Source organism: Amblyraja radiata, chromosome 12 (genome assembly GCF_010909765.2).
Source record: "Amblyraja radiata isolate CabotCenter1 chromosome 12, sAmbRad1.1.pri, whole genome shotgun sequence".
Lineage (NCBI taxonomy): Eukaryota > Metazoa > Chordata > Chondrichthyes > Rajiformes > Rajidae > Amblyraja > Amblyraja radiata.
Window position 1 is genome coordinate 22956846 of NC_045967.1, and position 72089 is coordinate 23028934.

The 72089-nt window shown below is 44.4% G+C and overlaps 1 long non-coding RNA gene across 1 annotated transcript; it reads left to right on the plus strand.

Annotated features, from left to right (window-relative positions):
* Positions 1-27268: 27268 nt before the first annotated feature.
* LOC116979006 lies at positions 27269-46952 on the plus strand. The gene is made up of 3 exons (XR_004413611.1): positions 27269-27434; positions 43745-43752; positions 46926-46952. It is a non-coding gene; the product is annotated as an uncharacterized LOC116979006 (long non-coding RNA).
* Positions 46953-72089: the final 25137 nt, after the last annotated feature.

Below are 72089 nucleotides of genomic sequence, written 5' to 3' on the forward strand. Positions count from 1 at the left end.
TAAATTACAATTAAGTGCATGAAGTGCTGCCAAGAGTCAATTTGGTAATTTAAATATATTAACCAGGCTCCAGGCCTCAGATTGTAGCAGCCATTTAGATTTAACTTGTGAGCCGTGTCCCTGTCCCAGGATTTCCAGGAGTTTGACACAAAATGCTGGAGTAACTCAGCGGGACAGGCAGCATCTCTGGAGAGAAGTAATGGGTGACGTTTCGGGTCGAGACGTTTTTAAGACTGATGTCAGGGGAGTGGGCGGGATAGAGATAGAATGTAGTCGGAGACTGTAGGACTGGTGGGAGAACTGGGAAGGGGGAGGGGATGGAGAGAGAGGGAAAGCAAGGGCTATTTGAATTTAGAGAAGTCAATGTTCATATGGCTGGGGTATAAGCTACGCAAGTGAAATATGAGGCGCTGTTCCTCCAATTTGCACTGGGCCTCACTCTGACAATGGAGGAGGCCCAGGACAGAAAGGTCAGAGTGGGAATGGGAGGGGGAGTTAAAGTGCTGAGCAACCGGGAGATCAGGAAGGTTAAGGCAGACTGAGCGGAGGTGTTCAGCGAAACGATCGCCGAGCCTGTGCTTGGTCTCGCCGATGTACAGAAATTGACACCTAGAACATCGGATATAGTAGATGAGGTTGGAGGAGGTGCAAATGAACCTCTGCCTCACCTGAAAAGGGCCGAATGGCCTACTCCTGCACCTATTGTCTATTGTCTAACAGAAGAATTGGACGGAGCAGATGTACATTATTGGATGCAGCACAGTAAATTATAGTGGAAAGCTAAGCCAGTCTAGTAGGCAGAGAATACGTAGACTTGAGGAACTTGGGTGAAATCGATTTTCAATGCAAGGAGTGCGATGAGTAAAGGGCCTGTTCCACCAGCATGCGATTGCATGCATCTAGCGCGTCCAAACGTGGCCGTGATTTTGTCCGTGGGAGGTTGTGTTTCATAAATCTGATTGATTTTTTTTAAGATGTGACCAAAAAGGTTGATGAGGGCAGAGCTGTAGATGTTGTGTACAAGGACTTCAGTAAAGCGTTCGACAATGTTCCGCAAGGTTGGCTGCTCTGGAAGGTTAGATCGCATGGGATTCAAGGAGTGATAGCTGAATGGATAGCAAATTAGCTCCATGGAAGGAAGCAGAGGGTGATGGTGGAACGCTGCTTCTCGGACTGGAGGCCTGTGACTAGTGGTGTGCCTCAGGGTTCAGTACTGTGCCCGTTACTGTTTGTCATCTACATCAATGATTTGGATGGGAACATACAGGGCAAGATTAGCAAGTTTGCTGATGATATAAAAGTTAGTGGTTTTGCAGATAGTGAAGATGGTTGTGAAAGATTGCAACAGGATCTGGATCGATTGGCCAGGTAGGCGGAGGAATGGTTGATGGAATTTAATACAGAGAATCATGATGTGTTGCATTGTGGGATGTCGAACAAGAGTAGGACCTACATAGTAAATGGTAGGCCTCTGGGGAGTGTTGTAGAGCAGAGTAATCTAGGAGTACAGGTGCATGGTTCCTTGAAGGTCGAGTCACAGGTAGATAAGGGGGTCAAAAATGCTTTTGGCACTTTGGCCTTCATCAGTCAGAATATTTAGTATATAAGTTGGGAGGTCATGTAGCAGTTATGTAAGACGTTGGTGAGACCCCATTTAGAATATTGTGTTCAGTTCTGGGTACCATATTATAGGAAATATATTGTCAAGCTTTAACGGGTTCAGAGAAGATTTATGAGGATCTTGCCAGGAGTAGAGGGTGTGAGCTATAGGGAGAGGTTGAGTAGGCTGGGTCTCTATTCCATGGAGCATAGGAGGATGAGGGAGATCTTATAGAGGTATACAAAATCTTGAGAGGAATAGATCGGGTAGATGCACAAAGTCTTTTGCTCGGAGTAGGGGAATCGAGGACCAGAGGACATAGGTTCAAGGTGAAGGGGAAAAGATAGGAATCTGAGGGGTAACCTTTACACACAAAGGGTGGTGCATGTATGGAACAAGCTGCCAGAGGAGGTAGTTGAGGCTGGGACTATCCCATCGTTTGAGAAACAATTAGACAGGTACATGGATGAGACGGGTTTGGAGGGATATGGACCAGGCACAGGCAAGTGGGACTTGTGTGGCTGGGACATTGTTGGCTGCTGTGGGCAAGTTGGGCTGAGGAGCCTGTTTCCACACTATCACTCTATAACTCTAAGAGAGGAGACTGACAGAAATGTTCAAATCTTCTCTGGCCAGAAGAGAGGGGCCTGATGAGTCAAGGTCAACAAATGTGATTCTTTTCATCAAGATGAGCATTAGCAATAAGCAGGTTTTGCAGTCTGGGTAATATAAAATTAATGGTAGTACAATATTCTGAAGATCAGGATTAATAGTAAGATTAAACGAGAATTTACCAGTTTGAAGTTTGATCTGTATTTTATGAGGAGTTACGATGAGGGATTACGTGAAGAACCCCACCACGACGCATGCGTGTCATTCTTCAAAGCAGCGGTGTGAAATCACAGATAACTGTAATGACTAAACATAGTAAGATTAGAGAAGAGATACCAGTTAAGTATATGATCAAGGGTGGGAGCGGAGGGCACGTAATCCCTCATCGTAACTCCTCATAAAATACAGATCAAACTTCAAACTGGTAAGTTCTCGTTTAATCTTACTATTTTACTTCGGAGTCACGTGAGTGACTACGTGAAGATTTTAAAGCTCTGTGATTTCATGCCGTGGAAACGAGTCCATGCATCACGTCTGCCTTGATGACTGTAGGAGGAATTGTGTTAACATAATTTGGACATGAATTTGACATTGAAATCATAAAATTTATTAACACAAATTTATAACCCCTTTATATGGGTTTAAATTAATTTACAGAACTTAAAATTGTTTCTGCAAACGTTCCAGGTTTCATAACTGGTTTATTGTAAAATAATTGGAATGGTTTTTTTTTCCCCCCCCAGACCATCCTGCTGCCTTGAGGATTTGGTCCATTGGGACATCCAACTGTATCGCTGCCGATGTAGCTACAGCCCTGGTGGAATGAGATTTAAAATATTAATATCCACCCCAGCCTGTGTTAGCACCTGTTTCAGCCATCTTGAGATAGTCTGGACCATCACTCTTTTGTGTGGTTGCTAGTGGCTGACCAAAAAGTGCCTTCTCATTGCCTCTTAGGATTTTCGTTTTCTCCATGTATAACGACAGATGTCTTACTATACACAGACAGTCATCTGTTGGGTATGACCTAAATTGTATATTGAGGCCTGCTGATCCCTGTCTGTTCTGCTTACTAACTCATAGATATGAAACGTAATATTTTCTGTTGAGGAAGTCATGTTGTCCAGTCTTAGTTTATGCAGTGACTGTACCCTTTGTGCCGTGACCAATGCCATTAGCATGACTGTTTTTAATGTCAATCTGTGTAGGGACAGAGCTGTTGCTGGAGACCAATTCCTGAGCATCTTCAGGATAATAATTACATCCCATATTTGGGAGTACCTGTTTCTTGGGGGATTAGTATTAAATTTCCCCTCATAAGTTTTGTTACCAGTGGGTGAGTCCCAACAGAGTAACGCTCTGACCCCTGCCATAGGTAAGTCGATAGGGCACTTCTGGCGCAGTTGATGGCACTGTAACTGAGCCCCTCATCATAGTGGAGGCCTGCCAGATATTCCAGAACAGACGGGATGTTCATGTCTCTGTAGGTGATGTTGTTTTTATGGCAGTGCATCGCCCACTTCCTGATATAGACCAGATACTGTTTTTTGTTGACTGTCTTTGGGCCGCCAAGATCATGTTCACTGTTCGGTCCGTCAGTCCCAGTTGTAGTAGAAGTGTTTTTATAACTCTACAAATTAATAAGTTCAAATGTTTATGGCATGGGTGGCTATCCATTGTTACGGGATGTAGCAATAAATCTGGTCTATGTGGGATGGAGATACATGGTTCTAATACCATGTTTAATACCACTGGGAACCATGGTTGAGTAGGCCAATCGGGTACTACCAAAATACCAGACGCAGAGTCTTGTTGTATTTTCCTTAATACCCGATTGATGAGGCAGAAAGGAGGGAATGCGTAAATAAACAATTCCCCCCCAATGCAGCGAAAATGCATCTGTCGCCGCTGCCCCAGGGTCTGGTTCCCATGAAACATAATTTGATAACTGGTGGTTAAGTCTGGATGCGAATAGATCGATATCTGGTGTTCCATATTTTGCTGTAATATCAGCAAATACTTTTTTATTCAACATCCATTCGGTGTTTTTATTAAATTTGCGTGACCTGGTGTCTGCCACTAAATTTAGTCTTCCTGGTAGGTAAATGGCTGATATCCAAATATCTCTCTGGATACACCATTGCCAAATTGTATTAGCCAGATTGTCACATGATGTCGATTTGTTTCCACCCATGTGGTTAATGTATGCTACCACGGTGGTATTGTCTATCTGTAGTCTAACATGCTGGTGATATGACCCAGTACAATATGACTTTAGGCCATGTAATGCACCCAACATTCCAGGTAGTTTATGCCCAGTGTGAGTAATAATGATGCCTCCTGAGCAGTCCATCTACGTCCACAGCTGGTGATGGTATTGGTGGCTCCCCACCCAAGTGCACTGGCATCTATTTGTAGTACCATGGAAGGGTTACTGACAATGATTGGATTGGAACAAAGCCAGATGTTATCTATCCACCATTTTAGTTCCATTTTAGCTTGATTGGTAGTTTCATAGGTCTGTCAAAGTGACCTGCATTAATTTAGAGTGCTTGTATTTTTGCTCTCTGTAAGTTTAGGTAATGTAGAGGTCCAAATTGTGTGGCTGGAAAGGCAGCCACCATTTTGCCAATTACTTTTGCTACCAATCTGATGGATGGTTTGCTGATGTCAATGATGTTATTGCAAGCCTCTATTAAATCTCTAGCCTTTCCCTTAGGCAGAGTCACCGACATGTGAACTGAGTCAATGGTGAAACCCCAAATAGTCTATAGTAGTGGAAGGCGTTAGTTTAGATTTAACTGGATGGATAATAAATCCCAGTTTTTCAAATAACTGTTTTGTGGCTGTTACAGTTTGTTTGGCCAATTCCAAAGTTTTGCCCACAATGAGTATGTCATCTAAATATGCCATGACCATGTGTTTCTGTTTCTGTAGAGACGCTAGGGCTGGTTTCAAAATTTTTGTGAACAGCCTGGGGCTGATGATAACCCATTTGGCAGTCCTTTATACTGCCAATGTTGTCCCATCCAGTTGAATTTTAAGTAACATCTGTGGTCACCTCGTATAGGCACTGAATAGTAAGCATCTTTTAAATCGATGCTGGCCATGCAGTAACCTTTGGAAATTAATTGTTTAGCAGTAACAAAGGTATCCATTTTGTCAGATCTATGATGATGCGACAACCACCATCTTTTTTGTTTTTGATAAATATATTGGACACGAATTCTAATGGTTCGTGTTGAGTTTTCTCAATTACACCTTTTATGTAAAGCCGCTCCAGTTCAGCTTGCGCATTTGAGTTTTCTTTATCAGAAGGCACGAACATTCGGTTCAGTATATGTTGAACTGGAGGGCTGTACTTGTGTATAAACTCTATTGTATATCCCTGGATACTGCTTAAGATGTAAGTATCGGTTGTTAACATGCTCCATGCCTTCAGAAAAGAGTGTAATCTCCACCCAACCTCCATGCTCCCTGTATTTTGTAGGGAACCAGACCCACCTACCTCCATAATTACCAGTGGCAGGTTTACTTCTTTTTGTAGGTTCTTCGCTGCTGTTGTTGCGCTGGTGTCTGGATTTTCGGTTTGGTTGGCGTTGGAGGTCCCAGCATCTTCCAAGAAGGCCGGCCTGGGCCATGGCCTAAAAAAGACTCTTGTTTTGGGTACCGGACCTTCAAGCTTTCACCAGTTCTGCTGGTGGGGGTGCTGTCTTTGGCCGTAGTGGGTTCCAGTAGGTTCTCTTGTTCCTGCACCCCTTGCACACTTGTCTTTCCTTCTGCGGACCCCTCTTCCAAGTCAGCCCAGAACTGACCCGCAGTGCTCCCCTCTGATGAGGTAGAAGCACTGTGCAGCCCTTCAAGAGGTACTGCTGTGGGTTTATCATAGGGCCCACAGTGACCCGACTCCATCTCCCGGAGTCTGTCACATTGGAGCAAATGCTCCACACACTGCTCCATCCGGCTCCAGCGCTATCGGGCGCTGGCCGCCTGCGGTTGTTCAAAGTCGGACTCCTCTGAGTCCACGACCTTGTTTGTTTTTGTGTCTAGCCTTTCCGACCGGCCGCGTGGATCTGGCCGGTGCGGAGGCGACATCGGGCACAGCTGATCCCACTATCAGTGATCCGAGTGCCGCTGGATGCTGCTGGCTGCCCGCTGCTCCGCGGTCCTCCCTCACCAGCTTTGTCCTTACTGCCCTTCCGTGGAGTGGATCTGGCTGGTGCGGAGGCGACATCGGGCACAGCTGATCCCATCTAGCCCACCAGCTTTGTCGCAGCCCGTTGGTTTCTCCACCTGTAATCAGCATGGTAAAAACACAAAAAGACCGCAGCTCTTACCTGCAGGTCCGGTTAAAATTGTCGCTACAGGGGAACGTCGTTCCACCCCGTCTCCTGCCATTTTTGACTTGTCCAAAAAGTCGGCGGCCCCATTCTGAATAGTCTCCCGCCCGGCCGGCGCGGGACCAAATGTCGGCACAGCTGATCCCTTACGGGGCTTGTGCCTTCAGCTGCTGCTGGCTCCCGCAACTTCGCGGTCCTCCCCAGCCAGCTTCACTCGCAGCACTTGTGGACACTATTTTGTCCAGCTTCCCCCCCTGTGAAAAAACAGCGCGGGGAACAAAACTACCGCAGAGTAAATTTCTTACCTGCAGGTCGCGGTTTCAAACTTACCGCTGCGGGGGAACGCTTCCCCCCTGCCTGACGTTTCACAAGCGTGAAGCGATATGACACGCATGTGTCGTGGCGGGGTTCTTCACGTAGTCACTCACGTGACTCCGAAGTAAAATCAGCATTTGCAATCTCAAGGATTGATTCTGAATAGTCAACAAGCTTTTATTAAGGGAAAGCTTCACTAATTTGGTTGGTTATCATGGAGGTGAGTAAGGGCGATGATGATGTTGATGCACTCCCCATGGACTTCAGTAAGTCCTTTGACAAGATCCAACATGGGAGACTGGTCCATAACTAACAGGCTTTGGAATTTGAGCCAAGTTAGCAAATTGAATCCAAAATCTGCAGAGGGTGATGGTGGAGATTTGTTTTTGCAGTTGGAAGTCTGTGACCTCTCTCTCTCTTCTTGCAAATATCTGCCTTATTCTATTCGGGATCCTCCTCAAGACCTCAATGACACTCCTTGTCTTTTGGAACATTTCCACTCATTCCATATGCAAGACAAATGGCTGCCTCGCCAACAGTCTGTCTGTCCCTTCTTTCTTTGTTGTTTGATAGTATATGTTAAATGTATGTTTTAGTGTTCTTTAACTTGTTTTATGTGGGGGGGTGGTGTTGAGGGGTGGTGTTGGGGGAAACTTTTTAAAATCTTTTACCACGACGGAGATGCGATTTTCTTCCGTATCATATTCCGTCCGCACTGCGGGCTAACATTGAGGAGTTGCCGGCCTTTGCAGGAGACCTACTTCAGGAGCTCTAACCACAGGAACCTGCGGACTTTAACATTGTGGAGCTCGCGATCCCTGTCGGGGTTCGACTTTGGAGCCTGCGGAATTTAACATCATGGAGCGAGAGAATAAAGACGAAGAAGTTTGGACTTTTTTGCCTTACATCACAGTGAGGAATGTGGGGAATCCGCAGTGGTGGATGTTTATGTTAACTTCTATGTAGCTGTGTGTCTTATTGCTTTTTTTTTAGTATGGCTGTCTGGTAAATCGAATTTCACTGTACCTTAATTGGTACACGTGACAATAAACTGACCGTTGAACCTTTGAACGTTTAAATGTCCAGGCAAGTTTTTACGCTTAAGCCAATACCACCAAAATAAAACAGATATCTTCATTCTGAATGTTCAACGTGGGGCCCAATTTGATCACAAATTGGGCCCCACGTTTTCCATATTACAACGGGGACTACATTTCAAAAAGTACTTCAGAAATTGACCTTGAAACCTTGACTCTAGTCATATATCATACACTTACAGTACACCCACCTCCATAGAACACAGCACAAGAACAGGCCCTTCGGGCCACAGTGTCTGTGCCGCCCCAGCATTATCACTGCTCTACCAGGAGAAATATGTTCTCTCCACGAATTCACACATGATCATGGCCCTCCATACAGTCGTGCTCCTCCTTTTGTCAGAAACATCTGTAATTTGTTGCCAATGTAGTGAGTGTGGGCTCTTTGATATTACCACTTGTTAATGGAGATATCTGAGCTGGAGCCACCCTTAATAAACCCTTCATTAACGATATTTATTGAATATTTTATCATCACATGTGACAAGTCACAGTAAAATTATTTGCTTGCATAGCCAAGGTATGCAAACAGTCGCCCATAAGTCAGCAGTAGATGTAAAACAACGTAGTAAAAACCAGAATATATCTTACATTTGATTCGTAAAGTCACACTAACACAAATCGGACTCCCAGCGAAATATATTTTTCCCTTAGAATTCTACCTTGAAAAATAGCTGTCATTAATCTTCCTATTTTTTTATACAAACCTGATCTTTCTTTCAGTCAGAGACACAACATCTAACATCTGCCTTCCCCATTGTAAACTATAGTGCCCTTACAACTGATTTATTTCCTTTTCCATCCTACAAATAGATCTGAAATGTATCGTTTTGTCTCCTCAACTGCCAATAACAAATAGTGTTGCAGCACATGATGTGGTAATATTTCTGTGATAAATTTCCACATTTAGGACAGACACTTTGTGAACAACTCTAAAGGACAATGACAGAGAAACTGGTCAATAAACAATTATACCCTCTCCTTAGTGGTGGGATTGGTGTGCCTTAATTTTGTATGTCTAAGAGTAAAGAGGTTCTTCTGCAGTTGTATATGAAAGTAAGCATGTAGGTATATGAAGGTAAGCATGCAGGTACAGCAGGCATTGAAGAAAGTGAATGGCATGTTAGCCTTTATAACAAGAGGAATCGAATATAGGAGCAAAGAGGTCCTTCTGCAATTGTACAGAGCCCTAGTGAGACCACACCTGGAGTATTGTGTGCAGTTTTTGGTCACCTAATTTGAGGAAGGACATTCTTGCTATTGAGGGAGTGCAGCGTAGGTTTACAAGGTTAATTCCCGGGTTCACAAGATTGATCCCTGGGATGGCGGGACTGTCATATGAGGAAAGATTGAAAAGACTAGTATTCATTGGAGTTAACAAGGATGAGGGGAGATCTCATAGAAACACATACAATTATAAAAGGACTGGGCAAGCTAGATGTTGGAAAAATGTTCCCAATGTTGGGTGAGTCCAGAACAAGGGGCCACATCCTTAGAATAAAGGGGTGGTCATTTAAGACAGAGGTGAGATAAACTTTTTCACCCAGAGAGTTGTGAATTTGTGGAATTCCCTTCCACAGAAGGCAGTGGAGGCCAAATCACTGGATGGATTTAAGAGAGAGTTAGATAGAGCTCTAGGGGCTAGTGGAATCAAGGGATATGGGGAGATGGCAGGCACGGGTTATTGATTGGGGATGATCAGCCATGATCACAATGACTGGCGGTGCTGGCTCGAAGGGCCGAATGGCCTCCTCCTGCACCTATTTTCTATGTTTCCATGTTTCTATGTCCCAAGGCTATAATTGTGTGCGAGTTTGTTCAGGATCACAGGTTTTCCTGATAAAGCAGTGATGATGATCATAGTGGATGTAGATCAAGTTCCAGTGTAGGAAGGAACTGCAGATGCTGGTTTAAATTGAAGTTAGACACAAAATGCTGGAGTAACTCAGCGGGACAGGCAGCATCTCTGGAAAGAAGGAATGAATGACGTTGCGGGTCGAGACCCTTCTTCAGACCCTTCAGTCTGAAGAAGGGTCTTGACACCTAACGTCACGCATTCCTTCTTTCCAGAGATGCTGCCTGTCCCGCTGAGTTACTCCTGCATTTTGTGTCTATCTAGAACAATCCTGTAATATTTAAAAATAAGAACAACATTTATTTCATGGAGGTCTATTTGCATCTGTACACCGTTTCAAATACTTCCTTTATTCTGGTCCCTTCTTTTCATCGAAGGACCTGGCCTACATTCCTGTGAACAAACACCATGTAAATTTGATGCATTGCTCTGCGCACTTTCTGAAAGTGCAGATTTCATGTCACATAACCTCCATTGTGTTTGGTAGATCCTGTTCATATTGTGTTAGAGTGGGCCAGCAGGACTTGCTAATCATCATCACTTCTTATTTTGCTATTTAATCTTAGATACGAAGACACCAATAATGTCAGCCTAAAAATATAATATTAATAAGGATATTAATAGGTTGGATCATGTGATATTTCCTTTTATCATAAGTAATAACCTATTATAAATACACAGGTTAATTTAGCTTTATTTTCTTGTTTTTTTGTTGATTTAACCTGTGCTAAATTACCAATTAAACATTTTATAGAATGAAGCATTGATAACGTCACATTTAAAAATCCTGTTGAATAAATACAGGCAAAATCAAAATTTGAATTGACTCGTCACCTCTAAATAAAAGCTATTTTAAAGCATGAATCTGTTTATTTTTCATGGCCGAAAGACTTCAATTGTTCCACTAGATATGCCACAAAAGCAATCTAGTCCGCTGCTCTGTAAAAAAAATCAAGCATGCAGCTGGTCAATAAAATGAGTGTGCAGAGGTTGTTACAGGGCTGAGAGGGCGAGCTTCTGGTTGACAATCCCTTCTTTACCTGAGGGGTCATTAACATGAATCATCGGTCACATCAAGAGTGCCATGCTTCACACACACACAGTGCGGGTTCATCAAGAGCAACTATGAGACCAGACAGAATTTTGTAGCATAACCAATGCCCAGGTAGTCCAACTCGCAGGAGTGCAGGTTCACCAAAGAAGGTGGTGGAATCAGAAACAATTACTGTATTTAAGAGACATTTGGACAGACAATGGGCAAGGCATTGAATGATACATCCTAACGGAATCAGTATAGATAGATTTTAAAAATTGTGTAGAGCCAAGAAAGGCTGAAGGACCCATTTGTGTGCTTTATGAATTAATAACTCTCTAACTCTATTTTGCCTTTTGGACATCCTTTGGACATCCTTTTTATTTATTGTGAAAAATACAGCTTGAACAATTTATCAATCTCAGAGAATTCCTTTGACCGGAAGAAAGAAGACCTTTTCACTGTCTGAAGAGTTTGATTAGCCATGGCCCAGGGCTGCAGTCTCACATGTCAGGTAAAATGGTCCACCTCGCAGCCAACGCCGTGGCCGCGTTGGGCTTTGGGGTAGGTGCAGGTGTCATCGGTGACCAGGCGAAGGATGTAGACTGTGGTCTGATTGATCCACCACACGAACCACCTGGCGTCGCAGGTGCAGAGAAAGTGGTTGCCGCTTAGCCGCAGCTCCCGAAGGTGTTTGATGGAGCTGTCCGGGAAACTAGAGGCCTGGATGGTCTTCAGGTTGTTGTAGCTGAGATCCAGGTACTGCAGGGAGGTCACGTCCCGCAGGAAGTCCTTGGTCAGCTTAGAGATCTGGTTGCGGGTGAGGTTGAAGACACAGGGTCTGGGTGCGGTTGGACAGCATGCGAGGCACCGTGGTCAACAGGTTGCTACTGAGGTCCAGCAGCTCCAACCAGCCTAGCAGGTAATGCCTGCCCCAGTTGAAGCTCCACCGCTGGTTACCGCTCAGCACAAGCTCCTTGAGTACTGGGGGCAGGTGGTCAAACACGTCGTGCGGCATGAACGCGAGTTTCTTCCCCTAATAATCCGCTGCTATCTGTGTTCGAGAGCGAAAACTTGCAAAGGGCACGCACGGTTCCTCACCAGCGAAGATGGACACAGAATGCTGGAGTATCTCAGCGGGACAGGCAGCATCTCTGGAGAGAAGGAATGAGTGACGTTTCGGGTCGAGACCCATTATTTCTCTCCAGAGATATGGCAACAGCACAGCACAAAACCAGTCTGAAGAAGGGTCTCGACCCGAAACGTCACCAATTCCTTTTCTCCAGAAATATTGTCTGCCCCGCTGAGTTACTCCAGCATTTTGTGTCTATATCCCATGGCTTATAATGTCACCTCACATTGTAAAATCATTATCTGAAGAAATGTCTCCTCGCTGGCTCAAACATAATCTATGTAGAATTTACGTTTCTCTCTGCTTCATATACGTGGGAATTCCCTCAGTATGGTCACTTTTCACGCGTCCCGCCCGGTGTTAACCCTTCCCATCAATGCTTGACCCCCATCTTCACTCTGTACCTTCAGCTTCATCGGCGGCTCTCCCATCGAATGTATCCAAATTAATTTCAGATCCCTATATCCATCCATCCATTCATTCATTTTCCATTAAGATCTGACTAATCTTCAACATTTCACTTCTGGCACTCAGGCCAAACCCACGGTAGACTCAAGAGTCACTACGGTAAACTCACGGGCCACTACGTTCTTACAACAAGTTTAAATGTTTCAAATTTTAACGTCAAGAGTAAATTTGACTCATGGAAATCTTTAAACATGTTTAAAAAGTTAACAAGTTTCCCGGGTACCTGCCGTTAGCGCCACGAGTCGCTAAGTTGCGTCCACGAGTTCCGACGTTCCCGCTACGTTAATTTTACGTGATTACCACGAGTTTAATTTGTTTTAAACTCGGGGTCACTCGTGGGTCGACTCGCACCGTGAGACAGGGGTTTAAGAATGCCAGCAGTCAATTGTCAACAATCCACTTCAGCAAACACATATATATCTGGAAATGTATATAGTGAAGCTGCTGGCGTAACTATCACATATTCAGAAATCCTAATCCCTCAGCCTTGGAAAGTGAGTGCCACCGTGACTGGGCCACCTCGAGCTGCCCTGAATTTATGGTACTGATTATCTAATGTTCCAATGTTAATACTTTTGATATGGCTCTTCAAAGAATAGCTGAGTTTCAACCAGGTTAGTAGATTACCAGTAGGGAGGGAACTGCAGATGCTGGTTTAAACTGAAGATAGACACAAAAAGCTGGAGTAACTCAGTGGGTCATGCAGCATCTCTGGAGAAAAGGAATAGGTGATGTTCCGGGTCAAGAAAAGTCTCAACCCGAAACGTTACCTATTCCTTTTCTCCAGAGATGCTGCCTGACCTGTTGAGTTACTCCAGCTTTTTGTGTCTATCTTTAGTAGATTACTTTGCTGATTGTGCTGACTATTATTTGCTTCTTCATTAGCTACAAGCGTGAGGCCGGAGGACTGGAAGAAAGTTAATGTTGTCCTTTGTTTAAGAAGGCCAGGAAGTGTAACTGAGATTACTACAGATCAGTGAACTTTGCATCAGTGGTACATACATTATTGGAGAGAGTTCTTTGGACAGGAGTTGACAGACATTTGGAAAGGCAGAGACTTATTGGGGACAGTCAGCATGGCATTGTGAGAGGGAAATCTTGTTTTAGGAGTTTAATTTCGTCTTTTGAAGAGGTAGCAAAGATTGATGAAGGCACGATAAAGACATTTTCAATATGGACTTTAGTCAGGCAAGGACCTACATGGTAGGTTGGTCCAGAAGCATGAGGCATTTGTATCAAAACTTTGTACCTGCACTCTGAGATCCTCCTGATCTAAACACTCCCCAGAGCCCTACCATTCACAGTGTAAGTCATGTCTATGTTAGACTTCCCAAATGCAACACCTCACATTTCTTTGGATAAAATTCCATCAATCATTCCTCAGCCCACCTGCACAACTGATCAAGATCCAGCTGCCATTTTTAACAACCATCTTCGCTATCTACGATACCACGATGGCGCGATCTACGATGACTTTGGTGTCATCTGCAAACTTGTTAATCATGCCATGTAAGTTCTCATCCAAATAATTGATATAGACTATAAACAGCGATGGGCCCATCACAAACCCTGAGACATAGGGTTTAGTAATGTGATTTGTACAATATTCACAATGTGATTAGTAAGTTTACGGATGACATGAAAATTGGTGATGTTATGGTTAGCAAGGAAGATTGCCTAAGGCAGGATGCAGATCAGTTGGAAAGTTGGGTGCAGCATTGGCAGATGGAATTTAGTTCTGACTAGTGAAAGGTGGTGTATTTTGGACAGTCATATAGGGGAAAATATATACAGTAAATGGTTGGGTCCCAAGGTGTATCGATGAACTGTCCATGCTTACTCGAACGTGGCTGAATAGGTCGGCATGAGGAAGGCCTATGGCATGTTTTCCTTCATAGATTGAGGCAATTTGGACATCATGTTGCAACTTTACAAAACACTGGTTGGATAGCACCTGTAGTATTGTGTGCAGTTCTAGTCACCATACTAAAGGAAGGATGTCATTGTGCTGAAGAGAGTACAGCAGAGATTCCCTAGGCTGTTGTCTGGATTTTGTTATGGGGAGAGATGGGGTAGGCTGAGCTTTATTTTCTGGACCAAAGGAGGCTGAGGGGTAAGCCAATGAAATAAAGATTATGAAATGCTTAGATAGTAGTCAATATCTTTTTTCTCATTGTAAATATATCAAAAACACGAGGGCATGGGTTTTAGGTGAGGAGATGGAATTTTAAATGAGATCTGGGAGATAATTGTTTTGACACAGAGGGTGATTGATATCTGGAACATTACCAGAGAAGGTGGTGGAATCAGAAACAATTACTGTGTTTAAGAGACATTTGGACAGACAATGGGCAAGGCATTGAATGATACATCCTAACGGTATCAGTATAGATAGATTTTAAAAATTGTGTAGAGACAAGAAAGGCTGAAGGACCCATTTGTGTGCTTTATGAATTAATAACTTTCTAACTCTATTTTGCCTTTTGGACATCATCTTGTTAACTCCTTTTTATTTATTGTGAAAAACACAGCTCGAACAATTTATCAATCTCAGAGAATTCCTTTGACCGGAAGATAGAAGACCTTTTCACTGTCTGAAGACTTTGATTAGCCATGGCCCAGGGCTGCAGTCTCACATGTCAGGTCAAATGGTCAAGTATCTGCTGTGGATCCTAATCCCTTTGCAAACACTCCATCACCACTTCTGAACTTGCCAGCATTTATCTCTTAAAACAAAAACACACACTCCGGTCAATATCACATAAATGCTATGAGAATTTATTGAGCACAAATTAGCTCCGGTTCCTCATAAATAGCACAGGATTTGAGAATGTTCTGAGCTTGTGGGAGGGGTTTTCTTTCAATAACATACTTAAGATATTAATAGTGGGTTCATCAACAAAATAAATTATACGATTATGATCACAAATTTGTAAAGGATGAATCTGAATATGTTCTTACAGATATGGGGACTGGAGCAAGGTCTGCTGTGAGCAATGCTGCTTGCTACGCGATTTATGTGTTATTTAAATATAATCACTAGATACAAACTTAACCCAGCCATATTAATCCCATCTACCATGTGGCATGCAGTTCTGCTTCCACTCACTCTGTTGGTGCATTCCAAGTTCCGCCCAGATTTTCTCCAAATCTCTTATCCCTCACCCCAAATCTATATCCTCTTGTTTTAGAACTGTTTCCTGAATGTCAGCATGGGTTTTCTCCTTACAGAGGTAAAATGGACATGACTTTCACTGCTTGACAATTCAGCAAGTGTGTAAATGTTCACAACACTACCTCCATTACTGCCACTAGTAAGGCAATTCTTCACTGAGCAGACCAACCACTGTACGTGGTCATGTTTGACTTCCTTAAAGTCTTTGACTCTATCAACCTGGTGAGATTATGGAGCACTCTCCTTGAATTTGATTTCCACAGGATTTGCTTGCTTCATGGTGGCATGCGAGCCATGATCTGAATTAACATGCTTACAGTAAATATGTTAGTAAAGGTTGACGTTAACAAAGGTGCGTCATTATCTTAAGACTTTATTCCAATCTCTCTTGCCAGATGGCGGCGCTGCCTTAGCAGCTGCGGCTCGCTTGCAGTCCGTTTGTTTTTTCTTTTTTTGTTTGTTCTTTTGTCCTGTTTTGGTTGATTTTTGGTTTTATTTTATTATGTTGTGTATGGGTGTGGGGGGGAGAAACGTGTTTTCATCATTGCCCTCTGCTTTGCTGAGAAGTGGCCTGTGAGAAATAAGATGGTCATGTGATAGGAGTAGAATTAAGACATTCAGCCCATCAAGTCTATTCCGCCATTCAATCATGGCTGATCTATCTCTCCCTCCTAACCCCATTCACCTGCCTTCTCCTCATAGCCTTTGACACCCATATTAATCAAGAATCTATCCATCTCTGCCTTAAAAAATCCATTGACTTGGCCTCAACAGCCTTCTGTGGCAATTAATTCAACAGATTCACCACCCTCTGACTAAATAAATTCCTCCTCATCTCCCTCCTCAAGGAACATCCTTTAATTCTTCTTGTTAATTTGGAGGATTTCATGGAGACATTATTGTTGGTATCTTTCCAGCTCTTTGGGCTGCCTGCTATAGGCAGGGATCACAACTGCCCAGATATTCATGAGTTTTAGAGCAGGTCGAGAGTCAGCAGACCTCTGGTCCTAGACTCTCTCACTAGTGGAAACATCCTCTCCATATCCAGGTCTTTCACTATTCGGTAAGTTTAAATGAGGTCCACCCTCATCCTTCTAAACTCCAGTGAGTGCAGGCCCAGTGACGTCAAATGCTCATCATATGTTAACCCGCTCATTCCTGGGATAATTCTTGTAACCATCCTCTGGACCCTCTCCAGAGACAGCACATCCTTCCTCATAGGGTGGTTCATGTTTTCCTCATTCTCCCCGCTGTCAGAGGACAGTGTTAGGGAGGCAGTGTGGTAGACAGATATTAACATGTTAAATGTAAGGCCCATCTTCTCTTATGCTTCAGTAAACAAGTTGACAATGATGTGCGACCTCTGAGCATGTACAAAAGCCAGTGCATACTGCACAATTCAGGTCAACCACTAAGATTTGGATGACATGGGATCTAGAAGATAGTCACCATATAATTTACTACTAATTCTAAAGATTTGCTCCATGCCCATGAAGTAAGTTACAGAATTATAAAGTAAAGTAAAGTAAAGTATAGTAGCCTTTATTGTCATTCAGTGATTGAGCATTATAACTTAAGACCTGCTCTAAAACTCATGAATATCTGGGCAGTTGTGATCCCTGCCTACAGTAGGCAGCTTAAAGAGCTGGAAAGATATCAACAATAATGTCTCCATGAAATCCTCCAAATTAACGAGAAGAATATTGGATCCAATATTAATTTGCTCTCCAAGACAAACATGCCCAGCGTAAAGCTTTAGGTAGACTCAGTTGTCCCATTGCTTGATACCAAACACATGAACTAAATATTACATTCTGAGCTCCATCCCCAGATGAGATTACCAGGTGGGTGGGTGAAAAGATTCAAAGAACTGTTCAGGCTTCCTTGGAAACTATGCACCCACTGAGTACTGGGAATGCCTAATCCATGACAGCTCAAAGTGGGGAAGGGGGAGAAGGACCATTCGAGATGGTGTATGCATGTATACTTTCAATGGGAAAAGCAAAAGGCTCCATCTGAATAAAAGGTCGTTGCCTGTCTGCTGACCCCTGGCAGCACAATGGGTGGCCAGATTGTGATATTAAGTAGTCAATCTATCCTCTGAAATGGCTTAGAAAGACATTCCTTTCAAGGGCAATACATGTTGACCTAGTCACGACACCCAGATCCTGAAAAACGAAGAATTTATTTTTAAAGGGTTGATTCACTCCTTGTGCTGCCATTTTAGATTGCATCTTGCTCCCTTTCTTAAACTTGTTTAGCAGAATATCCATTTTAGATTATGAAAGTTCTTCTACAATGCTACTTAACGGACACAAAAGCAAAATAGTGGAGATACCAGACATCCGAAATAAAAGAAAGAACGAGAGCAAAGCTTCAGGTTGACTGCCTTTCATGGCCCTTAAATTGACAATGTGCTATTTATAACTTTGCGTTGCATTACGGTGTCATAAAGTTATACAGTCTAGAAACAGATCCTTCATTCCAACTCATTCATGCTGACCAAGGTGCCTACCTGAGCTAGTCCCATTATCCTACATTTGGCCCATATCCCTCAAAACCTTTCATAGCCTGTCCAAATGTCTTTTAAACATTGCAATTGGACCTGCCTCTACCACTTCCTCTGGTAACTAATCCCATATATCCAACATCCTCTGGGTGGAAAACTTGCCCTCAGGTCCCTTTAAATCTTTCTCATCTCACCCTATGGCCTCTAGTTTAGACTTCCCTTCACTGGGCCAAAGACTATATAACCTTTCTATGCTCCTTGTGATTTAATACACTTCCTTAAGGTCACCCCACAACCACCTTCACTCCTGGGAAAGCATCCCAACCTATCCAGTTTTTCCTTATAACTCAGGCACTCCAGACCTAGCAAAATCCTTATGAATTTATACTGCAACCTCGCTCATTCAATCACATCCTTCCTATAGTATGGCGATGAGATTTACACATAACATTACAGATACAGTCTCAATCAATGTCTTGTCCAATGTAACATGATGTTTTTTAACTTGGTGACTTAAAGTCTTGTGTGCAATGACTTGCTTCCCAATACAGGTGACCTTCTACATTTGCCACTTGCATTGTACATGTCAGCGAGAATGAAAAGTGGCCGCACAGAGCAGGATATCTTACTGAGAGGAGTTGGCGCAAAATAAAGTATTTCTGTAAATGGTGACATCTATAGAGAGCTATTAGGGAGCAATTCACCTGAAATTCAGTGGCAGTCAATGATTTGCATATCTGTGACTCATTAAATAGACTTTCTTTTTGAGGTGAAGATTGATAGGTTATTGATTAGTAAGGGTATCAAGGGCTATGAGGAGAAGGCAGGAGAATGGGGTTGAGAAGGAAAGATAGATCAGCCATGATTGAATGGTTCAGTAGACTTTATGGGCTGAATGGCCTAATGCTGCTCCTACAAATTATGAACATGACTAGGACGTAAGGCAACCAATTGCTGCAATCATAACAACAGAGCAGGGCAGGAACCACATTGGCAGTAGCTTTGATGGAGATATTGATCTGGATTTTTATACATCCATCTCCTCCAAACTGCTGGAGATATATGCAACATTCTGTAGGTTGCAATCATGCTAATTGACTAAACATGAGGCAGAACATATAAATGTTAGCAATGAGTCCTTATTGACAAGAGCGCTTATGTGTTAATGACATGATGTAAAGCAATGAAACACTAGTTTTCATAGCTAGAGTTTGTCAATTTAATATTAATTCCACTGTCAGATGAGAGACGGTTAAAACTCTTCCAGAACAATTTTTAAATCCTTTGAATAATGTTCCTGGCATTGACTTCCATAGTTATGTATTGCATCATCTCTTTATGACCTCCCAAGTTACATCTCAGGGTTGCAGAATTTCACTCATATTTCCGCTCTTTCACCAGGTTCATCAGTGTATCGACAGTGTACATGTTCGTTCCATCCATCCTCTGTGCATGAACATGAATGTGTATGTGTGCGTGAATGTTTGAGGGTGTGTATGTGAATGTAAAATTATCCGCCCCCCTATAATCAGTCTGAAGAAGGGTACCAACCCTACCCAATCCATGTTCTCCAGGGATGCCGCCTGACCCATTGAGTTAGTCCAGCACTTTGTGTTTATCTTTGGTATAAACCAACATCTGCAGTTCCTTGTTATTACACAAGTATAAGTAGCGCAAAGAAAAATTACCGGATTGCAGATTTACAGACTGCAGGGTGTAACGGGGGGGGGGGGGGGTATAACGGGGTACAATCTCGGTCTTTTCTCTGAGCTCTCTCCCCCCCCACCCACACCATCCCGCCCCACCCCCTCGCCCCCACACACACCCACACGCCCCCCGCCTATCCCCCCTGCCCACACACCACCCCCGCCCCCCCACACACACACACGCCCCCCGCCTATCCCCCCTGCCCACACACCACCCCCGCCCCCACACACACACACACACGCCCCCCCGCCTATCCCCCCTGCCCACACACCACACCCGCTCACACCCCCCCTGCCCACACATCCACCCCACCCATACACCCCTCCCACACACCCCCGCGCCCACAGCCCCCCAGCCCACACACCCTGCCCACACATCCCCCCTCCGCCTACACCTCCTCCCCCACACCATTCCCCACACCCTTCCTCCCACACCCCTCCTCCCACACCCCTCCACCCACACACCTCCTCCCACACACCCCCACCCACACCCCTCGGCCACACCCCTCCCCCCACAACCCCCACTTAGAAACATAGAAAATAGGTGCAGGAGGAGGCCATTCTGCCCTTTGAGCCAGCACCACCATTCATTGTGATCATGGCTGATCGTTCCCAATGAATAACCCGTGCCTGCCTTCTCCCCATATCCCTTGATTCCACTAGCCCCTAGAGCTTGTGAGATGCAAATGTGAATGCTCACAATCACGATGCTAGAGACAAATTCAGAGAAACAAGTATATTTTATTAACAAGCCTCCAGAGTCGGGTGCCTCCCCTTTTGAGACACACCGAGGTCGGGAAAGTCCCTTTCTTTTATTCACATCAGTTTACAATTGTCACACCTTTAATTCCTCCCCTTCGGGCTCCTTCCAATCGGAACACTAAGGTGCACAATCTACAGGTACCTCCCCCGGTGCCGCCCACATCATACATCGCATATGCATTTAAATGAGGCATCTTGTCATGCTGGGCATTTTTGCAATATTCATTTATCTTATTAAGTAAATGCAGTACAGAGTACTTCATGCCCTTTCCCCCAGTTCTCGTTATGTTCTTGCCTGACTGTGGGGGGGGGGGGGGGGGAAACTTTTAAAATCTTTCCCCTGCACGGAGAACCCGACCTTTTCCCAGGAACGACCTGGGGCTCCAGTCGCGGAGCTGCGGACCTACTCACCATCGTAGAGCTGGCCGAGTTCGGAGCGGGTGGAGCGGTGGTGGCGCGCTGCTGCGACCCGACCCCGGGGATTCGGAGGCTTACCGCAGGTCCGGTGGACATTGACACCGGGAGCCCGCGGGTCCCTGCTGGGAGACCGCTTTTCGGGGCTTCCGCAACGGCGACTTCACCCGCCCGAGTCGCGGGGTCGAGGAGTGCCTGGAGCGGGGCCTTACATCACCGCCCGGCGCGGCTTCAACGGCTGCGGGACTTTGCTAGCGCCCGCCGGGGGCTCCAACAACAAGACCCGGAGCAGGGCCTTGCATCACCCGGCGCGGCGTTAATGGCCGCGGGACAATTGCCATCGCCCGCCGGGAACTTTGACTGACATCGGGAGGGGAATGGGGAGTGCAGGGGAGAGATAAGTTTTTTGCCTTCCATCACAGCGAGGAGGAGATGCGCTGTGATGGATGTCTGTGTAAATTGTGTTGTGTCTTGGGTCTTTTTTTCTTGTGTGTATGACTGCAGAAACAACATTTCATTTGAGCCTCTATGAGGTTCAAGTGACAAATAAATTGTATTGTGTTGTGTATTGTGTATCTGTACTTGCGGTTATTATCTAGCCGAGCATGTTCTACTCTCAACTATTTCTCAGGGTCCTTAGTCTAAATCAATTATCCCTATTAACCCCTTCCTCACAATCCACCCTTTTTCTTTTGCTACGCTACTTTGATTTATACTATTTCCTCCTTTTCTAGTGCTAGCAGCATAATCTTCGCCTCCCTATCTTCCTCTCGCTGGTCATACTGTGTTCTGAAGGCCATCATGGCGATGTTGTTCTTTGTCAGGGCTGTCTCTATCAATCGCTGAGACAACCCCCGTACGCAGGGAATGATACAACATCCGAATAGACACAGCAACCCCACCAGAACTACACCTGATGTTAGGGCTGATGTAAAGATGTGCATCCATTTCCCAAACCAGGAGTCTAGAAACCCGGTCCAGGAGGTGTCTACTCCAGAGTTCTCGGCCAATTCGATAGACAGGGAGGTGAGACCTGCTAGGGCTCTTGACACTGACCCATCAGGAGCAGTGTTGTTGGGGATGAAGGTGCAACATTGTTCCCCAAACATTACACCCCCCCCCCCCTTCTCAGCCAGTAGCATGTCCAAGGCCATGCGATTTTGCCAGGCCATTAGGCTGGTAGCTGTCAGTTGTTCCGCTAATCCTTCAACCGCATCTCGAGTGTAATTTATAAAGCGTTGTTGATTGTAGTACAGGTAGTTGATCCAGTCCACATTTTTATTAAATGTGGACCACTAGAAGAGTATGGACTCAAAGCCCGCAGCTATCTGGTTTCTGGCTTTGAATTCATCGGGTACCCCTCTTGGCACCCCTATCGCATCTATATAGATGTGTGTGTCGAATGATCCTTTCACCTTTCTCTTTTGTCGTCGGCTTCCTTCATTGAGTTCTACAGCATGTTCTACTGCTATGGTGAAGGGCATCATCAGTTGTGTGACGGTACAGGTTTCCGTCCATGACCCTGGTAACCGGGGCCACATGGTATTCTCCCTGCACCACCACCAGACATCGGCTCTACTGACTATCTGCTTTCTCAGCCAGGAGCTACTGAACAGTGGTCCCTGTTCCTCAGCCGTTATGTTATACGTCTGATTGCAGTTGAGCACCTCCCCCATTGCCTGTCCATCTGGGTTATATCTTGTATAGCACTCAAACCCCTCCTCCCCAAGGGGAATGGTAAATGGAGGAGGTCGAGGGTCTTTCCTTCGGCCCTTCGTATTGTTGTTGCTGGCCGGAAATAGGTAATGATAACTCTGGCAGGTCGCATTCTTTGGTAGGATGGGATTCATGAATAGCTGTAGTATACATGACATAGCCCCAGATGTCCTATCCCAATTCAGGGGAAATGGTACTGGGACCAGCTGAGGCCTAGCTCCGGCGCAGGCATAGCAATTGGTTTGTTGCATACTTCTGGCCGTGTACATCATCCAGGCAAGCCAGGTGTTGGCTCCGTTTCCTCCTGCCGGTATTCCCTCCTCATACAATTGCCTTAATTCTGTTCCTCCTGCTACTATCATTATCTTCAAATCCTTAGGCTCATATTCCGTGGTGACATTGCTGACTACCGGTGGTGCTGGTGTTGCCCCGGGATCCCTACTCTGACTGTCATCTATCTGGAACATTTCCCCCCCATCCTCATATTTTAACATATATCCATCCCACTTCACTTCTATTTCAAACCTCAGGCATGCGTCCTTCCCTGTTTTATCTGCACATATCCAATACCTACCACTTTCCTGCATTTGAACACTCTGTATGCTTACATATACGCGTCCTGGCAATCCCTCGTTTGAGTTTTGATATACTCGCCACCTATCAGTTTGATAGGTGGGCTGATGCCACCCATCTCTTGATGAATTGAACACCGCGTGCCAATTTTTACAGGGATGGGTGCATACATACACCCTATAGCCACACCACCATTTTCCTTTACATACATCAAATGGGATGGTGGTGGACCTTCTATTCTGTGGTATAGTGATTTTTATACATGTTACATTACTCACAAGGGGTAACCACCCAACACACGATCCACCAGCACAAAGTCTTCATTTTCCCTGCGGGGTCTTGGTGAATACCAAAGTCAATGGTTCCTTCCCTTCGCGCACAGTCCACGGGCTGATATTGTCTGGTGGGGCCTCCACGGGACGCTTAAATCGGCTTGCGTGTGTCCACCCTTTTTCTTTTGTCCGCACTGCTGTTTCCGTGGTCAATAGTACCAAATACGGACCAGTCCAACGGGGTTGCAACTTTTCATCCTTCCAGGATTTTACGAGAACCCAGTCTCCCGCTTTCACAGAATGGATTGGAAAGTCGAGAGGGGGACTCTGTGCCAATAGCCCCTTGGTTTTTAATTCTGTAATAGAACGAGACACTGCCAGTAAATAGTTCCTTAGGAAAACATCACTACCCTCTATGGTGGGTATTCCTTCTATCTGTCCCAAATAAGGTAACCCAAACAACATTTCATAGGGGGATACTGCTACATCCTTTCGTGGAGCGGTTCGAATTCTAAGCAAGGCTATTGGCAAACACTTAGTCGAAGGTAGTCTAGTTTCCTCCATCAATTTGACCCCCGGTCCCCTGCTATTTCCGGCAGATTATTTATGTCTTCCTTGGTGAAGACAGAACCAAAGTAGTACTAATGATCCAATTATAAAATCCCCCACATCCCCAGTCTCCCCATTAAATATCCTCCTGTATCCCATCGAGCAGTGTAATAATGTCATTTTGATGTTTGTGATGTTACTGTTCTGTCCTGAATTCCCATCATACATCTGTCTTTCACAATAGCACATGTCCCTCCCTCATGTGCCAACAAATAGTATAAGGCATATCTATCCTGCAAAGAGAACAGACGTATTTCTGATAGTAGCAAGGTAACACACAATTGGGCTTGTATAAACATGTTAGAGTCTGTTTCTTCCAATGCCCATTTTTCCCATATTTTTCTCATGTTCTTTCTCCTGTAAACAAGGGTAGACCTCTAATGCTTCTCAATAGCATAGTCCATCATATAAATGTTCCTTTGCCGAGTTGTCTTCCAAAGAATACCGTTTGCAGAAAAAGTCAAACTTGCACTCCAGAGACCAACAGGGTAATTCTCATAGGTGTCGGTTATCTAAGACTACCTGCCAATTGGCCTGACGCTGTATCCCATTGCAATAGTCAATCTTGGTGACATCCCAGGATCCAAAGGCATCTGGGCCATTGCACTGTACCACATCACTTTTGCAGAGGTGAAAGACTCTGCTTGTTTGTCCCGGGACACATCGTCAAATGTTTCCTTCATTTCCCTCCATCTGTAGTAGCATCAGGATGCATAGCAGGATGAATCGCCTCATTTTAATTTATCTGAAATATGCAAAGGCTCACAAAAAGCTCATTTCTTACTTAATTAGCTTAAACAACTATTCACTCAATTTAAAAGTCCTTCACAGTCAGTCCAGTAATCAGTCGCATATTCTTAACCACATAGCAAAATAAGGATTCAAAACTAAACTTATAATGATACAACTAAACTTATAATGATACAACTCCCAAGCAAAGCAGAAATGTGAAAACTAAAAACTCTGAGTTGATAATAAAATTACTCTTCTCCCCCCTTTTGATTGGGCTCCCCAATCAATTTGCAGTGGTTCAGATGAACCCATGCAGCACGACCCTTGACCTTGGCAGCGGTCGGATTGGGTCCAAGTGCTTACCCATCCAGTTCCTGAACAGCACATAGCAACATGGCTCAATATTAGATGGAACTGACTGCTGGCCCCTCACCATATGCAGCCCTGACCTGTGAATGAGAAGTTTGCAAAGCACGGGTTAATACATAGGATGTCATTTCCTCAGTCATCTGGTGGAAATGGACCACTGCGAGGGCATGGTCATTCCATGGCTTCCATAAAGGTCGACCATATAGGATTTGCGCAGGCGTTACTTGTGCCATACCAGAAAGTGTAGTGCGTATCTGAAAAAGAGCTACAGGAAGCAGTTTTAACCATGTTGAGCCAGTCTATGCCACTAATTTTGCTAATTTGATTTTCAAAGTCTGATTTGCCCATTCCACCAATCCGGTGGCTTGAGGTCAATACGTACAATGGAGCTGTTGACATCTATGTAATTTCTTTGTTTACAGCAGTAATAAAATGATGACCATTATCTGAACTTAACCGCGCAGTAACACCAAATCGTGGTATGATTTCGCGTAACAATATTTTTACAATGGTAGAGGCCTTATTGTCAGTGGTCGGCCATGCTTCAATCCATTTACTGAAAACATCGACAATTACAAGAACATACTTATAACACTGGCATCTTTTCAACTTAATGTAGTCCATTTGCAAGGTCTCAAAGGGACCTGCTGGTAAAGGGGTCTTACCTGGTTCACAGGGCAAGCCGTTACCTGCATTATGCTGCTGGCAAATCAGACATCACTGGCTGATGCGCTGGGACAAGTCCAGAAGATTCCCGATGCAACCAGATCTCTAAAATCATATCACTTACGGCCTTGGCCCCACAATGAGTTGCAAAGTGTACACATTCAATAACCCACAACGCAAGCTCATCAGACATGCAAGTCTGTCCAGAAGGCGTAACCCATAAGCTAGTGACAGGATCGTACACACAACCCTGATCCTGCCACAGCTGTTCTACCCATGCAGGAGCGTCCTCCTGTATTTGAAGTACTTCTTGGATGGTTGGCATTCCTTTTTTCAAGGGAGTCTTATTTCTAGTAGAATTTTTAATCTGCCTCATCATGTGGGACCCAACAATTTGGTAACTCCTAGAAGCTTTCTTAGCTAACTCGTTGGCAAGGCAATTTCCTATGTCTATGGGGCTTGGCCTATACCATGGACTCTAACTTTGATAACAGCATGCTGACTGGGTAACTGAATGGCCTGTAGCAAATTAGAAACCAATTTCAGCACCTTCTCTAGACTGGGACCTAGTATGCCTTGCTACTAAACTGGGGCTTCTCCTTCTTCTTGGGTCAGACGCCTGAGGTGGATGCACTGTCGGTTCCTGACTCTGCCTTGGGTAAACTTGGGTAAATTCCTGTCATCACTGACTAAGGCTCGGACTGTGACCCGGGGGCTGATAGGGAACAAATTCCAATTATTTTCCTATACCTCCCCTTCGTCTCCCTCTGCTAATTGAAGGCCAACCATTTGAACTGCACAGTCCTTTCTTATCTTCCAGAATTTCCAGCCTGCTTGTTTTCAGTCTTATATCTCTCTCTCTCTCTCCTGTTGCTTATTCCTCTAGTGTGCACACGCTCGTCTCAATACCTCCACTTATTAAATTTATCACATTACTACAATATTCACACCCACTTATTCCATACACAGTATTAATATTCTTATGCTTTATTCTTACAACAATATAATAATGACGTTAACGTTTTACTATTTCTTATTTAACAACCGTGACATCACTGGATCTGAATTCAATTGTTTCCCACCATTCCAAATGATTCAAGATTAATTTTGCATTGTCAGTGTTTAGCCGGCCCTGTTTCCAAATCTTTAACCCCCCCCCTTGCCATTCTAAATGACAAGAGGAAGGATCCAGTTCAACCCTCTTGCCATTCCAAATTACCAAGAGGAATTTAGCATTGTCAGTGTTTAGCTGACAGGATCCAGTTCAGCCATCATTCACCAATTAACAAATGCATTCAGTGCCTACCGTACCCAGTTCTCATCGGAGCCCAGTCGCGGCCACCAGACAGAACTCCCTCTTATTGGTTCCTTTGGCCAATTGAAATAACAGAACTTAATCATAGTTTCCTTATTCTTACCCCCGGTGCTTCCTTCTCCCCAAGATTGCAACATTCGCCCCAACGGACTATCGGGCGGAATGTTAGGAACCTCTTCCCTCGGTCCCTTTATCTTAGCACCTTGTTTATCTCCAGGTTCAGTATTCTTAACACACTGATTACCCATCCTCCCTGTCCGACCTTTCCCGTCCGACAGAACCCAATCGCCCGATTAATACTTAATAGTCAGTTTTCTTACCCGGGTCCTGTGCACAGAAATTGCTCGATTGATCCCTTCCTTACTCCGGCTTCCCTCTTGTTTCCCCGAGTCTCTTGTCCAGATATCACTCGCTCAAACCGCTGACGGCAAGCAAGGAGATCAAAGACTGCTGAAATCAGCAGGGTGCACCTTCCCTTCCTTCCGTGCCTCCGCCGAGGGCCGAAGTGGGAATCCCGGACGAGCCCCCAAGCTTGTGAGATGCAAATGTGAGTGCTAACAATCACGATGCTAGAGACAAATTCAGAGAAACAAGTATATTTTATTAACAAGTACAGAGTCGGGTGCATCCCCTTTTGAGACACACCGAGGTCGGGAAAGTCCCTTTCTTTTATTCACATCAGTTTACAATTGTCACACCTTTAATTCCTCCCCTTCGGGCTCCTTCCAATCGGAACACTAAGGTGCACAATCTACAGGTACCTCCCCCGGTGCCGCCCACATCATACATCGCATGTGCATTTAAATGAGACATCTTGTCATGCTGGGCGTTTTTGCAATATTCATTTATCTTATTAAGCAAGGGCGGTACAGAGTAGTTCATGCCCTTTCCCCCAGTTCTCGTTATGTTCTTGCCTGACTGTGGCTATCTTCTGACTCTCATCCTTGAAATGTCACCATCTGTACTTGCGATTATTATCTAGCCGAGCGCGGTCGGGTGTTCTACTCTCAGCTATTTCTCAGGGTCCTTAGTCTAAATCAATTATCCCTATTAACCCCTTCCTCACAAGCTCTATCTAACTCTCTCTTAAATCCATCCAGTGATTTGGCCTCCACTGCCCTCAGTTGCAGGGAATTCCACAAATTCAAACTCTCTGGGTGAAATAGGTTTTTCTCACAGTCTTAAATGGCCTCCCCTTTATCCTAAGACTGTGGCCCATGGTTCTGGACTCGCCCAACAATGGGAAAATTTTTCCTGCATCTAGCTTGTCCAGTCCTTTTATAATTTTATATGTTTCTCTAAGATCTCTCCTCATCCTTCTAAACTCCAGTGAATACAAGCCTAGTCTTTTCAATCTTTCCTCATATGACAGTCCCGCCATCCGAGAGATCAATCTCGTAAACCTACGCTGCTCTGCCTCAATCACAAGGATGTACTTCCTCAAATTAGGAGACCAAAATTTTACACAATACTCCAGATGTGGACTTACCAGAGCCCTATACAACTGCAGAAGAACCTCTTTACTCTTATACTGAAATCCTCTTGTTATGAAGGCCAACATTCCAACTTGCCCCCACAAATCCCACCCCACCCACACACCCCTCCCCGCCCACGCGTTCCCCCCAACCCACCCACTCCTCCCCCCCACAAGCTCCCGCCCACACCCCCCCTCCCCCCACACTCCCCCCACAACCTCCCCTCCCCTAACGCCTCCCCTCCACACACCCCTGCCCATGCACATCGTTCCCCCACACCCCCCTCTCCCCCACCCACATCCTCTCCCTCCCACATCCTCCCTCCCCCACACCCCTCCCATGCACACCCCCCTCTCCCACACAACCTCCCTCTCCCATACACCCCTCCCACACTCACCCGCATCCCCTCTGCCATACCCCCCCCCACACGCATCCCGCCCACACACTCTTCCCAAAACACCTCTCCCCCATACTCCTCTCCCCCCACACCCACCCGCCGCACACCAACCCCGCCACACAACGGGAGGCCAACGCAGAGGTAGGCCACGGCAGCGCTCCCCCCACACTCGTCCTGTCCCCAGCTGCAGGATGCTCCTCATCGGTCCTCATCTGAAGCCGGTGGGGAGCAGCAGCAGTAGGCCACAGCAGGGGTAGGCCAAGACATCGATACGCCACGGCAGCCCCCGCCTGAAGCCCTGCCCCTCCCCCGGCTGCACGACACTCCCCCCCACCCCACCTGCACCTGACAGCCCCCGCCTGAAGCCGTTCTCCTGCCCCGGCTGCAGGACACTCCCCCCTCCCCCAGTGCCCTCTGACAGCCCCCGCCTGAAGCAGTCCCCTTTCCACGGCTCTCTCCTCCCCCCACCGGCCCCCGACAACCCCTGCCTGAAGCCATCTCCATCCCCTGGCTGTAGGATGATTCCCCCCGGCCCCCAACAGCCCCTTCCTTCAGCCATCCCCCTCTCCCGTTGCAGGACGCTCCCACCCCCCACCGGCCCCTGCCTGAAGCTGTCGTGGCCTATCGCTGGCGCTCACCACAGGCTTCAGACGGGGACCGGTGGGGAGCATCCTGCAGCTGGGGATGGGGCAGCTTCAGGCAGGGGCCGCAGTTAGCAGTAGGCTGCGGAAGTGGTAGGCCACGGCAGCGACAGGGGTAGGTAGCGGCAGGGGTAGGCAGCAGTAGGCTAAGGCAGCGGTAAGCCACGGCAGAGCTTGCCCCCCACCGGCCTCCGACAGGCCCCACCTGAAGCCGTCCCCCTCCCCGGCTGCAGGACACTCCCCCCACTGACCCTCGACAGCCCCCGCCTGAAGCCGTGCCCCAGCTGCAGTACGCAACAAGAGACTTAACAGTAAATAATGGACTGAATAAATCTCATCTTTAACGTTTAAATTGTTATATTTTAAGAGTTATTCACATTTTAAGCTTTAATAAATTCCTTTTCCACTTGCCTTGCCCGTCAACTGCAACTGCGCAGTAATACCTGCGTGTTCTACGTCACAATGAGAACCCAATGGGCAATAATGGCTGCGCCGCCGGAGAGCTGCTAAGAGTGGATGGGATAGGGGGATGGAGTGAGTGCATGTGGGGGGGGGGGGGGGGGGCAAGAGGCAGAGTGGGGGAAGTGAGGGGAGGAGGGAGAATCGGGGTGGATCAGGGGCATCACAACGGGACCCGTCACGCGCGCCAGTGCAGTTAGAGGCTATGGGTGAGTGGTGGAATGTTGCGTTGGGGAATGGGTTGCGTTGGGGGACCAGGCCTCCTGTGTGACTGGGACCCAACGGGTCCCACTTAGTCCAGTGATTATTAAAAACAATTATCCAATTATCCAATCCAATTATCTAAAATTACAGTTTGCATGGAAGTCACCAACTTCCAAAATAAAATCATAATTTGACACGTATAAAACTTCCCCAACAAATGTGAAACCAGGGCTGTCATGTGTTTTTAAGCATTAAGATAATACTGAATCACATTAATCTGCCCTCAAGCAAATGGCAGGACTATGAAGCTTAAAGGATTCTGAAGAACTACTGCCCAAAGCTATAATGAGTCACTCATATGTTAACCAGATTACATTGACATCATACAAATACTGAAGCAAGAGTTTATGAGGTTTAATGGATGTTCCATTTACATCCCAGAACTGTATCTGATAGAAACAGTGGCTAACTGTGGCTGTAAACTGCTTCAGTTTATATCCTGGGAAAGACTCGTGAGTGATACGGTCAATGCTCAAGTACATTGAGCACTCTTGACCAAATAGAACACAGAGGTAGGTCACTTAGCCCATCATGAATTTAGCCTTTCTTATACACTTTAGATTTCCTGAAATGTTGACTGCCATTTCCCTCCACAGATGCTGCATGACCTTCTGAGTTCCTGCAGCACGTTGATGTTTGCTCCATATTACAGCAAATGCAGTTTTCTCCATAGTTTTTCTGAGTGTGAGTAACCTCAGTCACCTCTACAATCCTAAAGGTCAATTTCACCAGGTGTAAGGGTACAATATTATCGCCAAAAGTACCATCCAACTTATACATTGTGAGTTGAAAATACATTCACCTCATCAAAATTAAGTCAAAATGATAGAATTTCTTTAAAAAGGAATGTCTCTGTGGTGCCACCTACAAGTGTCAACAACAACAAATTCCAATGTGACTCAGGGGGAAAAGGCTAAAATTAATTGTCAAAAGAACCAGAGGGAAAATGAGGATTTCCTATTATGCAGCAACGAGCTATGATCTAGAATGCACTGCCCAGATGGCGGAATCAGATTCAGTCGTAAACTTCAAAAGCGAATCAGATAAGATCGAAAGAGCAATCAACAATAGCATGTCTGTCCAAGGGTAGATTTTGCATGTGACTGACATGATTGCAACAGACATGACGAAATAAGCTTTTGCGGTTCCTCCAATATGCTGAACCAGGAAAGCTACTGATGTGCCCACAACTTCAGGGCCGACGCTAACTAAAGCCGAAAGATAAACTACTGGGAACACTCCGTATTTAAGGCAGCAGCTGTAAAAAGAGAAACAGTTGCCATTCTCACCCTTCATCCACACCTGCTGTAATGTCTAGCATTTTTTCAAATCCAGCATCTGTTGTTTTTTTTGGGTTTTCCTATTGTGAGCAGGTTGTCCATGTTGGGGCAGGAGTGGTGGGGATGGATGGATGATGAGGAAATGGAAGGAAAGGCGAGGGAGGGGTGTCAGACGCACCATAAGTCACTTGCAAAAGGATGGCAGCGCAAGGAATAATAGTCAAGGGAATGAAAAAATAACACGAAATGTGAACAAGGAAAGTAAAAATGTGTAGCAAAATGGTGAGACAAGCATGGATTAAGGTGTCTGATTTATTCTGGGCCCAATCACCAGTGCCTGATCTCAGTGAGAATCATTGTCCTGGCAGGTGCCCAGTGATAAGCTGTGTATGTAATCAATTGGCAGAATGACAGACCACAAACATCCAGTCACATCTGATCGGTGGAAGGGATGAGTAAATGCCAGTGGCACAGCAGTTGTGAAGAGCTCGCTCATGTCACTCAGTTGCTCTTTAGTTTATTTTAGGTCCAAAATTGTATTTCTGCCAAGCTTAGGATGCTTGGTACAGGAAATTAAAATAAAAATCAGTGCCTCCAGATATAGTGCAATGTTGGTTTCAATTATTTGCAGCAATTGGAATTGCTAGGTAGAGCAGGTTTCATCACTTGAGATGTGAAGCCCTTTCTCCAGTACTATCAGTCAGTGGTTTGTTGCATGCAGTTGGATTTGTTACACTTCATTATTTCTGGATGTTTGACCTGTTTATTCTAAAGATCAGACAAACACATTTAATTAGGGCATCAGATGCACTATCACCCACTCAGTGAGATCCGACAAGGGAAACTTCCTCATCAGGCCTTTCAGACCGGTGTAAGCATGTGGTGAATTTACGTGAACACAACAGAGTAACATGGATGGCCACAAATTTCTATCACTTTTACAGAGGAATCGGTAACAAGATTCAATCAATTTAATTAAAATTCATGTTATATCACTGGATATTTTTTTTCTGTTTCTCTGTCCTTTTCATTGATTTAACATTTGGAGAGACGGAAACAGCACATGGGAGGCCATTTGTGAGTTACCATAGCCCACATGCATCCAACTTTTTATCTTGTTCTGTCCATGCCAGTTCTGTCCATTGAAGTTTTCTTTGCCTGCTGTGTGCTCTTCCCTGACAGCAAGTACTGTAATTTTGAGCAGTGGAGCATTGCATGTGTGTCTGGCAAGAAAAATGTTTTTTCCCATCTGAGAGTCTGGTCACAGCTAAGATTTTATCCTTTGTTAAAGTTGATCCACAGGGAATCAATCTTTCTTTTTATTATGTGCTGAACTCCAACTTGCTGCTTGCCTCTGTTTTTTTTTGTACATAAGTAAGGTCATTTGAGAGATGAGGGAATGAATAGGTGAGACAACAAGACAGGTATACTCAAAGATAAATGAACAAGGTAGTCAGATGCAAAAATTAAAGGACAACAGATCACATTTCATGCTCGTTAATAGATTGGCTGACTATTTTGCTTTTCCTATAATGTTTCTCTCGATTCTGTCTTAATATTAAGATGCAAAATGGCAATAGCCTTTTTATTTGTTTTATGTCAGACAGACTACGAGTTATCTGGTAAAAGTGTGATTTTACTTCGGAGTCACGTGAGTGACTACGTGAAGAACCCCGCCAGGACGCATGCGTGTCATATCGCTACACGCATTGTAACGAGTCACAGCAGGGGGAACGACATTCCCTTAGCGGCAGAATTTGAAAGCCGGGAACAGCAGGTAAGGAGACTCTGCGTTCCTTCCACTTACCTTACAGGTGGAGACATGGACCAGATCCACGAAGGCTGCGGAAAAGTTGGCGGGGGAGAACCGCGGAGTTGCGGGCAGCCGGCAGCAGCAGCCAACGGCACGCCAATCTCCCGAAATGGGAACAGCTGTGCCCGACTTCGCTCCCACACCGACCACGGCCGGGCGGTAGAGCGAAGCAAAAAACGAACAGAGTCATTGACTCCGATGAGTCCGACTCTGAATAGCCTCGAGCGGCCAGTGCCCGTGAGCATTGGGGCCGGTTGGAGCGGCTTCAGGAGCAGCCGTGAGCGGCCAGTGCCCATGCGCATTGGAGCCGGTTGGAGCGGCTGGGAGCGGGGAACAAAAGCAGCCGCGACGGCCAGTGCCCGTGAGCATTGGAGCCGGTTGGAGCGGCTGCAGGATCAGGAACAGCCGCGAGCAGCCAGTGCCCGTGAGCATTGGGGCCGGTTGGAGAGGCTGGGGGAACAGGAGCAGCCGCGAGCGGCCAGTGCCCGTGAGCATTGGAGCCAGTTGGAGCGGCAGCTGGAGGAAATACTCCAAAGTGGCAGGCTCCAGGAGATGGAGGCTAGCCACAGTGGACAGTTAGTAAGCCCCACAGCAGTACCTCTTGTGGGGCTACACAGTGTCTCTCCCTCATCGGAGGGGAGCACGGAGGGTCAATTCTGGGCTGACCCTGAAGCGGGGAGTGATCAACATACCCCTAGTATGCCTGGGGTGAAAGAAAACATGTTGGATATGGTGTCCCAGTTTTATCCAACCCGACCAAACTGGCCTAAACCTGGAGCCGAAAATAGCAGCAAGCATTGACTACATGTCTTTTTAACCAACTACAGGGACAGGCATTATCGGACACCTCGGCACGACACTTACCACCAGGGAACTGCAAGTCGCTAATGTTCCCAGTGTCAACCAGTGCATCTGGAAACATGTTGGGGCATCAATTAGAATCAGGGACTTAAAAATACAGAAAGTCCTAAAAGTCCTAACAGCAGGAATTACGGCTTTTGCCCGCACATTGAATGAGCAAAACATGACCCAAGACCACCAAGATGCACTGGCTTTACTGTGCAACTCACAATACGAGTTAAACAATATTAGGAAAAGTGCTATCCAACCGGCTTTAGACCCCAAATTTGCAGGCCTCTGCAAACCTGGAACCTCCAAACCATCAATACTACTATTTGGAGGGGATTTATCAAAACAAGTCAAAGAACTTGACGAAGAGGCAAAAACCCTGGGGCTCATAAAAGCAGCATCCAAAAGCTACTACAGCCAAAAACATCACCCCTACGCACCCACCAGTCGGCCAAGACCAACTGGAGAAAGCGCAAAAACCAGGAACACCCAACATCGGTCTCTTTTAGGCCATGGCCCAGACTGACCTTCCTGGAAAATGCGCAAGCCCCTCAACACCAACCCAACTACAGACCCAGACAACGGCGTCTCAACGTCCACGGAGGATGCCGAAGAAATAACACACCTACCACTGGTAACCATGGAGGTAGGTGGGTCTGGTTCCTTAAGAATTAAAGGGAGCATGGAAGTTGGTGGGAGATTATGATATTATTTGGATGCATGGAATAAGTTAACTACCGACACTTATATTCTAAGCAGTATCCAGGGTTATACCATAGAATTTATACAAAAACATAACCCTCCAGTTCACCAAATGTTCGTGCTCACAGGCATAGAAAAATCTAAAGCACATGCTGAATTACAGCGGCTATATATGAAAAAGGAGTAATTGAGAAAACCCAACACGAATCACCAGAATTCGTGTCCAACATCTTTATAAAAAACAAGAAAGATGGTGGTTGCCGCATCATCATCGATTTGACTACTTTGAATACCTTTGTACAATATATTCATTTCAAGATGGAAACCTTTGTTACTGCTAAGCAATTGATTTCCGAAGGCTACTACATGGCAAGCATCGTTTTAAAAGATGCTTACTATACAGTACCCACAAGAGGTGACCACAGATGTTATTTAAAATTCAACTGGATGGGTCATATTGGCAATACAGGGCACTACCTAATGTTCTGACATCAGCCCCCAGGTTATTCACAAAAATTTTGAAACCAGCCCTAGCGTTACTGCAAAAACAAAAACACTTGGTAATGGTATATCTAGATGACATATTTATTGTTGGCAAAACTTTGGAATTGACTAAACAAGCAGTAACAGCCACAAAACAATTGTTTGAAGAACTGGGCTTTATCATCCATCCAGTTAAGTCTAAATTAACGCCTTCAACAAAAATGGATTATGTGGGGTTCACCATTAACTCAGTTCTCATGTCAGTGACTTTGCCGAAAGAAAAGGTTACAGCCTTATTAGAGGCTTGTAGCGAAATCATTGACATCATCAAACCATCCATTAGACTGGTAGCTAGAATAATTGGGACGATATTGGCTGCATTTCCAGCCACACAATTCGGACCTTTACACTATTGAACTTTCCAGAGAGCAAAAATAAGAGCACTCAAAATTAATGGTGGCCATTTTGACAGACCAATGGAGCTACCAACAGAGGCCATAATGTAACTAAAATGGTGGGAACTTAACATCAGGTATTGTTCCAATCCAATAATTATCAGCAACCCGTCTATGGTACTACAAACTGATGCCAGTGGACTTGGTTGGGGTGCTACCAATTCCATCTCCAGCTGTGGAGGGAGATGGAATGCACAGGAGGCATCATTATTACAAACACTGGGCATAAACTACCTGGAATTGTTAAGTGCATTCCATGGTCTTAAGTCATATTGTTCTGGGTTAAATCACCAGCATGTTAGACTACAAATTGACAACACCACCATGGTAGCATATATCAACCTTATAGGTGGAAACAAATCGACATCATGTGACAATCTGGCCAACACAATTTGGCAAAGGTGTATCCAGAGAGATATTTGGATATCAGCTACCTACTTACCAGGTAAACTAAATTTAGTGGCAGACACCAGGTCACGCAAATTCAATGAAAACACTGAATGGATGTTGGACAAAAATGTATTTGCTGAAATTACAGCATGGTATGGAACACCAGATATCGATCTTTTCGCATCCAGGCTCAATCACCAGTTATCAAATTATGTTTCATGGGAACCAGACCTGGGGAAGCGGCAACAGATGCATTTTCGCTGCATTGGGGGGAAATTGTTTATTTGTGCATTCCCTCCTTTCTGCCTCATCAGTCGGGTATTAAGGAAAATACAGCAAGACTCTGCGTCTGGTATTTTGAGAGTACCTGATTGGCCTACTCAACCATGGTTCCCGGTGATACTAGACATGGTATTAGAACCATGCATCACCATCCATCATAGACCTAATTTACTGGTCCATCCGGTAACAAAGGAAAGATCACCCACAGATCTATGAACATCCCGTCTGTTCTGGAATTCCTGGCAAGCCTCCATTATGATGAGAGGCTCAGTCATAGTGCCATCAACTGCGTCAGAAGTGCTCTGTCAACATACCTGTGGCAAGGAACAGAGCGGCATTCTGTTGCGACACAACCTGGTAACCAAACTCATGAGGGGCATTTTAATGTTAATCCCCCAAGAACCAGGTACTCCCAAATATGGGATGTGAGCATTGTACTGACCATGTTAAGAAACTGGTCTCCAGCTACAGCTCTGTCCCTACAGAAACTGACTATGCAAACAGTCATGCTGATGGCCATGGTCACGGCACAAATGGTCCAGTCACTACAGAACCTAAGGCTGGACAACATGACTATTTCATCTGGAAATTTAACTTTTCACATCAATGAATTAGTCAAACAGAACCGACAGGGGTCAGCAGGCCTAAAAACAGAATTCAGGGCATACCCGACAGATGACCATCTCTGTATTGTAACACACTTACTATTATATATGGAGTATACTAAGATCATCAGAGGGAAAGAAATGTCACTTTTAATCAGCTACAAACAGCCACTCAAAACAGTGACAGTCCAGACCATCTCTAGATGGCTAAAATAGGTCCTAATAAGGCTGGAGTAGACACTAGCATTTTAAATCTCACTCCACCAGGGCTGCCGCTACATCGGCAGCTATGAAGTTGGGTGTTCCTATGGACCAAATCCTCAAGACAGCAGGATGGTCAACGGAGAAAACTTTCCATTGATTTTATAACAAACCAGTCATTAAACCTGGAACATTTGCAGAAACAATTTTAAGTTCTGTAATATAATTTACCCCATAAATAGGGGCTATAATTTGGTGTTAATATATTTATCGTGGGGTTTTCAATATCGTATTGATGTCTAATGATGTTAACACTATTCTCCCCATAATCAAGGCAGATGTGATGCATGGACTCGTTTCCACGGCATGAAATCACAGAGCTTTAAAATCTTCACGTAGTCACTCACGTAACTCCGAAGTAAAATAGTAAGATTAAACGAGAATTTACCAGTTTGAAGTTTGATCGTTATTTTATGAGGAGTAATGTTGAGGGATTACGTGCCCTCCGCTCCCACCCTTGATCATATACTCAACTGGTATCTCTTCTCTAATCTTACTATGTTTAGTCATTACAGTTATCTGTGATTTCACACCGCTGCTTTGAAGAATGACACGCATGCGTCCTGGCGGGGTTCTTCACATAATCCCTCAACGTTACTCCTCATAAAATAACTATCAAACTTCAAACTGGTAAGTTCTCGTTTAATCTTACTATTAAATTCTACAATGATGTAAAATACTTCATTGGAGAAATCAACCTCTTCCGAACAAGGTAAATAGCAATGAAGCAGACAGATGGAGTAAGGGTAAGGTAGCAGTCCATATTACTGAAGGAAATTATGTGCCAAATAGGTTTATTGAGACATATGATTATCTTTTTAGTATAATTCTCAGGCTATTTCTATGGTGCTTATTTCTTGCCAGCGAATGGAGATTCTGTTAATCCATTAAAAACTGCTATAGAAATCCTTATGTTCAAAATTTTCATTATTTCATTATGTAAGCACTCCACACAATCACCTCTATTAAATCACACATGCAAAGTAATTTACCATTAGAATTTTATTAAGGCTTTGATGAAAAAGTAGAGGAATCTAAGTTCATTTTAAATTACCCAGATATTGCACGTTGCCTGCACATGTTGAAGGGTTGGCCGAACTGGAAAGAATGATATATGGCATGCTACACTCTATGTGAACATATTGCATTGAAGGAGACATTAACAATTGTGTTCAAATTCTGATTATAAATCGCTCACTATTTGCACCCAAAAAATGTGGAATAATTGCCGGAACCTTCAGAAAATACTTTTGGCTGGTAGTCAAGTCAATGGAGGATAAACAGCCCCTGTTAACCAGAACGGTGCTTTAGTGAGGTAGAACACAATGGAATTTTCACAAAGCAGAGAGACTTTTATTGATAACAGTTCCAACAAGATCTCCGGGCCATTGAGCATTCCTTTGAAGTTTCTTCCTAAAAAGCCATTTTGTCAAATGACCAGAAACAATATGAAATGGAAAGATAATGGAGGAAGGTATAAAGGAATGCACCTTCTTTGGTTGCTAATCTGCTTCAACACAATATTTCCTTCTTTGTTCACTTTTAGTTTGTCTCCATGAGCACTGGAAGCTGAGGTGTTCCTTGATAAAGAAATAGATTAGAACTTGATGGAAAAATAGCAAAGGGTTTAATGTGCAGTCCATTTTTATGCATTAAACAAAGATTGTGATTATGAAAAGATCATTGGTAATCACGAGTTATGATTAACTCACTGATCCCATTGATTGCTTGATGAATCATCCCAACCTGCTGCCTACTTTGCAAAAATAGGAGCCCGCATCGGAACTGTGAAATAAACTGACTGGAGATGTCAAAGACCTATTTTGAAGTATAAGAACCTTGCAACTGAAATAATTAATGAGCTTGATATTGGATTGACAGAGAATGAAATTATAGAGTTTAATTCTTACAAAAACTCAATCATTCCTGAAGGTAATCTGAATGCAATATTCTTTTTTTTTCTTTTTCCTGCTAGTCTTTCTTTTTGTCTTTTTATTTAACTTTCTGTATTTTATTTTGTGACTCAAAATAGTAAGATTAAACGAGAACTTACCAGTTTGAACTTACCAGATCTTTATTTTATGAGGAGCTACATCAAGGGATTACGTGAAGACCCCGCCAGCATGCATGCGTGTCAATCTTCAAAGCAGCGGTGTGAAATCACAGACAACAGTAGATGAAATAAACATAGTAAGATAAGAGAACTAGAATACCAGATGACCTTTATGATAGAGGGTTTGGCGTGGAGGGCACGTAATCACTCGACGTAACTCCTCATAAAATAAAGATCAAACTTCAAACTGGTAAGTTCTTGTTTAATCTTACTATTTTACTTCGGAGTCACGTGAGTGACTACGTGAAGATTTTAAAGATCTGTGATTTCATGCCGTGGAACGAGTCCCTGCCTCACACACTGCCGTAGTTGACCAAAGGAGGAAGTATGTTAACGTATTCAGACATTAATCAGTTATTAAAACAATTATGAATTTAATTAACAAAACGATAATGATAACCCCTTCTATTCGGGGTAAATTATAATACAGAACTTAAAATTTATTCTACAAACACCGCAGGTTTGGCACTCGGTTTATTATAATACTGTTGGAAGGTCCTCTCTCTAGACCATCCTGCTGTACCCAGGATGTGGTCCGTTGGCACTTCTAATTCCCTTGCTGCCGATGTTGCCGCAGCCCTGGTGGAATGAGATTTGAAAATATCAGTATCCACCCCCGCAGCTCCCAAAACCTGTCTAAGCCATCTAGATATGGTTTGCGCCGATACCCTATTATGAGGCTGTTTATGGCTAATCAACAGCGCCATCTCCCTGCCTCTAAGATTTTTTGTGACCTCTATATATTGTAATAGATGCATCATAATGCATAGGCAGATATCTATAGGGTATGCTCGGAACTCTAGTTTGAGTCCTGATGATCCTGGCCTGTTTTGTTTCACTAATTCAAAGATGTGGAAAGTTATCTTGTTGGTTGATGTAACCATTGTGTCCAGCCTTAATTTGTACAGTGACTGGACCCATTGTGCCGAGACTAGAGCCATCAGCATGACTGTTTTATGTGTCAGTTTTTTTAAGGACAGGGACGTTGCTGGTGACCAACCCCTAAGCAACGTAAGGACAACACTCACATCCCAAATCTGGGAATACCTTGCTCTAGGAGGATTGGTGTTGAAGATACCCCTCATTAGCTTTGAAACCAGAGGGTGAGATCCAACAGTATGATGCTCTAATCCCTGTCACAATAAGCTGATAGGGCACTCCTGGCACAGTTAATGGCACTGTAGCTGAGACCTTCATCAAAGTGAAAGCCGGCCAAGAATTCCAGCACATTAGTTACAGTAGCCGTGTTGTACGTAATATTAGTCCTGGTACAATATTTCTCCCATTTTCTGATATATGAGAGATATTATTTCCTCATGGACTCTCTGTATACCGCCGTGATCATATTCATGGTTCGGTCCGTCAGCCCCAGATCCAGAAGTGGCCTTTTCAAATTCTGCAAATTAACAGATTTATCCTGTCATGGCATGGGTGACTTTCGCCCGTCACAGGACAAATCCGGCCGTTTGGGAATGGACATACATGGTTCCGAGACCATGTCGAGAACCACAGGGAACCATGGCTGAGTAGGCCAGTCGGGTACTACCAAAATACCTGACGCGGAGTCTTGTTGTATTTTGCGCAAGACCCGACTGATGAGGCAGAAGGGGGGAAATGCATAGAAAAACAATTTTCCCCAGTGCAGCGAGAATGCGTCCATCGCTGCTGCCCCAGGTCTGGTTCCCAAGCGACATATGTTGGCAACAGGTGATTCAGCCTAGATGCGAATAGATCGATATCTGGTGTTCCATATCGCGTTACAATATCAGTAAATACTTTGTGGTCCAACATCCATTCTATGTTGTCATTAGATTTTCGTGACCTGGTGTCTGCCACTATATTGAGTTTACCTGGTAGGTAAATAGCTGATATCCAAATATTTCTGTTGATACACCTTTGCCAAATTGTATTAGCCAGATCGTCACATGATATCGATTTGATTCCACCCATATGATTAATATATGCCACCACTGTGGTATTATCAATTTGTAGGCGGACTTGCAGGTGGTGCATTTTTGAGCAGTACGCCTTCAGCCCATAGAACGCACCCAACATCTCTAATTAATTTATACCCAGTGTTTGAAGTAAAGATGATTCATGTGCATCCCATCTACCACCACAGCTGGAGATGGTATTAGTAGCACCCCAACCGTGAGCGCTGGCATCAGTTTGTAACACAACTGATGGGTTGCTGATAATGATGGGGCTGGAGCAATGCCGTATGTTTTGCCTCCACCATTGTAATTCCAAAATTGCTTTAGCTGATAGTTGCATTGGTCTGTCGAAACGACCAGCATGATGTTTGAGTGCTTGCACCTTTGCTCTTTGTCAATTTTGGTAATGCAAAGGTCCAAACTGTGTGGCTGGAAATGCAGCAACAAGCTTACCAATCACCCTTGCTACTTGTCGAATAGATGGTTGACTGATGACAACAAGGCTGTTGCAGGCCTCCATTAAGTCTGCTGCCTTGCCCCGTGGCAAAGTCACAGACATGTGAATTGAGTTAATAGTGAACCCCAAATAATCCATAGTTGTAGAAGGCGTCAACTTAGATTTATCTGGATGGATGATGAACCCCAGTTTTTCAAACAAGAGTTTGGTAGCTGATACAGCTAATTTGGCTAAATCCAAGGTTTTTCCCACTATTAATATATCATCAAGATATGCCATGACAATATGTTTCTGTTTTCGGAGAAACGCCAGGGCTGGTTTTTATATTTTAGTAAATAGTCTGGGGGCTGATGTTATCCATTAGGCAACGCTTTATACTGCCAGTGCTGCCCCATCCAGTTAAACCTCAGATATCGGCGATGATCCTTCTGCATAGGTACCGAATAGTATGCATCGTTTAAATCGATGCAAGCCATGAAGTAACCTTCGGAAATCAATTGTTTGGCAGTAACAAAGGTTTCCATTTTGAAATGAATATACTGCACAAATGTATTCAGCTTAGTCAAATCGATGATGATGCGGCAACCACCATTTTTTTAGTTTTTGTGAAGATATTGGACACAAATTCTAGAGAGTCGTGTTGGGATCTCTCAATTACTCCTTTAGCATATAGCCTCCCCAGTTCTGCATGACCTTCCAGTTTCTCCTGTTGTGAAAGCACAAACGCTCGGCTGGGTGCATGCTGAACCGGGGGAAGGTTTTTGTGAATAAATTCAATTTCGTATTCCTGAATACTGTGCAGTATATAAGGGTCAGAAGTTATAGAAATCCATGCCTCCCAAAACAAGTGTAATCTACCCCCAGTTTGTGTAGAACTTACACCCCCTATGTTCTGGAAGGAACCAGATCCACCTACCTCCATGGTTACCTGTGGAGTGCTCATTTCTTCCGCTTCTGTCTCTTCGGAGGTAGAGGCACTGGAGTGCGGGGTTGGCACATCTTCCACGAAGGCCGATCTGGGCTGTGGCCTAAAAAAGACCTCTGTCCTTGTTGTACGGCCTTCGAGCTTTCACCAGCTTCCAGGTATCGTGGTCTGCTGGTGGATGCGTTGGGGTGCTGCCGCCTGAGATGTGAGGTCTTGCTCGATGTTGTTGCCTTCATGAGCCCGATGGCTTTTGCTTCTTCGTCAAGCTCCTTGACCTGTTTCGACAGGTTACCCCCAAACAGCAGCATCGGTGGTTGTGTATTGCTGGTTTTACACAACCCTGCAAATTTGGGGATCAAGGCAGGTCGGATTGCGTTTTTTCTTAGGCAGTTGATTTCGAACTGCGTGTTGCAGAGAAGTGCCAGAGCGTCTTGTTGTGTCTCTGACATCTCTGTGCCGTCCACCAACCGAGCAAATGCCGTTATTCCCGAAGCCAGCAGCTTGAGGAACTTTTGCATCTTTACCTCCTGGGTTCTGATGCCTGCACCAATATACCCCCAGATAGAGCTGTTCACTGCAGGAACATTAAGTGAAACACAGTTCTCTGGTGCCAGATATTTGGCAGTTGATTCATTTAGCACTTGTTCCTGCAGCTGGTTGAAAGACAGGTAGTCGATGCTAGCTGCCAGCTGCGGCTGTAACGGCTGTCCCGTTTGTGCTGGCATTGCAAACTTGGAGACCATCCCGAGCAGCTTTTGTTGTTCCTGCACCCCCAGCACTCTTGTGGAATCTTCAGCCAACCCCCAGTCATCGGAGACAGCCCAGCAGTGACTCCTAATGCTCCCCTCTGTCGAGGGAGATGCATTATGCAGCCCTCGATAAGGTGCTGCCATGGGTGTGCTAGGACCCCTATGTTGACAAGACTCCATATCACGGAGCATGTCACGGTGGAGCATTTGCTCCATCAACCGCTCCATGTGGGATATGCGATCACCGTCGCTGCCCGCCGGCGGTGATTCTTCCCGTCCTGACTCGTCCGGGTCTACGGGCCTGTCCGACTTCTGTTTGGCCTTCCCACCAGTCCGCAGTGTTGATTCGGACTGTGCAAGTGCCATGTCGGTGACTGCTGATCACAGAGATAGCGATCCAGGTGCAGTCGGCCGCTGCTGACTGCCCGTACTTCCGCGGTACCCCGCAGTCAATCTGGAAACGGCCCGTTTGGACTTCGTTCTCGATTTGTCCATAGCTCCTATCCTGTAAAACAGAATAGAGCACAAATAAACAACCTCAGATTAAAGAACTTACCTGTAGGTCCTGTTTTAAACCTTGCCGCTGCGGGGGCACCGCTCCTCCCCGCCAGTCGCTGCGCAATGCATTAGACGATATGACGCGCATGCGTGCTGGCGGGGTCTTCACGTAGTCACTCACATTACTCTGAAGTAAAATCCATATTCTGCTCTGTTTCCTTCTCTGTCCATCATTTGATTAAAGAGTTGGGTTGTTCAGCCCAGGGAGGCCTGTTCGAACACCAATGTGATTTTATTTCAGCAACCATATTCCACCTATGCAGCATTTGCACTAGAGGAGATAGAGATAACATTATATATTTTCCATTGTCCTTCCCCAATTTGCTCACAAACATGAAATACCCAATAGATAGAATAGAACATTTATTTGGATCAACCGTCTGCATTTCAGAAGCCCTTCATATCTACACCATGCACAAGGGTACACACTTCAGGTAACTTAATCACAGCTTTGTAAATTGCATGGTCCTGTCACTGAGCCTAGGACAGACACTACTTCCTCCTAATTCTAAAGCTAAATACCAGTCTGGTTAGCACTGTCAATGCTGCTTTTTGTTCAGGTTGAGATACATTGACAGAAGTTACAATAGGATTTTGCTGACACTTTGAAAGCAATTTAAATTGACATTTGAGTATTATTGAAGAGATAGATCTTTGTAAAGCAAAATATTTCCCCTTTTTATAACTTACAGTCAGTCTGCTGGGCACAGTTTAATAAACTTATGGAATTCTAAGATAGACACAAAATGCTGGAGTAACTCAGCAGGACAGGTAGAATTTCTGGAGAGAAGGAATGGGTGAAGTTTTGGGTTGAGACCTTTTGTCTGAAGAAGAGTTTCGACCCGAAACATCACCCATTCCTTCTCTCCAGATATGCTGCCTGTCCCGTTGAGTTACTCCAACATTTTGTGTCTATCTTCGGTTGAAACCAGCATCTGCAGTTCCTTCCTATACAGTATGGAATTCTAACTTGGTTGTTGATTAAACGTATAATGGGATACTTTTTTTTAAATAGTACACGTTAATTTAAAACTTCCTTATCCATTATATTAGAATTACATGGGCACTGAACAGTCTCCAATAGGAAACAGTATTTAACAAAGTCTCTTGTATTTCACAGTATGCCTTAAAATTAAAAATGCACTTACAACTGGTCCATTTAGAAAGGCTAGAACACAAAAAAGGCTTAGTTAACACAGGAATAAAGAAAGATAAGAAACAGTTAGAGTCAAGCAGGTTGCGGTATTTCCCTGGATTCCATCCCCTCAGGCATGGAAATGCTAGCTCAGAAAGAACACTGTGGAAACATTGAAGATTAAGTTGTTAAGAGATGATGAAGGCATGTAACAGTGAGAAAGTTATCGCATCAATGTAAAATGCTGTGTTTAATCACTTGAACTATGCTGAGCCTCCAGCAACGTTACTTGTAATCTCCTGATATGATTATTGTGAGTTTGATAAGTTGCTAGTGAATATTATACCCAAGAATTTCCATAGACCGGTCCTGTTCTAGTATGGCCGCACAGGAGGTTAAAAGCATATATCCGATTGCAAATATAGAAACAAAATCTCACATTCTAATGGCTTCAAAGTTCAAGTAGTTGAGTAACAGACTTTTGCCCAGAAGGGTATATTTTCAGATAGAATGGCAACCGATCCTGTGACTTCTCAGTGGGTTTCACCAGTGTTCAGTTTGATGATTAGGCATGATGCCGTGCACCATTCACCTTAATGGAATGCAGAACATGCTTACCAACCAAATTATCTAACTTAATTGCAGAGTAATGGAGCTATGCTGTACAAAAACATCCCATTCAGTCCAACCCATCCATGATGACCTAGTTGCTTAGTCCCACTTGCCTGTACCTGGCCAAATAGTTAGATGGGAGGTCAGGACCACACTCTTGCTAGTGAGAGGATGACTCAGTTGCCTGATAACAGCTGGGAAGAAACTGCTTCTGAATCTGGAGTTATGCATTTACAAAGTTCTGTATCTCTTGACTGATGGGCGAGGGGAGAAGAGGCAGTATTCAGGGTGAGATTAGATGATTAAGTTAATGGCATTCCCGAGGCAGCGTGAAGTGTAGATGGAGTCAATGGAAAGAAGATTGGCTTGCATGATGGTCTGGGCTTCGTCAACAATGCTCTGTGATTTTTGTGGTCTTGGATGAGGCTGTTCCTAAACCATACTATGATGCATGGTGCATCCCGATAAAAAGTTTCTATGGCACATCTGTAGAAGTTAATGAGGGTTGTTTGGATCATGCTGAACTTCCTAAGCCTTCCAAGGAAGTAGAGGCGTTGGAGTGCATTCTTGGCCATAGCTTTGATGTGGCTGGTCCAGAACAAATTGCTAGTGATATTTGTATCTCGGAACTTGAAGCTTTTGACCATCTCTACTTTGGCGTCATCACTGTATACCAGGGTGTGTGTACTGCTTCACTTCCTGAAGTCAATTACAATCTCCATTGTCTTGCTGACATTGAGAGAGAGGTTGTTGCCTTGGCAGCAGGTTATGAGTTTCTCAGGTTACAAGGTCTTCACCACCTTCTCACAGCAGCAGCATCACCATTGGCACCTCTGTCTCCCATGATATCCACCATGTCCCAGTCATTTCCTGAGATTCCTCTGTACTTATACATTCTTTACCTTGTTTTGACTGAAGGTCATCATGCTGAAATTTTAATTAAAAAAATACGGATGCCCAACATCTGACAGAAAATGGACAATGCTGGAAACACACAGGCAGCATCTGTGGAAAGCGAATCAAAGTTTATGATTCAGCTCAGAACACGGGGAAGAAGAGAAAAAAACCTATGTTTAAATTGCAGAACAAACGTAGGAGGGATGGACAGAACAAAGGGAATATCAATGATTGCATGAGATTTGGTCAGATTGCTAACTTGGGAAGTTAGATGGTGATTAGTAGAGCCAGGAAGTTGACATAAATGCCATGTGCCTATTCATGCCTTTTTTGATGATTTCACCAAGATAATGCCTTTTTTACGATCGAGGGCCTAAATCAGCCTTTTTTTGCCGTTTTGCTAAAAGGTCGTGCTATTTTCTCTGTTTTACCATGATTACAATGACGTTTCTATGTTAACACGTTAATATCCATATAATTAAAGGTCTCATCTTGACCACTTCCTGTTTGCACTGTGCTTTGATTTTAGAAAAAGATGCTACCACATATGGCTGTGAGTTTTTGGCCATCTTACTCAGAGTCCTCTTCCGCAGCCCTGAGGATTTTTCTCATCGATTAAAAATAAAAGACTTATTAGTGTTTAAAAAATCTTGAGATTCTCTCTCCTGTCAATCACCGCCATGAAGGCCACGCCCCTTCCGATGGGAGGGGAGGGACTATAAAACTCAGAAGTGCGGGCGTGGCTCAGTCTGTCTGCAAGATGGCGAGGGAGAGGTCACAAATCTCTATCTGAGCTGGGAAACTTCAGAAAACTGTGAGTATGCAATGTACTTGAATAAATGATTTGTTAGCCCTTAATGAAAAGGATATGAGTTGTTTGGCCTGGCCTGTGCTTCAAAACTGCAATGGAAATGAAGTGAAAATGCAATGAGCTGTTTGGCTTGGGCCTGCCCTGTGCTTGAAACTGCAATGGCAATGGAAATGAAGTGAGAAATGCGATGAGCTGTTTGGCTTGAGCCTGCCCTGTGCTTGAAAGTGCAATGGCACTGGAAATGAAGTGAAAATGCAATCAGCTGTTTGGCTTGGCCTGCTTTGTGCTTGAAACTGCAATGGCAATGGAAGTGAAATGGAAATGCAATGAGCTATTTGGCTTGCCCTGTGCTTTAAACTGCAATGCAATTGGAAATGAAATGAAATGAGTTGTTTGGCCTGCCTGAAACCACTAATTTTGGCCCACAAGGCACCTATTAGCTGAGAAACCAGTCCCGTATGCCCAAAATGCCCCATATTAGCCTAGGAGGAGCATTTTGACCCAAAAGGTCCGTGCCAGGCCAGGAAAAGTCTACAAAAGTGCCATTCACTGAGATTTCACTGAGATTTTTTTTTAAAGAGCCCCTTTGGCCCATCAGGCCTATACTAGCCCTGGAGTCCCTTCAGCCCATCAGTAAGTATTCCCCCTACAAGTATTAAACCTCACCCCAGTATTTTTCTCCCTCCCTTCATTTGCTCCCTATGAGATCCAGGCCAGGATAGACTTTTCTCCTTCATTGCTGTGATCTGCATAAAAAGATGAAAAATCTCTAAAATTGATTCTCCACCCTCTCCCCCTTCTCTCCCACCTGTTTTGGGCAGAATTTCTGGCAGTTTCTGAGCTGCCAGCCCACCGGGCCTGAGTAAATGATCTGCCAGCCCACTAGGCCTGAGTGACTGAGCTGCCAGCTCACCAGGCCTGAGTGACTAAGCTGCCAGCCCACCTGCCCTGAGTGACTGAGCTGCCAGCCCAAGAATCCATTTGGCCCACAATGCCCATACTAGCCCTCTGGAAACCAGTCCCTTCGGCCCATAACACATATACTAGCGCTCCAGAAAGCCCCCCACTGGCCAGCAATATTCGAGTGGTGGAGAGGTGGAATATTACATTGGCGGACCAGTCCTCCCATGTGAACATGGGACCCAACGGGTCCCACTTTGTCTAGTTAATGTTATTATTTAAGTGTTAACATAGTATAACTTACAAGAAAATATCCACTACCAGGGCAAAACCGGGCGTGCCACCGTTGATCGTTCATTCGTTCATGCCGCTGCCCGCTGGTTCAGTTTTCTCCAAGATCTATTTAAGAATGAATTGCAGATGCTGGAAAAATCGAAGGTAGACAAAAAATGCTGGATAAACTCATCGTGTGAGACAGCATCTATGGAGAGAAGGAATAGGCAACGTTTTGTGTCGAGATCATTCTTGGAGAAGGCAAACAGCTCAACTATTGCTCAGTTGTTTACATATTCACTTGCTGTACTTTGGCCAGAAGGTATAAAACACGAGAATGTTCTGCTGTTTGTGATTTATACAGCTCCGTACATGAAAAAAGCTGCTCGTGCTCTTAAAGTTTTATTGCCCAAAATGTTGCATTTGGCATGCTTTGCTCAAGGACTTCATAGAAATGCCAAGCACATACGTAGCTTGTTTCCAAATGTCGATCACATAGTTTCCAATGTCAAGAAAATCTTCCTCAATGCACCGTCACATGTGCAGTTGTTCAAGGAAATGGCACCCGAGATTCCACTACCACCTCAGCCTGTTTTGACCAGGTGGGGTACATGGCTCTCTGCTGTACTCTACTATGCTGCAAATTTTGAAAAGATAAAATAAGTCGTCGGTACACAAAAATGCTGGAGAAACTCAGCGGGTGCAGCAGCATCTATGGAGCGAAGGAAATAGGTAACATTTCGGGCCGAAACTCTTCTTCAGACTCTTCAAACTGCTGCAGGGCCTCCTGCCGTCTCCAACCTTGGATGTCTGGATCGTCCAGCAAATCAATGTTCCTCTCCTCACCCATCCACCTTTCTGACCCGGGGCGCCTCCCACAGCCGACCTTGAGGGCGTGGAAGGGCAGACACTCCTACCAGCCATGCTCCTTGTGCCCGTTGTCTCTGACTCCCTCCTCTCTGGTCTCTGGTCTTCAGAGGACAATCAGAAGCCAGTTTACTGGCTTCCCCCTACAAGCTTACAAGTCATCTGCATCCAGTGTGCCTTGTGCAGCATGTATTGTGCTGCTAATAACAGGGACGTGCCTAGCACGTCAAGTTGCACTAAGCGGAGAGGATCTAGGTTAATATCACAGATCGATTACTTAAAATGATAACTGTGGTTCTTTTTCTGCAAATTTCATCCAACATGCAGATTTTTTCCAGCATCTTGTGCTTTTATTTCAAATATCCAGTATCTGCATTTTCATTTATTTTTCATCTGCCATACTAAGTGAGATTTATATGATCACTTGGATTGATTTGCCCATAATTATTACATTAATAGATGGTTTATCACTTCCTCCCTTTTTAAATAACAAAGTTGAAGCATATTATAATCAGGAAAAAGGTTGTAAACATACGATAAGACATTGTGATGCAATGATCCAGACATGATTGTACTTTAGTTGCTTCTGTTATAATGAGGAAAATTTGTAAACAAAAAATCAACAACAGCACACTTAACCATGATGGACAGTGAAAATAGTTTGATGTGAACTCCTATTTGGTTCAAAGGGTATAAATTGGGAACTGTGAGATAGCCGGACAGAACAAAGAATTTCAACAAACTGTGGAATGGTGGACAAATAGTAAGTTGATAGAAAATAGACAATAGGTGCAGGAGAAGGCCATTCGGCCCTTCGAGCCAGCACCGCCAGTCAATGTGATCATGGCTGATCATCCACAGGAAGGAGTTGTCGAAAATCATCACAACAAATTATAAGAATGCCACCAAAAGGCTTAGTGTAGCTGCGTAAATCTTGAAGAGTTCTGTCCACCGCTTCAAAGCTTTCTCTCCTAATCATTGGACATTCATCCCAAACAATGTGTTTACCTCATCAAATGTGCCGTCTTCGAGTTCTTCTCGATATTGCAGAATGTATCCACCTGGTCATACACTGCTCTCTGCTCAGCATTCAGCAGAGGCAGCAAATTCAATTTCATAGCATTTCAAGCAGGATGCAAGCCAGCCAATTCAATTTCATATCATTTCAAACAGAGTGCAAGCCAGCCAATTCAATTTCATAGCATTTCAAGCAGAGTGCAGGCCAGCCAATTCCATTTCATAGCATTTCAAGCAGAGTGCAGACGAGCAAATTCAAATTCATAGCATTTTAAACAGAGTGCAGGCCAGCCAAGCCAATTCAATTTCATAGCATTTCAAGCAGAGTGCAGGCCAGCCAATTCAATTTCATAGCATTTCAAGCAGAGTGCAAGCCAGCCAATTCTATTTCATAGCATTTCAACCTCCTAACATATCATTTATTGAGAGTACATTGCAGACACAGTTCAGTTGATTCACAGCTTAGAATCACAGTCGTGGCCTCTCCCTCGTGATCTTCCAGTGACCGACTCACCTCCAGGCATCCGAGGTTTTATAGACTTGGCTCCCGGAAGGGGCGTTACCTTCATTGTGGTGATTGACAGGCGAGAGGACCAATCAGCTAATTTCAAGATTTTTTAGCACTCAATCTGATTTCAAGATTTTTTAACACTCATAACTTTTTTTTATTTTTCATCGATGGGAAAAATCTTCAGGGCTGCCACAGCAGAGGAGGACTGTGAGTAAGATGGCCAAAAATCATAGCAATATAGGGTAGCGTTTTTTCTGAAATCAATATACAGCACAGACAGGAAGTGGTCAAAATGAGACTTAGTTATATAGATATGACAGTAAAACTCTCTTGAATCTACTCAGGAGGTTGAACGCGACCTCTCCCCTGAGCGGGACTTCCGACGTGAGTGGGACTTCTGGAATGGGCGTGACATTCTGTTCAAGCAGCACAGTGCAGACCAACCTTTCAATTCAGTTCAAGCAGCACAGTGCAGAACAACCCTTCAATTCAGTTCAAGCAGCACAGTGCAGAACAACCCTTCAATTCAGTTCAAGCAGCACAGTGCACACCAATCCTTCAATCCAGTTTAAGCAACACAGTGCAGACCAATCTTTCAAATCTGAACCTTCTGAATTTGTAGTCAGCAGGGCAGTACTCTGCATATCGCTAACTTGGATGTGTTGTGCATACTAACGTGCTGTTAGTGCTCCCTTGAAGCTGTCTAGTGAAGGTGATTTGACTATATTGTTGTCTAGTTTATTCCATTCCCTTAAGGTTCTTACAAAGAATGAGTTCTTATAAATATCTCTCCTAGCGAATGGGGTTTCTATTTGCATATCATTACTTTTTCTTGTTCTCCTTTCTATTGAGTATGTTATGTATCTATCTGCAGTTATGCCCACAATCCCCTTTTGAATATTGTACAACATGGCTAGTCTGTTCCTTGCCCTTCTTGTTTCCAGCGTTTCCCACTCCAGATCGGATAGCATCTGGGTGCCATTGTAGTTCCGGATGCAAAAGGGTGCTGCTTTCCTCTGTACCCCTACTAGTTTGTTGATATGACCAGTTTTGTATGGGTCCCAGGCGCATGAAGTGTATTCCAGTAAGGGTCTAACCAATGTTGTAGATGCTGTGGTTTTCACTTCCTTTGGGCAGAACCAGAGGTTTTGTCTAAGGAATCCTAGTGTCCGGTTGGCTTTAGTGACCGTGTTTTTCTAAAGAAATGTTCCTTCACAGGCCACCCTCTGCGTCCGATTTGTGAGAAAGTCCCTAATCCAGTTATGTAGACTATTTCTGATGGCATAGTAATCCAGTTTTCCTAGGAAGCCTTTCATGAGGAACTTTATCGAACACTTTCTAAAAGTCCAGGATTGCCATATGCATAGATTTCCCCTTATCTAATGCCCTTGTGATGTCATCAATAGTGACAATAAGTTGTGTTTCCATTGAACGTTTTGCTCTGAAGCCATGTTGTGAGTCCACCAGTATCCCATTCTTTTCTAAATGGTCCATGATGTGAGAATGTATGATGTGTTTCAAGGTCTTACATGTAACACTGGTCAGTGAAACTGGTCTGTAATTCTCAGGCACAGCCTTATTGCCCTTCTTAAATATTGCACAGATGTTTGCGTCCTTCCACTGTCGTGGTAGTGACCCACAATCAATTGAGGACTGGAATAAATCTCTGAGTATAGGTGCTATTATCGATGCGAACATCTTTAGAAACCATGGTGGCAAATGATCTGGTCCCGCTGCTTTGTTTGGCATTAGGTTTTGAAGTTGTGTTAGTGCTCCTGCCTCATGGACCACTAGTTCAGGGATATCCTGTATGTTACTAGTTCTAATCGATGGAATGTATGAAGGTAGACAAAAATGCTGGAGAAACTCAGCGGGTGAGGCAGCATCTATGGAGCGAAGGAAATAGGCAACGTTTCATGTCGAAACCCTTCTTCAGACCCGAAACGTTGCCTATTTCCTTCGCTCCATAGATGCTGCCTCACCCGCTGAGTTTCTCCAGCATTTTTGTCTACCTTCAATTTTCCAGCATCTGCAGTTCCTTCTTAAACAGATGGAATGTATGACTTGTTTTCCCTCTTAAATACACTGGTGAATTGAGCATTAAGTGCTTCGGCTTTCTCTTTCCCGTCACTTACAACTGTGTTGTTCACCATGAGATCTGCAACTCCCTTCTCTCCATTACCCAAGCGTTTCATATAAGACCAAAATTACTTGACGTTTTCTTTCATTGCAGTGGTAAAGTTGTTTGACACAAAGTCTTGTTCGGCTTTACTCAGCGCTTTCCTTAATTCATTCTGGCAATTTACTAAGGAATCCAATCTTCTTTGTCTTGTGTATTCTTTGCTTTATTGTATGCCCTCTGTTTCTTTTGTCTGAGTCTGTGGTGATGTCTAGTGAACCAGGGTATTGGTTTGGCTGCTGTTTTTTTTTGTAATATGTCTCTCCATAAGCTGCTTTATTTCTGTTTCAAAAGTGTCCCACTTCTCCTGAATAGAAGCATTCCCCATTGAGAGATATTAGGCTGATTAAAGTCTCCTGAAAGTACTATATTGTATCCCTTGCCTTTATTGCATATTTTCTCAAATGAATTCTCAAGTTCACTTACAAACTGTTTATCATCATGTCCAGGCTTATAAGCAGTACCTATTAAAAGTGAGTGCCGTACAATTCAATTTGGTTCCACATTAATTCACTATCTACTTCAAACTCTTCTTTACGAATCATAATAATATCCTTTTTACATGCTATTAAGATGCCACCAGGAATTCCGTCCCGTCTGTCTCTTCGATAGACATCATATGTATCCGGGAAAATCTCATTACTATTAATATCCTGTGAAAGCCAAGTTTCTGTCCCCTGTACAATATCAGCATTATACCGATCCAAAAGTACCTTTACTTCAGAGGTTTTCTTTCTAATGCTCTGAAAATTTACCACCGTAAATTTTAGTGAGTTCCTGCCTTTAGTGAGCTTGTTTTTAACTGTCTTCGGAGTTCTATGATGTTTAGGGGGTGTTATATTACCAATAAATGTGTCACCTCCATCATCATCATTCAGGATTAAAAAAACGGTTTGATGTATTACTTTCAAATGATGAATTAAACAATGTATCAGAAATGTTCATAATTTCACATATGGGACATATCCAGACACAATTTTTCCGTTCAAAGCTGCTGTATGTTACATCATCCACTCCACCGCATTCAGCATGTATCCATCTTTAACATCAATCACACTCTATATCATTGTGCTGGCTAGTTACCACCTCATTGCGCACCCCACGGTTCAAGTTTACAGTTTGTGCAATGGCATGAAAGATTCTGCTTTGTAATGTTCATATATTCCTTGACAGTTACGTCAATACATTTCTCATGATACATTGCATCACAATCTATGCACTGAAGTTTTCTTCGGTGTTTTGTTACCAGCTTATTACAGCTCCCACAGTTTGAAGGCCCAGGGTTTAGACTAACATCCCCAGATACCTGCAAAGTAATGAGAAACCCAATGTGTTTCTTCGGCCTCAATTCAATAGTCGTACTGGTTTAGACAAGAGTCTGTAACTGTTGATATAAATTGATGTGTATCTCATGCAATCTTCTCTCAGGATTAAGTGTGAGAACCCACTATAAAAAAAACAAGTGTTGGTCATCTGTAGAGTTTGTTTCCAGTGGTTGAATTTGTTGTCTCACAAACAGGCATAACAACAGTATGCTTCTGATGCTGTATAATATGGCCATACTTAATTAGAAACATAGAAAATAGGTGTAGGAGGAGGGCATTCGGCCCTTCGAGCCACCACCGCCATTCATTGTGATGTTCTACAGTGTGTCTCAGCGATTCAATCAATAATAATGAAATCAAGAGGCTACTTCCCTTTATGTTGTCCCACAATGTCTGCCAATGAATACTGTTTGTAGTCCACACCACTGCTGTATCCACGCGCAGTTGAAATGAAAATTCAAGATGGCTGCCGTTTTCCTGCCACTTCAGAAACAGGGTTAAAAACACCAAAAATACCTCATATCACGATAAAAACACCACTAAGGTTTGCTAAAAGTCAAATAAGTTGAATGTTGCACAGTTGAGTTTGGATGGCTAAGTAATTTCCGAAAAATTTCACTCAGATATAGCCTTCCGCTTCTGCTGACTGTAGCTTGCTGCTGTGTCACTCTAGGTTTCACCTGTCTCGCGTTCCGCCTGTACTGTTGGCGGCGAAGTCCTCCAGTGTCCGCTGGGGGTTCACTCTCCAATATACCGTGGAGTTTCGTGATTAAAAACAAAGTTAAAATTCAGCTAAAAATGTCCACCTAAACTTCTATCTAACACAAATAACAATATCCACATTTTCACTGTTGCTAAAAAGTGCACTTTGCTATTAAAATGAACAAAAGTCAATGAGGCTGACACATTTCCACCAATACGAACAGACTGGCCTGTGAATGAGGAAGTCGAGGATCCAATTGCAGAGGGAAGCGCAGAGACCCAGTTCTGCGAGTTTGGTAACCAGCTTGGAGGGGATGATTGTGTTAAATGTCGAGCTGTAATCAATGAATAACAGCCTGACATATGAGTTTTGGTTGTCCAAGTGATCCAGAGCGGAGTGGAGGGCCAGAGAGATTGCATCCACCGTTGATCTGTTGTGGTGGTAAGCGAACTGCAGTGGGTCCAGGTTTTGTCGAGGTAGGAGTTGATTTGCTCCATGATCAACCTCTCAAAGCACTTCATCACCACTGGCGATAATCATTGAGGCACGTCACCTTACTCTTCTTGGGCACTGGTATAATTGATGCCCTTTTAAAGCGGGTGGGGACCTCAGACCTCAGAAGTGAGAGGTTGAAAATGTCCGTAAAAACTCCAGCCAGTTGGTCCGCACAGGTTTTTAGAACACGACTGGGTATACCATCAAGTCCAGGTGCTTTTCGAGGGTACACCCCGCTGAAGGATTTCCTGACGTCGGCCTCTGCGACTGAGACTGAAATACCATCACAGCGAATGGTGGCTCAGGAAGGCACATCAGTATTCTCCCTATCAAAGCGTGCGTAAAATGCATTGAGCTCGTCAGGGAGTGATGTTTCGCCGACATTCGAGCTGCCTCCTGGTTTCGCCTTGTAGGAGGTGATTGCATTCAAGCCCCACTACAGCTGCCGAACATCCGTCTCATTCTCCAGTTTGGAGCACATGTCCCTTTTGGCCTTTTTGGGGCCTTACCAAGGTTGTATCTGGACTTCTTGTAGGCCACTGTATTATCAGACTTGAATGCCTGGTGTCTTGACTTCAGAAGAGTGCGGATCTCAAAGTTCATCCAAGGTTTCTGATTCGGAAACATTCGGAAGGTTTTTGTTGGGATGCAGTCCTCCACACATTTCTTAATGAAGTCTGTAACGACCGTGGTGTATTCGTTCAAGTCCGTTGCCGAGTCCTTGAACATCGCCCAGTCTACACACTCCAAACAGTCCTGGAATCCAGTCCAAACTTTACGAGTTGACTGTGCCTGAACCCCTCTGTCGGTGGATCACCAGCTTCCTGACAGACAGGAAGCAGTATGTGAGGCTGGGAAAGCACATCTCGGACCCGCAAACCCTCAGCATAGGAGCACCACATGGGTGCGTACTCTCCCTTCTCCTCTACTATCTCTACACCAATGACTGCAACTCCACTGACTCCTCTGTCAAGCTTCTCAAGTTTGCGGATGACACAACCCTGATTGGACTGACCCAGGATGGGGAGGAATCTGCCCACAGACAGGAAGTGTCACAGCTGGCGTCCTGGTGCTCTTAAGACACTGGAATTGATTATAGACTTTAGGAGAGCTCCCCCCCCCCTCACCCCACTCACCATCAACAACACCACAGTCACATCTGTGGAGTTTTTTAAGTTCCTGGGAACCATCATCTCCAAGGACCTTAAGTGGGGGGCTACCATCGACTCCACAGTCAAGAAGGCACAACAGAGGATATACTTCCTGGGGGGGGGGGGGGGGGGTGAGGGTGAGAAGGGGAGAGAAGGGGGGGGCGAAGGAGTGGAGACAATTTTAAGAAGCCAGAAGGTTTTCGGTTTTTGAAATGGTAGAAACTAATAGAGTCATTTTTAATTTATGAACGTAGCTAAAGGGAGAAGAATTTGCTGCATGTAAATGCAATCATTAGTAAACTATACATGTGCTTCAAAGTACTGTTGCACTCATCAATTTGGAGATGATTGTAATGTTCTGAAAAGTAATTTCAGCCTACCTGTTAGTAAAAGGGATTTTAATGAATTTAATTAAATGAGAAGTATTGTGATTTACAAGATATTGACCTGGTGAGATTAAAGATTTTTGTTTCATATAATTTAGAATTATTATTTGCATGTGTAGTCATCACCAATGGACAAATTCATTGTGTGTAGGAATAGTTAATAACTGGAGTTTGCACTCAAACTTTTAATTTAAATTGAAAATTGTGCCTATTATGTGAGCTTAAGGTCCTAATAATATGGAATAAACAAAATTAATGGAATGAAAGATTTTTGCATTATACCATAGACTGATTTCATTTCAGCAGGTTTAAAACAAATGATTTTAGCATCTGGTTTACGCACTTTAGTTTAGTTTAGTTTAGTAATACAGCATGGAAACAGTCCTTCGGCCCACCAAGTCCGCACTGACCAGCGATCCCCGCACATTAACATTATCCTACACACACAAGGGACATTTTTTTTTACATTGTACCAAGCCAATTTACCTACAAACCTGTACGTCTTTGGATTGGCAGACATTTATTTAAAAAATATATTTCTGTTTTTATATTTTAAGGACAACAGTATTAATCTGCAGAAACAAGGAACTGGTTTACAAAGGATGACATGGAGTGCTGGAATAGCTCAGTGGGTCAGGCAGCATCTCAGGAGAACGTGGACCTCCATGTTCCCCTGAGATGCTGCCTTATCCGCTGAGCTACTCCAGCACTCTGGGTCTTCTTCTGTATTAACCTGCCTTTAGATTGTCATAACTCTGTATCTTAAGACTCATGAATTTGATGTGAAAAAAAGATGAGCCCGTTTATAATTATGAACAGGTTATCCAAACTAGATATTATGTTATACTAACATCAGCAGAATAATTACCTACAAGTAATACTATGCATTTCAACATTTAAACCTTAAAGTTTGAGATGGATTATTCAAAGATATTATAGAAATGATATTCCCAAAGCAAATCCATTTCTTTGATCACATGATGTTACAACTAAATAATATATTTGATCATTGTGACCTGCCAATCCAGATTGATGCAAAAACAACATGTGGGAGGTACCACAGCACACATTTGATCATAGAAAACCTGATGAAAATGAAAACAAAAAGTAAAAGAGCAGATAAGGGATCATGGTCTTGAATGGTAGTACGCCCAGGCACAGTATAGATTATCAGTGGAGGTGAAACTGGAATGGTCATTTCAGTCTTAAATTAATGGGGATACAATGCACACACATTAGGAGAAATTGGTCCTCTTTCTCTTTTTAAATGCTGCTTGTATTGAAGAATACTTCATAATAAAAATATATTAAACAGCCAAGATACAAGAATTACAGCAACATAACTACCGAGAAAATCAAAATAACTGCGTATGCTGGAAATCTAAAACAAAAACTGAAAATTATGGAAATATCTAACTGGTGAGGCGGTACTTACGGGAAAAATAATGATTAGTACCGGCTTTCATGAGCAATGCTCCTTTGCAAAGTCTTTAAAGATTTGAATATTCCAATATAAGATAATGGAATGAGTAGTGTAAGGTGAAATAAGAGAGTTAAACAAATAGCATAGATAAAGCTAATTCGGTATGATGAGGTTTGGAAGATGAAAAAGGAAAAGGCATTATGAATAGCTGGAGGGAAGAATCAGAGGAAATGTAGATCTTGGCAAAACAAATCATTTTACTGTACCTTGGTACATGTGACAACAATAAACATAAACTTAAATGGATATAATCCAAAGATCTTTTTTAATGTTTGAACAGCTTTAAGGAGCTCTTTGGTGTGCTCCTGTTCCATGTGTTATATGTACACATATCTTTACAGAACCTAAGTGGCCACTTCCTAACAATCAACTTGACCCAAAAGAAACTAAAATTCTGAGAGATGTATTGCAAGGTGATGAAAGTAATGATGCACATACGGTCAACCTTAGTCAAAATTATCTTATTGCCTTCAAAGATAGGGGAAACAGCAAGAGAAAATTTGAAAGCACTATCAATGTTTTTATGTAGTAATAACAGTTTTAAACATTTCAGCTAGTGAAAGATCTAGTCATTCTTTCCTTGTTAAATAATCTTAAAAGAACAATGCAATGCAGAGCTGAATTATCCAGCCAGTTGTGGTTGTATTTGCTGTATCTCTAAAGTCAAGTCTAAAGTCCAAAGGAATAGATAGGCAAGTGCGTCTTTTGTCCAGAGTAGGGAGATTGAGAACCAGAGGACCTAGGTTTAAGATGAGGAGGGAAAGCTTTAATAGGAACTTGAGGGGTAACTCTTTTACACAAAGAGTGGTGGGTATATGGAACGAGCTGATGGAGGAGGTAGTTGAAGCAGGTACTATCATAATGTTGAAGAGACATTTGGACAGGTGCATAAATAGAATACGTTAGAGGATTATGGGCCAAGCGCAGGCAGGTGAGACTAGTGTACATGTAGCATGTTGCTCAGCATGGGCAGGTTGGGCTGAAGGGCCTGTTTCCACACTCCATGACTCTATGAATTGTTTTAAGTGAGACTACCTGACACTTATCAGCCTGTGTCTGAACATTCTTCAGATGGTGGGGGGGGGGGGGGGGTGATTGAAGAAACAGCAAAAATGTGATTAAGGAACCCAAAGGAGCTTCAGTGATCAGCTATGAGCATGGCACTCATGCATATTGCTTGAAAGTGTAATGTATTGTACCTTCTATTACATTGCTGTTAATGGAAACTAGACTAACAATTAATTAGGCTGGTTGTCAAAATGCATATTTGTTTGGCTGAAACGTCATCTGCCCATTCCCACCAGAGATGCTGCCTGACCCGCTGTGTTCCTCCAGCACTTTGTTCACGTTCTTAGAACATGCTCACATACTTAATGTCTTTCTTGCAACACTATGCAACATATCATGATCCAGATTAAACAAACTTCCAGATTTAAATTTACTATTTACTTAAAAACTCTGACAATAACATGTTTAAAAAGCAGAACCTGAGATTTTAATTTGATATTTTTTAATTCATTTTCGACAGGATATATTGACAACTATATTAGAATTTTAGAAAAAAATAATCTGGTTTTAGGTGGGAAAAATGGCCATCTTTCATTAAATATATCCAGCTGTTTAATATTGGTTTAAACTACTAATATTTTCAGCTTTGATAGCTGTGATTTGTATTTCTTGTGCTTCCTGTCGGAGAGAACCAGAATGTTATGAAAATCTATTCCTTGAACCACATTCCTTGTCATTCAGAATCTGACTGCCTATCAATGGCAGATAAATATTCAGATCAAATGTACTGTTTGTCCATCCAGCTTATTCTCTCTATAAGAACCATGGGTGCTTTCAATAAATGAACATCAAGGCACATTGAGATAATTCTGATTTTATGCAATGAATGAAAATAAATGACAGCAGGTCGGCAGTCAATATCCCATCTCTCCTGATTTTATTACCAGGGAAGCCAAAGCGAGAGGGATGGAAAACGACTGCTGCTTAGATATTATACATTTTACAGATTGCACAGATAAAATCTGGCTCATTCCCACTGACCCAGATGCTTTTATTAATATCGTAAGTCAGCATATCATCATGATGTCAAAAAATATATATATATTAAATCTCCGATCATAGATATTCACTTTCATTTTCAACCTGTCAAATAGAGACAGAAAATGGTTGGACAATTACATATGGTTCCACAATTGTTTTCTGCAAATAGTGATTTTACTACTGCAGGGGCAGAAGCTTGGTTCTGCGAAAATAGGTCAAATAGCAGGAATAACAAATAGACTTCAACTGACTGTAATTGCAGATTTACCAACCTATCCTTTGATTTCATAGTGATTGTAACAAGCACTGTGAACAAAGAGTGGCAAAGTTATTTTTTTTTTACAAAGTGAGAGTATTCTGGTAAAGAGAACTAACACCTAGTAATTTAATCAACCATTTTTGATTAGAACAATGCCTTTGAAGACACTCCATTGGTTATGCTATAAAGATTCTGGAAGCTGTGCTGTTCAGAATAAAAACAGGGTGCTTGAGAGATTTGCCATGGGTAGATCACATTTTGGACCTGAATCACTTCGCAATCCCAATCTCCCATGGCTGTGTGTCCTGGTGGCAGATTCTGACTCAAAAAAAAAAAAAAAAAAAATCAGCTCTGTGTCAAGTATTTCCTTGCACAGGTTAAAGGAAGTGTGAAAATTGCTCGGGTCACAGGGTGTAATGGGAGAGGAAACATGTTTTGTCATGTTCTCCTTTTGTTGGTAAATCTAGTCAAAGGCAAAAACATTTTTACCAGAATATTCGCAACAATTTTAACAAATATAGCTACATATTGGCCAAAAAGTCCTCTCCATATATTTGACATTATATGTTTATTTTTTCATAGAATTATTTTATATCCTCTAGCTGCTGCTGGAGAAAAAAAAACACCCCAACTCTCCCACAGAGGTAGAAGCACAGAGAGAATATGGTTTGAGGTTTTAATCAAACAGAATGTACTATTGTGCCAAGGGCAATGGCAAGATTGTAAAAAAAAAAACAATATTCAAGTTCAGAAATGTGAAGTGTAACCTTGACAACAGTATCCAAGTACTTGCTGTTTCTTCCCCTTAAAAGTTCCTTTTAAAGAATGTGATGATCGCATCGACTGCGAGAAGTGTTTAGCTTGCTATGTGTCTAGTAATTTGCACTTCAGTAGGTTGAAAATGGTGTGGTACAATTTTCACCAATCAGAGTATCATGCACCTCTGAGTGTATGTAGAGGAAGCAAAAGGCCCCTCCAATGATATGGCTGATAAACCCACATTCTTACATTTGCTTGAGCTACATGGAGGGGTTTGTATCTGTGGCGAACCTGCTGATTTTAGTGGGATTATGCTTGGCCTCTCCATTACTCCAGCTGTTCTCCCTGTAGTTGCTAATTCCTCTGATCATAATCAAATGACATTCTTTGAGTTTTCACTGTCCCCTCTGACTACTCCTCTCACCCCAAATGAAGTTTGGGATTTCCACAGATATAGAATTTCCAGACTTAGTTGCAACACCCTGAAGACGATTTCCATCAAGCTGATCTCCTTGGGTTCCAACTCGGGGTGTGAAATAGTAAGGTCCTCAACACCTTTACTGGGGAAGCCCACTCAAAGAAGCATAGAGGAAGGGGGAAACTGCTTTTCTAAGTCCCTACCTGGTCGGAGTGGTTGCCTTCCTCCGAGCAGCGTCTTCGACCTGTCCTCGCGGCCTACCAGCGGGTCCTGGAGCGACGTTTCCCTGAGGGGACCTGGCCAGAACATCGGCGTTGGCGGCGGCGGCGCAGAACGTCGGCGGTGGCGGCGGCGGCGCAGAACATCGGCTTTGGCGGCAGTGCAGCGCTGGAGCGCTATTGCGGAGCGGGCGATGCCTTTCCTGGGTCGCCGCGCTGGGACTCCAGTATGCTTGGTACCGCCGAGGAAAACATCGTGAAGCCGCGGTTCTGCGGAGCGGCCAGCTGCGACGTTGAACTTACATCTCGCCGAGATCACCAGTGTGCGGAGCTCCGTCTGGCGTGGTCTGTTGGCTGGGAAGCCGCAGGCTCCGGTGGGAAGGCGGCCGTTCCTGGCACCCCAAGCTGCTGGGGGTTCTCCCGACGCCGGAGTACCATCACCCGGCGAGAACATCGGGCACCGTGGCGGCGACTGTGGAGGCCTCAATAGGCCCGACTATGGGTGGACAAGAGGATGGGGACTGGACTTTGTGCCTTCCCCCACAGTGGGAATCACTGTGGGGGGACGTTTTGGTGTTGAATTTCTTTATGAATACTGTGTTGTATTTTTATTAGTGTGCTGCAAGGACATCAGAATTTCTCCTGAATAAGGGGATTAATAAAGTATTTATCTATCTATCTATATCTCCCAAAGGGAGACAAATGCTATTGATTCAATTTGAAGACAATAAAGGTCTTAAGATAATAGCAGTTTTAGATTTCTGCAGGTGTTTGAATTTGTTTCAATTCTTTTTTTAAGAGCTTCGACAGCTGGCTATGTCAAAAGATGTTGTTATTTCTCAGGAGTTCCAAGGGTGGCAGTAGACTATCTCAAGCCCATCCCCACCCACCATGAACACGGAAGCCTCCACCAGTGTAAAAAAGCTTATGACTGAGCGTCCGGCTGCTGTTTGTAGCAATTTCTCATGAGATGGCACCATCATACTGTAGATAGTGCGTGTGTGCCCAGCTTGTCACGGGGCCTTGGTATTTAATAATTTCTGCTGTTTATTCGATCTATGCTCTTTTTTTAATTGCTTTTTAATCTTCCCCCTTTGCATTCACGATTGTTCTTTTTGTCTGTTAACTGTTCCTGCCTATCTCAGACCTCTCCTTTCAATCTCTCTCCCTTACCCCTTTCTGGAACCTTAAATACATTGCTTACTTTTACCCAGTCTGATCAAATCTGTTTCTCTCTCCACAGATGCTGCATGTGCTTCTAAAAATGTCCAACATTTTCTGACTTTATTTCAGGTTTTCTGCATTTCCTGTATTGTATTGTAATTAGACTATTTATGCTTAAACTAAGTAGGAGGGAACTGAGCCAATTCCCATTCTTTCTTCATGTTTTTGGTGTTGAAGCTTGAATACTTCAGGATGCCTGAATTAAATGCTTTCTTTTCTACAGAATCTGTTGATATTGCTTCTCACATTACTCAGTTGACTGCAGTGGTTCTGGGACGTTCTTCAGCATTGACTAGACTGTCATGTCTGTTTGCAGCTCATTTACTTGGAGACAGTTTGTTCTGTTTAATGGGTATCTGTACCATTGATATTATGGTGCCTATACATGTATTCATCATTAAATGCATAATGATTAATTGATTTTTTTTTTGGAAAGAAAACTCATTCTATAAAGCAGAACAAATCAGTCTGCAATTCTGACCTTCATTTTAATTTTATGGTTCATAAAACTTATTTTAACAACAGGTGTTTTTTCCTTTTTAATTAGATTTCCATATAAACTATGAAACCAGAGCTTATTGGTTTATCTGCCAGTCTATGTCTGCTTTCAATTGGCCAGAGCTGACTTTAACAGCAGTTTGCTTATTGTTATTCTGTTTAGTCTTTGCTGCAGATCTAATGGCTTGGAGTAAGTGAGCACAAGCATGTTGAATGAGTGAAGATAGACACAAAAAGCTGGGATAACTCAGCGGTTCATGCAGCATCTCTGGAGAAATGGCATATGTGACATTTCGGGTCAAGACCCTTCTTCAGACTCTGAAGAAGGGTCTTGACCTAAAATATCTCCTATGCCTTTGCTCCAGAGATGCTGCCTGATCCGCTAAATTACTCCAGTTTTTGTGTCTATCTTTGGTTAAAAACATCATCTTCAGTTCCTTCCTACACATGTTGAATGAATGGATCCTTATGGGGATAGGGGTGGATGGGGGTTATGTTTGAGGTGACTAATCCTGCCTTTGTATTGCAACTTGTTTTGATTGATTGATACTTTATTATCATACTTAATTGGTACAATGAAATTCTTTGTTTTGCATACTATACACAAGTATGCAAAGAGTTGCCACATAAAGGGCGCCAACAAAGTTACAACAGTATCCAATATAGTCCCGATAAATAATATTTATGTATTCATTAGCGGTTTAATATTAGAAACAAAATGCACAAGCATTTCAATGGGTTTCATTAAGTATGTATTCACAAAGAGAGTTGGCAGAAATTAGAAAATTGGCCAAATCCAATTGATGCTGATGTGATGTTACTCTACATGCTACCTTTAAGACGGTACTAATAATTCAATTGCTTTAGGAGGTTAGGACTTCTCATAAGGTGGTAAGCCAAGGGATGCCAGTGCAAATGCATTAAAAGTTCATCTTCTGTCATTACGAAATGTAATTAGAACATCATTTTTTGCAAGATTGTGTTCACTTTTATCAGTTTATATATTCACATTGTTCCAACTATCATTAGCAAAATTAGACTCCTCTGTTACAAAGTTTGTACTTTAAAAGATTTCAGTAAAGGTTTACATAATGAGCACAAATAAGGCCGAGTCATTACAGAACATGGCAGAGGTCAGAACCATTCCCATGGATGTCATCACTTCTCACCTCCCCAAGAGCTTATTTATAAAGTTTCACTTGTGTCAGGTAAGAGGCCACTCTAACGACTTATAAAGGAAATCATCTCTCACTGTCAGGTCTCGCGTTTCATCTAGTTTCTGTTTCTTATTGGTTTTTAGTATTAGAGTTTGCATTCTTGTTTTATTTTGGTGTCTCACATCTCCTCTTGTTTCAGGTCCCATTTCCTGTCAGGTCGTTTACCCTCATGTGATTGTTGGCCACGCCCTGATGTGTTTCACCTGTGTCTCGTTATCCCCTGCTAGTCTGTATTTAAGCCTTTTGTGTTTTAGTTCCCATTGCCAGTTCGTGGTGTATGCTACTTGGTAGCACCTCGTTCCAGCTCTCGAAATCTTGTGATCTCGACCTTTGCCTGTATTTTCGACCACTGGTTCTTGCCTGCTCCTATATGGTACTGTTGCCTCTGTTTTGCCTACCTGTGTACTGACTTGGACCGATTAAACGCCGAAGACTGATCTGCCCTGTGTCTGAGCCTGCATTTGTGTCCTCCTCCTCGTTCAGCTCTGACATTACGAACTGGCCAACAATGGACTCAGCGGGCTCTGATCCTTTTCGTGCAGCGCTCCAGAAGCAAGAGGAGTGCATCTCGCATTACGAGGGTCAACTCTCCTCGATCGTCGCCGGGTTCCGGGATCTCGGCGAGCGTCAGCAGGGGTTCCAGGCAGACATCGGTTCACAGGTGAACACTAAGTTCTCGGTTTGAAGACCTGGTTACTCGGCTGAATTCTTTGTTTCCTGCTGCGGCTCCCGTGCCTGCCGAGTCTGTTTCCTTGTCTGTGTCTCCAGGAGCTCCGATGGCCGCGGCTGCTGCAGCATCTCCATTCGTCCACCTGGCAAGACCGGAACACTTTTCGGGGGAATCGGAGAAATGTAGACCTTTTTTGATTCAGTGTGGACTGCATTTCGAACTTCAAGCGGCTTCCTTTTCATCAGAACGCTCAAGGGTAGCCTTTATCATCACGCACCTGTCGGGTAGGGCGGAGGCTTGGGCCACGGCGGAGTGGTCTCGGAATTCTCCTGTTTGCCAGACATCGGTCCTGTTCATGGAAGCTCTGTCCCGCACGTTTGATCACTCCAATCCTGGCCGAGAGGCTTCACAGAACCTGGTCTCCATGAAACAAGGTAATCGCTCTGTTATGGATTTTGCTATTGACTTTCGAACTGTTGCTGCTAAGGGTGGATGGAATGAGGCTGCTTTGTTGGATGCTTTTCGCAATGGATTGTCTTAAGCTATCAAAGATCAATTGGCTCCTCTAACCCTGCCTGCCGACGTCGAGTCTATGATTTCCCTGGCTATCCAAATTGACGCTAGGCTCAGAGAAAGAGATCGAGAGAGGAGATCGGCTGCAGTTCGGTCCTCCTCCCAGCAGTGGCGGCAGCGTCGCCCTTCACCTTCCAGTCGGGACTTCTTCCCTCTCGGCCGGTCCAGTCAGCCTACAGCGCCACCTGCATCTTCGGAGGAGCCCATGCAGGTGGGACGAGCCAAACTCAGTCCGGAGGAACGGCAGCACCGCCTAAGGGAGGGGAGGTGTTTTTACTGTGGTGAACTGGGACATTTGTTGAACAGCTGTTCAGTAAAAGACAAAGCTCACCAATGAAAGAGAGGACATTGGTGAGTTGTACCGCTCCTATGAGCCGTTCCTCTCGTCCATTGTCGACGGTACAATTGTTGGTGCATTCCCAGTGGCACTCCCTGCAGGCTTTGGTTGATTCTGGGGCAGATGAGAACTTCATGGACATTCGCTTGGCTGATGAATTGAAGCTGGAACGTGAACAGCTTCAAGATCCTATGGAGGCTAGTGCACTGGATGGGCGCCTACTGTACAGGATAATTCACCAAACTCAACCTGTTCAACTCATCGTGGCAGGTAATCACCTTGAGACCATCAGTTTTCATCTCCTCGACAGTCCTCTTCATCCTCTGGTTTTGGGGCTCCCTTGGCTGTCTTACCATAATCCTCACATGAACTGGGGTACTGGGGAAGTAATTTCTTGGGGGAATAACTGTAAACTCATCTATCTGCATGATTCTTCTCCTGAGTCTATGAAGGATCCGTCAAGGAGCAGTTTGCTGGGATCTTCCAGGACCACCCTCCGGCAGCCTCCCCGTTCAAGGGAGGAGGATTTTCCAGATCTCACCAAGGTTCCCTCATATTATCTAGACCTAAAGGAGGTGTTCAACAAGGCCAAGGCCACATCACTTCCGCCGCATAGACCGTACGACTGCTGCATCGACCTTCTGCCAGGTACAGCGCCTCCTAAGGGCCATCTCTACTCCTTGTCTTCACCTGAGCGGCTCGCCATGGAAAAGTACATTGACGATACCCTTGCTGCTGGGATCATCAGACCTTCTTCTTCACCTGCAGGAGCTGGATTCTTCTTTGTGGATAAGAAGGATGGAACACTTCGGCCCTGCATTGACTACAGAGGACTCAATGACATTACTGTTAAGAACAGATACCCTCTTCCTCTTATCTCCTCTGCATTTGAACTGTTAAAAGACGCTGCAGTATTCACTAAGTTAGATCTTAGAAATGCGTATCATCTGGTGAGGATAAGGGACGGGGATGAATGGAAAACTGCGTTTAACACACCCAGTGGTCATTATGAATATCTGGTCATGCCGTTTGGTCTTACTAATGCTCCAGCAGTTTTTCAAGGCATGGTTAATGATGTATTACGGGACATGCTGAACCGATTTGTGTTTGTGTACCTTGATGACATTTTGATTTTTTCTCCAGACGAGACTTCCCATGTGCAGCATGTACACCAGGTGCTAGAACGTTTGCTCCTGAATGATCTGTTTGTGAAAGCTGAGAAATGTGAATTTCATGTTAACACTGTTCAATTCCTTGGTTTTGTTGTATCACCTGCTGGTATACAGATGGACCCGAGCAAGGTCAGTGCTGTGGCCACCTGGCCTACACCCTCCAGTCGTAAGCGACTTCAGGGGTTCCTTGGGTTTGCTAATTTTTATAGGAAGTTTATCCGGAACTTTAGTGTCACTGCTGCACCACTCCATGCTCTTACCTCACCCCACGTGCCTTTCTCTTGGTCCTCTCAAGCAGAAACTGCATTTATGAGACTCAAGAGGAGCTTCTCCTCAGCCCCCATCCTGGTTCACCCTGACCCGTCACTCCAGTTCGTGGTTGAGGTGGACGCCTCGGGTGTGGGCATCGGGGCCGTACTCTCACAGAAATCCCCCACAGATAGTCGATTACATCCCTGCGCTTTCCTCTCAAAGAAGCTTTCTCCTGCTGAGAGAAATTACGATGTGGGTAACCGTGAACTGTTAGCGGTTAAAACAGCCTTGGAGGAATGGAGACATTGGTTGGAGGGTACCAAGCAGCCGTTTCTAGTTTGGACAGACCACAAAAACCTGGAATACATCAAGTCAGCCAAACGCCTCAACTCGCGCCAAGCAAGGTGGGCTCTCTTCTTTAATCGATTTGATTTTGTACTGTCTTACCGCCCTGGTGCCAAGAATGGCAAACCTGATGCTCTCTCCAGACAGTTTGATCCTGACCCATCCCCTAAGGTTTCAACTCCCATTCTGCCTGCTTCCTGTTTTGTTGGGGCGGTTACTTGGGAGATTGAGAAGAGAGTTTCCGAGGCAACTGCTGGTGTTCAGTCTCCGCTAGGGTGTCCTTCTAATCGTCTGTTTGTTCCCGAGTCTCTTCATTCACAGGTGATTCACTGGGCTCATACGTCTCGGATCTCCTGTCATCCCGGTGTCCGCCGAACCCTGTTTGTGGCCAAACAGCGGTTTTGGTGGCCTTCCATGGAGAGGGGGATTAAGGAGTACGTCGCCGCCTGCAGTATTTGTGCTCAGAACAAGACCTCCCGTCGGGCCGCCTTTGGCCTCCTGAATCCGCTGCCTGTCCCCTCACGCCCCTGGTCAGACATCTCCATGGACTTTGTCACGGGCTTGCCCTCTTCTGAAGGTAACACCTCAGTCATGACTGTAGTGGACAGATTTTCTAAGATGGTCCATTTCATTGCGTTGCACAAGCTTCCCTCCGCCAAGAAGACGGCAGAGGTCATGCTGTCTCATGTTTTTCGCATTCATGGATTTCCCAGAGACATTGTGTCTGACCGGGGGCCTCAGTTCGTGTCCAGGTTTTGGAAGGAGTTTTGTTCTCTGTTGGACGCCACGGTCAGCCTTACATCTGGTTATCACCCGGAATCCAATGGACAGACTGAACGCCTTAACCAGGAATTGGAGACAGGACTGCGGTGCTTGGTGGCACAGAACCCTTCAACTTGGAGCAAACACCTTATTTGGGTGGAGTATGCACACAACACACTTCCTTGCTCATCCTCTGGTCTCTCTCCATTCCAGTGTGCCTATGGTTATCAACCGCCATTGTTCCCTGCTGTGGAGAAGGAGTCCAGTGTGCCCTCCGCTCAGGCTCTCGTCCGTCGCTGTCGCAGGGTTTGGAATGGGGCTCGTCAGATGCTGTTGCGCAGTTCTGCGCGTTACAAGAGGATGGCTGACCGTGGAAGAACGCCGGCTCCAGTATACTCGCCTGGTCAAAGGGTGTGGCTCTCCACTCGAGACTTACCGCTGAGGGTGGAATCCCGGAAGCTGGCTCCTCGTTTTGTTGGTCCTTTCCCCATATCGAAGGTCATCAATCCTGTGGCGGTTCGTCTCAAACTCCCCCGTGCCATGAGGGTCCACCCTACTTTCCATGTCTCCCGTCTGAAGCCATTTAAGGAGAGTCCTCTGGTCCCTGCCTCCACACCCCCTCCGCCCCCCCGGTTCCTTGATGGGGGTCCAGTGTTTACGGTCAGCCGGTTGCTGGGGATGCGCCGGCGTGGTCGTGGTTGTCAGTATCTTGTGGATTGGGAGGGGTATGGACCTGAGGAGCGGTCTTGGGTGCCAGCTCGCAACATATGCGACCCGGAACTTATCAGGGACTATCGGCGCCAACATCCTGAAGATCCTGGGCCGTCAGGAGCCGGCCGTGGAGGGGGGGGTACTGTCAGGTCTCGCGTTTCATCTAGTTTCTGTTTCTTATTGGTTTTTAGTATTAGAGTTTGCATTCTTGTTTTATTTTGGTGTCTCACATCTCCTCTTGTTTCAGGTCCCATTTCCTGTCAGGTCGTTTACCCTCATGTGATTGTTGGCCACGCCCTGATGTGTTTCACCTGTGTCTCGTTATCCCCTGCTAGTCTGTTGGCCACGCCCTGATGTGTTTCACCTGTGTCTCGTTATCCCCTGCTAGTCTGTATTTAAGCCTTTTGTGTTTTAGTTCCCATTGCCAGTTCGTGGTGTATGCTACTTGGTAGCACCTCGTTCCAGCTCTCGAAATCTTGTGATCTCGACCTTTGCCTGTATTTTCGACCACTGGTTCTTGCCTGCTCCTATATGGTACTGTTGCCTCTGTTTTGCCTACCTGTGTACTGACTTGGACCGATTAAACGCCGAAGACTGATCTGCCCTGTGTCTGAGCCTGCATTTGTGTCCTCCTCCTCGTTCAGCTCTGACACTCACAGTCCACCTTGAAGCTTACAAACTCCACCTCACTGACTACAAAGATGCCCTCATTGCTGCAAAATCTGCCTACCTCTCCTCCATATTCACCGATCCCTGCCTAAACCACAGAACCCTCTTCTCCACAGTGGGCAACCTCCTCAAGCCTCGAGTCAACACTCTCCCTACCTCTACTCCGGTTCTCTGCAACTCATTCCTCCACTTTTTCGCTGATAAAATCAGCACCATCTATCAATCTTTATCCCCTGTACCCGACTCCCCAGCATCTACTCCACCACCTACCAAGGCCCCTCCTTTCAACATCTCCACTGACCTCCTTACCCCTCCTCCACACTGCTTCCTCTCCCAGTTTGACCTAGTCACCCCTATTGAAATCTCCAAACGCATCAGCTCTTCCAAACCCACTACCTGCTCCCTCGACCCTCTCCCCACTCCCCTGTTGAAGTCCTGCCTCCCCGTTCTCTGCCCCTACCTCACTAATCTCTTCAACTCCTCATTGTCCCAAGGAATTGTCCCCTCCGCTTTCAAAACTGCTGCCGTTACACCAATCTTAAAGAAACCTGGTCTTGATCCCTTCTCTCTAATTAACTACCGCCCAATCTCAAACCTCCCCTTTCTTTCAAAAACCCTGGAGCATATCGTTGCGTCGCAACTTCATTCCCACCTCCTTGCGTATAACCTACTTGAACCCCTCCAATCTGGCTTTCGCCCCCTCCATAGCACAGAAACTGCTCTCCTCAACGACCTCCTCACCTCTGCTGACACTGGTTCCCTCAACATCCTCATCCTCCTCGACCTGAGCGCAGCCTTCGATACAGTGAACCATAACATCCTGCTCACCAGACTCAAAAGACCTCGGCA